The sequence below is a fragment of the Rousettus aegyptiacus genome, unplaced genomic scaffold, assembly GCF_014176215.1.
Source record: "Rousettus aegyptiacus isolate mRouAeg1 unplaced genomic scaffold, mRouAeg1.p scaffold_m13_p_3, whole genome shotgun sequence".
In the NCBI taxonomy this organism is placed as follows: domain Eukaryota; kingdom Metazoa; phylum Chordata; class Mammalia; order Chiroptera; family Pteropodidae; genus Rousettus; species Rousettus aegyptiacus.
The window spans coordinates 123,385,275-123,457,363 of NW_023416306.1; the positions used below are offsets into that span (position 1 = coordinate 123,385,275).

At 39.6% G+C, this 72,089-nt stretch overlaps 1 long non-coding RNA gene and 1 pseudogene across 1 annotated transcript; both read left to right on the top strand.

Annotated features, from left to right (window-relative positions):
• The first annotated feature begins 8,802 nt into the window (after positions 1-8,802).
• On the top strand, positions 8,803-36,641 carry LOC118600447. The gene is made up of 3 exons (XR_004950114.1): positions 8,803-8,909; positions 9,481-9,603; positions 36,512-36,641. It is a non-coding gene; the product is annotated as an uncharacterized LOC118600447 (long non-coding RNA).
• LOC118600814 lies at positions 12,882-13,000 on the top strand (annotated as a pseudogene).
• Positions 36,642-72,089: the final 35,448 nt, after the last annotated feature.

Consider the following 72,089-nt stretch of genomic DNA (forward strand, 5'->3'; position numbering starts at 1 on the left):
ACCCTTAAAAGGAAAAACAAAAAAAAAAAAAGAAAAAAAAAAGAAAAAAAATGCTTCAGATAAGAGCAAAGTATAAATGACATGTTGCAAGCCTACTTCATTAACCTGTCTCCAGCATGAGCTCTGTTGTGACAAACAGGCAATACTTGTTTTTCTTCATTATTTGGGTATCTCACAATTCTAAGTGGTTCTCTATCAGGAAATGGGGATGCTAGACAATAAACATATGAATTTGTCTAATTTAAATTGAGTAGATTCTTAAAACGGTATACTTAAAAAATTATAGATTCCTCTTAGCCCATAATAGCTTTTCCTTTTTAACAACAACAACAACAACAACAACAACAACAACAACAACAAACTAGACCTCTTCTTACCCTCCAGAGACAAATACATGTAACACAATAAGTGAAATTAATATTCTCTTCTATGTGTTGCTAATAAATAGCCCTGAGCAAGTGGCTATTTGCAAGGCCTGTCAAATATTTCAAATTGCTGGCTGGAGAGATGTTCAGGTGAATGACTGTCTTTGTTTGGCACAAGTCACTTTAAAAGTTCAAAGTGTGTGGCAAGTCACACCAAAGATTCCATGAGTCATCACCATACTCAGGGCTTAGGATTAAAGATTCTGTAACAGAGGAGTCGTGACTGTTGACTAGTGGTTAGAACTTGGCAAACTTCATATTACTAGAGATCAGGGTGGCCAAGAGTGGTGAGAAGACAGCATTGGCTCATACAAGAGGTTGTCCAGTCTCCAAAACAATGCAGAAAGCGCCTCTGCAGTTTCTTTTATCCATGTCCTTTCCCTGAACACTCCCAGAGAAAGATATGACTAATAGAAGGCTTCTGAAATTTTGAGTTGATTTCTGCTTCCTTATGACCTATTTATCTTAGCACTACCTGGAGAGCAGAACTTTAGGATGCATAAGAATCACCTGGGGGTACTTTTCCCTTTTCTCTTATTTTTATTATGGAAAAATTTAAATGCAACACACAATAGAGAAAATTGTATAAACAATAATGTCCTCGTCACACACTTTCAACAGTTGTCAGTATTTTGAAAACATTATTTTATCTATTTCTCCTGCTTTTTAATGGAGTAGTATAAAGCAAATCTGAATTATATAATTTCATCTGCATATACTTCAATACACATCTATGCCAAATGACAGTTTTCCTATGAATCCACAATGCCATTATCACACATAACAAAATTAATAATAATTTCCTAATTTTAGTTAGTATCCATATTCATGTTTTGTCTTCAAAATGTCTTTTATATATTGCATTGAATTTTATATTTAAGTCTTTTAATCTATGTCAGTCTCCCATTTGTTAAAAAAAATACTACTATGAACTGAAAAAAAATGGCATAGATGATAGAGGCTCTGTTCATCCCTCTGGCGACCAAATCAAAGTTATGATGGAAACAAGGAGCAGCAGCAAGGAAAAATTGCCAGTGGGGAAAGATTCCCCATTATTGCACAGTAAACTCATGGCAGAGATGGAATGAGCCCTAAGCCATTCTAACTCAAGGCCAGATAAAGAGCTTCAGAGGGGCTTGGAGACTGTGAGGAGTAGTAGGCATTAGTCTACTTGGGGTTTTAAAGGTGACATAAAGGGGTGGCAGAAGGATGAGCTTGAGGGACCCATGCTTAAGGGTAACTATGTTTCCTAGACATCCTTTCATTCAGAAACATGATGCCTAACTCGTCTCTAGTGCATCTCAAAGAATTTCTATGGTTTTTCTTTAGATCAGTGGTGAGAATCTGGAGGTATATTTTAAAACTCAGGAAATAGTAAATATTAAGGTGATCAAGAAAGATCTATGATGTTGCCTTCCTTGCTGTAAATTGTGTACTTTATGTTAAAAATGATTACTGCTATCATTCACATGGCAGTTGCTGATGAGGGTCACCTCACGTCTGTAGCCCATTGGATCATCCAGCTGTCAGGCTAGCTTTGCAGAGTGCACAGTTATGGTTTTCCAGGGTATAATTCAGTGTTAGAAGAGTTGATGTGCTACTTAAACCCCAGCAGGCTATAGATAGGAAGAACACTCTAAATGCAATAATTACATTTTTAAAGTGCTGGGTTCGTGCTAATAAAACAGAGAAGAAAGCCTGGCAGGAATGGGACTAGTGCTAAAGAAAATAACATCAAAAATCTGGCCTCCCACTTCCATGCTCAGCCCACCCAGATCCTAAGGAGGCCTAGGTGGCTGGTATACAGCAGCTGGATACACAGTCACTTGTGAATTCTATTGTCTTCTTGCCCCTTTTCATGAAAATGAGGGAATTAACAAAAGCCTTCTACAGATTGTGTTTAGGACCATTGGAAATATGACAAATATGAATGATAATTCCTTTTAGTTCCTCTTTCTCTGCTGTCTCAGCCTTCTTCCTCGTCCTTTCATTTCATTTCCATTTATCTTACGAAAATGAATGATAAAGGTAAAGAAAGACTGTAATATTAGTAAAAAATGCACATGTAGTGGGAAGGCCTGGGTTTTAATTTTGAAACTGCTACTAATTGGGCATGTGACTTTGAGGAAGTCATTTTACCTCTCTGAGCCTCCATTTCTGACTATAAAATGAAGGGGACAGACCATATAATTCTAATATTTGATGATCTCAAATTCTCTTAGCTCTGTGGAAGAAAGTTGAAATGAAAAGTTTGGAGAATATAAACTAGCATGCATAGATGGTATTGGGGTCAGACCTGAGAGCGTCAGCAGTGTGCTTTTTTGTTTTGATTGTCTCCTTTCTCCCACTTCTTTACTCCATTTATTCCGTTTTCTCTGGTTCTCACTGGTGATACTGACCTTACACATGGGTGTCCCATGGACCATGCTTCAGGCATTTCTCTGTACTAACCTTATCAATCAAACTTTGCCAGTTCTGAGTCTATTCCCCCAAAGTCCCTGCAGGTAAAAGAAATGAAATGGGTAAATAATTTCATAATTAGGAGTAGATGATATATTTTTTCTAGGCATCATTTTTTAGATGTCTATGGCCTCTTTAATCCAATGACCACTTATTGACCACCCACTACATGCAAAGCACTGTTATTGGCAATAGGGATTTAGATAAATAAGATGTGGTCCCTGCTCTCCAGAGCTCATGCTTTAGGGAGAGACGCACACCACTGACTGTGATATAAACTGGTCTGTGGGGAAATGAGGAAAGCCACTGCATTGGGCTGGATCTTGTTGATTGACAGACTGGATTTGAAAAGGCAGCAGTGGGTGGAGGGGAGGGCATGTTAGTCACCTCTAAGATAAAGGTCCATGACAAAGAGCAGTCAAAATGTGTTTAGTGAAAGGAAAGTAGTCTTGGGGGTAGGTAATGAGTTGAGTGTGAAGACAAGATTGGAAGAAGATGGGCTGCCATGAAAGCAGAGTGACTGGCGTTTAGAAAGCCAATGTTGAAGAATCTGGGCTGCATTGAGTAGTGGTTGGGAGCCATTGGAAGTGAGCTAGGTCTTGGAGTGAGGTGAAACTATGTTCTTCCTAGAATGTGGCTGGCATATTTGGAGGACGGGGGTCAGAAGTGTACACCCAGTAATAGTCTACTTGGATGAAGGATCCAGAGTTCTGGGCTTCAGGTAGTACTTTTGGTGCCAGCTCTGATGGGAGACACCTCCTATACCCTTGTAAGTATGATAGGGATAGAGGACATTGGTAGCCCAGAAGTTTGGTTTTGGTTTTGGTTTAGGAAATGCCTCTGGGGACTGGAGGGTTCTGCAGGTCCTGCAGAGTGGGTGAGGGTAGAGCCAGAGAAATGATTTTGTGTAACTGTGGTTAAAAGAAGATATGAGTTCAGAGGGCAGTGAACTAGGGAGAAAAGAAGGTGATTGATGATGAAGACTTTATGGAATCATAGTGATGGAGACATCCCATTGTAGGGGTCAGGGTACTCATTTGGTCTCAGCACAAGACTGATGCTAACCAAACTCTCCTTTATATTTCTCTAAAAGAGGAGGTGGGCTGTGGGGACAAATAAGGTGGGCTCTTTGCCACTTTTGACTTGAGCAGCAACACCCTGGGAGACACCATTGATCTAGTAGCTTAAAAATTAAAAAACAAAATTTTTCTTTGAATTTTAAAGGCTAGGCATTAGCCAATGAGTTTCCTCATGTCTTGGGACCAAAGAGGATTGCAGGAAGAAGAGCTGGCCTTTCCACTTTCCTCCTAGGTCTGCAGATCCTGGTAGCTTGCTCACTCACTTTTGCCCCTGGAACCTGAAGAGTTAGCACAGGGTAAGTGGGAAGACTTGTTAGTTCCAGATAATAATTAGAGAGTGATGAAGTGAATGGGTATCAAAAGGCTGAGGGCTTATTTTAGTTGAGGTAGAGTTGCCTTTCACATTTCAATACCCCTGATCTTGCACTCTCACAGCAACACCAGCTCAGATATGCTCAACACATCCACTTAAGAAGCTTGATTACTCTCGTAGGCACTTTTACATAATGTACCTCCCATCAGGTGGGACATTCAATCATTCAGCACAGGACCCAGCGTCTCTCCTCTAATATAACTTTACATGTAGCTAATGAACACAGGTTTCCAATAAGCGGCTGCATCAGTCAATAAAGAACGGCACAATCCTACCTGCCCGTGCTGCCACTGCCGCCTCTGGAGCCAATTAGCTTGCTCCTTCCTGGGTGCTGCGGGAATACATTTCCCAAAGTAGTTCTCCTGCTCACTCTGGGGTTACCTTTCTCTCATACTCTCTCTTTGCAGAGGGCATGCAAAATGAGGGGATGCTGTGGCAGTTCTGTTGACAGGCTAGCCAGCTTAGTGCTGGGAGTTGGGGACATGATTTAAATTCACCATCTAATCTAGTGCCTTGGTTCAAGTAAAGGGGTGCAGAGTGATTTGGGGTATGAGGGAGATGTGAGGAGCCCCTACCGTTCCATATGCTCTGAAGAGCAAGGAAGCTGCTTTAGGAGCAGGCTGGTATATATCTCAGCTCCCTCATAGTTTGAATGTTACCTGACAGCTACAGATCCAGGATAAATGAAAGTAAATGTCCAGTTTGCACTAGTCCATTCTCCTGCTCATCCGTGTGGTGAAATCCCAGTGAGGTGTAAAGGAACGGTCCCTGTGCTGGGAGTCAGGATGCATGGACAATCTCTGGCTGGGGGACTTCAGGCAGGAAAACTCACAAGATCTTAGTGTGCTCTCCTGTGGAATTTCTGCTCTGCCTCTCTTCCCAGGCTGCTGATAGACCCAAATGATAAAATGTCTGGGAAAATACTTTGTAAAAGTAAAGCTCTGCACAGATATGTAGTGTTGAGTAGATAATGTGGTGAAGTGGAAACATCAATGGCTAGAAGTCAGCAGATTAGAGCCCTGAATTATCTTCTGCTCAGCTCTGCCACTTACTAGCTCAGGGACCTTGGGCATATCACCTCACCTACACGGGACTCAGTTTTCTCATTGAGAAACTGGGCAAGGTAAAGCCTACTTCATAAAATTGTTTGACAATTAAAAGAGGTAATGGGTGTGAATATTTAGAAAATTGTGGAGTATTATATAAAGGAAAGCAATGATTTATTATTGCCTATGTCGATATGATTGTGGCCTTAATCCAGCTCTTCCTGGCCCCTGAGTGTTTCATTTGTGTTTTATTATTTGTCACTAGTTTTTATGCTTCCTTTTCTTTAGTTTGAAAAGGCCTCTTTTCTGTTTCAGGTCTTCTCAATGAGATAATAAGCTTCTCAGGTAAAGCCTACATGGGTCACAACTGCAGTGGGTTGTTTAGCCATAGCTGAAGGATTTGTATACAGTCAGTGCTTAATGAATGCTGCAGATCCACTGAAGTCACTTGAGCATTCAGGCTCATCTTCTGAGCATTACCTCATTTCCAAGAAAGATGCTAGTGGTCTGACTTAAGGAAAGGAAAACTAAGCACAGAGTTATTCTTTGACAATCTCTTCTTTCCTTGAAGTCCTTTTTCTTTGATTCAGTGAATGAATCTGCTTCCCTAAGCCAATTGCATAAGCCAGTCACTCATCACAAGGACTCTCCTAGGGAGGGAGCAAAGTCTTTACTGATGGAGCCTTACTGTAACTAATGGAATGAGACTAGAAGGGATATCTCTTGAGTAAAAGTTATAATCTCTGTTCCAATCTAATACACTATCTTAAACTGAAAGATGCAATGGGATTAAAATACCTTTATTTATCCACATTGGAAATATCAATGCTTTTGAACCTTTAAGGACACAAATTCATTGCATTTTTATACAGTTTTGAACAGGATCAATTTGCATAGATACTAGTTGTGGTGAATCTTGTGAATTTTATGTCTGGTGTGAGATTGCTAAGAGAAACTCTACATTTCTCTCTCTTAATTGCTTATTGAGTTTCTATGAGGTACAAAGCACTATGCTAAGCTTTGTGGGAGACATAAAGAAGGGGGAGATATAGTCCCTGTACTTACATTAACTCCTACCCACACAGGGTCTGCATTCCAGAGGTGTAGGGAAGCTGGAGGTATATTACTTTGCAATTATTAATGAATGCTTTTTTTTTTCTTTCAGTACATGGGGGCCTAGAATGAAACCCCATAATTTTAGTCCTTTATGCTTTATTTCCAGGAGTTCAAATCTTAGTATAGTCATGCTTCTCTTCTCATTTTTTCTACAATAACGTTGACCACAATAATATGTCACGTTTCCAACTTGTCTAAGGGATCTCTACGATGACTGACAGCATCATTGATGTTTAAAATCACGGACAAGAGAGAGAACAGAAGTACAAGGAGGCAGGGATGGTTAGCACCAGGAAGGAAGTAAATGTGGTAGGATCAAGGTAAGAATTTTTGGACTGAAAGTAATTTATTTAGTCCTGATCACTTGAAGAAACTTCCCAAGGCTGTGTTGATGGTTCCCCCCCTCTTCTGCTCTCTTCCATCTCTAATCTATTTCATCAAGTCACTTCATGGAGGCCTGTGATTGCCCTCCGATTCACTATTACAAACTGTTAGATCAAGATTCCAAAGGTAAGCAGATTCAAGTTCAAAATTATTTTAAATGTTCCACAAAGACACAATTTCTTTAAATATGAAAGTCAAACTTACCCAACTCCCTTGAGAAAATTAACAAGGGAAGAGCTGCCGCCCAAAGCTAAACCACACTCTGAGTGCATATTGCAGGCAAGTTTCCATCCCTATGATTAATATGCAAACAAACTGGGTTTCTGCACAGTCAGTGGTTCATGACTTTGTGTGTATGTGTATGTGTGTGTGTGTGTGTGTGTGTGTGTGTGTGTGTAGGGAAAGACAGAACCACAAGGGAGGGTAAGAATTGGTGACATGAATAAACTACTGATGGACCCTAACATTGTATCTGAGTAAATAGGGTATCGTACATGGGATAAGTATAAGGGTTTAATTTTAAGATTAGAATCCAGAAAACAAAGCAGAGGCCTATTTCATTGAAAAGTTTCCAGTGTGCTATTAAGTGATGTATGTACAAAGCACAGTGTGATTTCCTGCCCTGCTCCTCACCTGGTATCTTCAGTGAGAAGATTGGGTGGGAGCATGTGAGTGAAGGACCTGGGAGAGGGGTGGTGATATAGGCCCAAGTTACCTCTCCCATTCCCAGAGCTGCTTGATTAGAAATAGGGGAGGGGTTATACTTTCAGCCCGCTCAGTCTTAAGTCTGGATGAGTATTTTTTTTTAATTTTAAACATGTTTAAAATAGACATTTTCAAATAAAAACAAAGGTGAGAGAGTAGCTTAATCATTCCCCAAGCACTCATTAGCTGGCTTCACTAGTGACCAACGTTTGCCTATCTTATTTCATCTATGACCACCTCTCTTTGTTTTTTTGGAGTATTTTTTAAAGAAAATGCAAGATGTGTTTTGTAACTTGTCAATATGTCAATATGCATTCAAACCGATTACTTAGAAAAAAATTATATACACCTGATGCCATTATTACATCTAATTCCAATACGTGGAAAATTCCAATAAGTAATATTATCGAATACCTAGTTCATATTGTTTTGCTGTCTACAAAATGTCTTTTTCCAGTTTTTTTTTTTTCCAGTGAGAATTCAAACAAGTTCCAACCTGTGCATTTTGTTGATTCTCTTAAATCTCTTAAATCTATTCTCTTAAATCTCTTAAATCTATTCACTTTCTATGCCATTGATTTGTTGGAGAAACTAGTATTTGTATCCCCAGGGGATAAAAATGGTCTTTGGTGGAAAAAAGACCACTGGGTAGGGGACCAGGTAACCCCTGCTCAAAGCTTAGTTCTGTTAGTAACTGTCAGTATGACCTGGGAACACACAGTTGACCTTATTGGGTCTGTTTCCTTATCTAAAAAATGAAGTTCATCTCTTACTGTTTGGACCATGGTGTTTATTATTATTATCTTTCTTTTAGAAACGGTTTATTTTCCATCAACCTTATTTCCATTTTCCATTTAAGAGTCTGCGAAGACTAGCTTAAAACCACTCAGCGGTCATTCTTACCCATTTGGTGGCCTGAGCAGAGGGAGTTGCGGACCAGTCCTCAGTGGCAGGCTGAGGGCTCCGGTCCCCAGTGGGGAATTGCTGACTAGCACGGAGGGCACCAACTGCTGGGGTTGAGTAGCAGTGATTTTGGGAGCTGGCGCAGTCATTTACTCTGAAATTCCTCCAGGGTAACCATAGCCTTTTCAGCAGTGGCCTGCTCTTTCCTTTCAGTCTCTTCAGGGGATCTCTGTGTAAACAGAACTCAGGCGGGAACTTTCTGTGGCTGTTCACTTGCGACAGTCCTACGCATGCGCAGAACGTCCCGCGCCAGCACCCACCGCCTCAGACCGCCGAGTGAGCTGTGCCAAATTGCTCAAATTGGTAATGTCCACAGGGTGCAGAGGAGAGTCTGTGTCACAACAATAGGCCAGTTAATGTAAGTCGTCTCTGCGAGGGGCTGGTGGTTGGCCCTGGGATCAGTAGTCACCGGAGGTTGCGGCTTGGATCTGGTTCGTGAAGCTTCCAGGAGTCATGCGGCCAGCAGTTAGAAGTGGCTCTAGTGGCAGCAGCAGAAACTTCAGCACAGCTCGCTGGCCAGTAGTCCTGAAGGATGTGACACTGACATCAGTGGGGTTTTCAACAGGAATGATGGCACAGGCTGTCTGTAGGAGCTTCTCCCAGGTTCTCTTCAGATTTATGATGTAGATGCCATCACTTTTCCTTTTGTAGATGTGCTGTTCCATTTGGAAGCCAAGGTTGGTGCTACCTAAGTGGGTTCCTGCTGCAAGGAATTTGAGAACATATTCTTCATTTGCAGGACGTCAAGTGTTCTGAACATTGCAGAAGTTTCCCTTTAAGTTACAACAGGAACCCAGAACAGTGCTGTATCGATGCCTCTATTGGTAGCCCAGAAAGGCCTGCCATGTTTTTTGTAAACATCTCTTAGCTTTCACATGACAGCTCTCAAACTGACTGAAGATTGTACTATGCTTGTCTTCTTTGGCCAGTGACCTTTAACTGCACATGGTGGTTGCGGACTCCTATGGTTCTAGCTGCTTTCCTATGGATGCACCCCACTGGTCAAGACCCCTTGACAAGTGTGGCTCCTACAACTGGACACGATTTTTCAGGTGGGTAATCAGCTTGGAGCAGTGACTCTCACTGACCTTGTTTTGTACATTATGTCGACGTATGTAGCCTGATATCCCTTAGACGGTCTTCCTGAAACTTTTATAAAGTTGTCTATGGAAGGGAGATGGTTTCAGAAAGCAGAAATCAGGGTCATAGAACCCTTACAGTATTAATGCTAGGATCCTCAACTAGAGAAATTTTCATAGGGAAAAAAACCCCCATAAGAACACATAAGAGTGAATTTGGATTTCCAAAGACTGTTAGGTTGGAATTTTTATCCTCAGATGTTCTTTTAAAATACTTAGTTATCGTAGACATTCCTTGTCTATACAGAATTACTTGGACTAACCTATATATTTTCCTCTTAGAAATTCACCCAACTCTTTCAGCATGTAAAGTTAGGGTTATGCTATCATGATGGTTTCAGATTGGTCCGCTCTATGGAATTAGGTAAAATTCTCCTGGAATATGTGGCCTCTGGGGGTGGCTTCAGGAAAATGTGGCTTGAATAGGCTTAAATGAGATAATGGGAATAAAACCCACAGACAAGTACAAAATTCCATGAAAATATAAGGAGCACAATATTGTGAGTTGGCTCTTGTCCATTGTGGTAGGGCAGGTGCTAAGAAGCATTGCAATCTGCTCTGGCTCTTATAGAGCTTTTACTTGCCATGTTTCCTCTTTGTTCTACTCTAATCCTACTTGGACAAGTTAGACAAATTGCTAAACTTTAAGCCATGTTTTTCTTGTTGCTACAGAGATTATTTTACTACTAATGTCTATACTACCCTCTCCATGTTGCTTCTGACCCCTTTCCCATTCCGATAGAAAGTTCTGGAAGGGCGTATCCTAGAAGCTGGTAAAATTTATCATCTTCCTATGACCTCCAAGACGTGAGGACTAGGACATCCATCTATGTAAGTTCTGTCTTGGGCAGAGTTGTTGAGGAGATATCTGTTATTAGCCTTTGACCAAATTCCCTTGAATCAATGTAAGTCTTCCCTTAGCCAGTGTTAAGCTGCTGGAGCCCCCCTGGCCTACACCCCATGACACTCTCACATTGGTAGTAGTAGCCTGGGGTTGGGGAGGAATATAGGGTATGGGCACTGTTTCTCTTTTCCCTGGAGAAAGGGTAACCAAGGAAGGTTGAAGTGCCCTTGGGTACACTGCCAAAGCTTGCCTCTCTTTCAAGCAAGGGGCCAGGAGAAGGGAACTGAACTCATTGGGTGACACCCAGAGGTCAGACCAACCCACCAAATCCTCCTTCCTGAGTGAATGTGATGTTTTCTCTGGGACCAATGTAGGGAGAGTACTTCCGTAATAGCAGTGTACACAGTAGCTTCTAATTCAGCCAAGCCAAACCTTCGACATAAATCATTCCTTGCCCAGGACATTTGCTTTTTACCCAAAGTCATCAGATTCTTACCTGAAATTATGCAAAGGAACTTTTAGAGGAGCCCTGTGAAACAAGTTCCTTGCCTCTCGTTTCCTTCCCTTTGCCCCTCTGCAATCCCTATTGTTCAGTAAGGGATTACTGAGCAAACCAGCAACCCCTCTTTCACTCAACAAAGAAATTTAGCAATCTCTGAGGCTGTGTCACCTTGCCAGCAGAAACATTGAATGGTAATAGTGCCGAGAGTCAACACTAATAGCCGACACCAAATTAAACTGCCAGACTCAGTGCGATGTAGCTCTGTCACCTCTTGACACTTCTGATGTGAGTACAGGGGCGTCTGCAGGAAATTCATCAGCTGTAGTTCATGACGCATCATCTTTACATATCTGTCCATCTACATTTGTCAGCACCAGGCAAGCCTCAAATGACTTCAGTGATTGGTATATAGATTGCACTATGGCCAGCCATAGTAAACAGGGTTTTAACTCTTAGAGCTCCTTCAACTCTGTCTTCCTCACTGACAATGCCTGGTTACTGGTGTTGCCATTCTCCTTGTGTTTTGGGTGGTGATTGACAAAGGCTGAGTAAGAAGGTCTCCTTTCTTTTTTTCTATGAATCAGTATCTCAAATTCATCCCTTCCTTCCAGATTAGCTATTCTGGTAATGCACATTCTCTCTGATGTGTATTTCTAGAATTTTATCTGAAAATGTATATTTGCTCATTCATTGCTCTGAAGTGGAAGGTTCATCTTGCTAATTAAACTTGTTTGCCTTTGATTTTTCATGCCTTCCAGGCAAATTATTTTAGTATAGTAATAGCTGTTAATATACCAAGAATCAGAGGCTTGCTGATTTTAAAAGTATTTTCAGACGCTTAACATTTTCCCTGGTTATTACTATATGAGATATTTATTTTGTACATTTGTCAATACCCTCATGCCCATATATTCTCCAGAAGTAAGGCTAAGTAGCTTTCCAGGGAGTTCAGATGTATTGTTTCCCCCCGTTGCATGTTTTCCTAATGTGATTTCAGAAAGAATAGTTTCAAATATATAAATAGTTATGGGGACATGGGAGTCTGGTTTCGGTATTATGTTAAAAATTCCATTTTAATTTTTTGGGAAGTTTATTGCAATGATACCAGCTTTTGGTATCCACTTATAATGTCTATTTATGGGGGCGTTCATTGCCATGATACTGTTCTCCATATGTATTTCTGTGTAATGAAGTCTGTACTTGTTCACAAACCATATGTGTGTATCTGTTTTTTTTTGTTAAGGAAACTTAGTTTTTCAGTAGTAAAGATGATACTTTCTGGTTTTCAGTTCTTGATAGAAATCATTTGATGCTGTTTTACCTTAGTGATTGGGAAATGCTGGTGCATGAGGGCCATTCTCAGGCCATTCTCAGGCCATGCGGAGTGCTGCCCCTCAGGTTGCAAGATTCATCTGGCATTTGTTCTTACTTGGGGCACCCAGTTACTTCCTTGAATTCTGGGTCACTGATGGGGTTCAGAGTGTGTTTGAAGATATCTCTGTGAGACATCTCTGGTGGCCGTGGTCAGTTCTGAGGCTTGTTGAGGGTGGTAGGGATATGGGAGTGTAGCAGGGGTAGGCCTAATGTACTAACTGAAGATGGCAATTGATCCCAGAATGGGCTCTCTAAGGCAGGTGAAATGCCTGTTCGAATTGCTTAAAATAGTCAGAATTTAGCTTTAAAATAATTTGGGGTGGATGCATGGGTAGAAGTGGCCATGGTGAGTAGGGGTGAAATAAGATTTTCTAGGTGTTGATAGTTATAGTGTTGAAGCAGGAAGATGGATACCTGGGGTTCATTAAACAATTCTCTCTTTTGTACATGTTTAAAAATCTGCATAATACAGTCTATGGCCATGCTACTCTGCAGAAGCCCGATACTGTCTGATCTCGGAAGCTAAGCAGGGTTGGGCCTGGTTAGTGCTTGGATGGGAGACTACCTAGGAAGACCAGGTGCTTTAGGTGTAAAAAATAAAAAAATAAGGGATTGTAAGCTGACAAGTTCCTTGCAATCTGTGAGGTCAACCAAGAGTTGCCTCGCCTAAAAATCTGCATAATCCAACATTAAAAAAATATTGAATTTTTTGAAATATTGGATTATGGCTCTGTGAATTGAAATGATACTACAATGGACTATTTTTAATAGGTAAATTCATATCAGGTATCTTTAATGTTAATTTTACTTGGATCTCAAAAGAGATTCAATGTGGCACTGTTTTCTTAATATCTTTTGGACTTCTTTCATTTCACAAAGTCATTGGTTTTAGTGTTAGACTTAAGCACCACACTGCCTAAGGGAAGCCTGATATTTGATATACTTACCTAGGGTATTGTCTGGCTCTTCAAGAAAATAAGGCTTCCTCCTCCTCACCCTTTCACCCTGGAATTCTCTTGACAATTGTGGCTGTGGTAAAGGGGCTGGCTGAGAAGGGAGGCAGTGCTCACAAGACTGTGTCAACATGAATCATGCTTTTACACATATATCATCTCATTTGAGTTTTATTCCTATTCTTCAGAATGCTCTCTCCATTCAAAATGCAGAAAACCCATTACTTTTAATAAGGCTGGTCTATACATCAAGGCAGATAATGTTATGTAAAGGCATATGGTATAACAGTAAGATTAAATGTCTAACAGTGCGAATTCCATATGGGTTTCATGAATTAACAAATATTAAGGAAAGCGTGCTTAGGATAAATTCACAGAACAGAATCCTTGACTGATTAACTGCTTAACTATAATCTAATACGGCCAAAAGCAGGAACAGATTTCTGCTTCCTCAGAACCGTTGTGGTGAGGTCAAGACCTAGTGTATTGGAGCCAGCATGAAAGAAAACAGTGAAGGAAATGGTGGTAGGAAATGCTTCAAATCTATCTTATAATTTGTATCTTGGAAACATTTGGGAAGAGAGTGCTTGGAGAGATTTTTGTAAAATGATGGACATCTCGGCTGTGAGACAGCTGTGAGAATCCCCATTAATATGGGATGGCTCTGCTTGAAGCAACATTTGAGATGCATATGAAACATGGAGATGGTTAGAATAAGTCATGGGGTAAAAACAAATTGAGACCGGCCACTCAAGGCTATCTTTCAGAGGCTGTGACTTGAAGTGGCTGAGATAAACACTTAGCTCACTCAACTGGGGATTATAATGGGAGTGCTGACAACCCTCACTAATTAGGATGCTCTCAGGCAGCTCTGTAATAGCTGCGGGGAGCTGCTGTCAGTAAACAGTGTTATATTCTGGGGGTCATTGCATCGGGGCCACTCTCTCTGCACCACAGAGACTTCACTTGCCTTGCTCCTAGCAGTCATCTTGCTTCCGGCTCTTCCTCTAACACCCCAAGGGTCTCAATGACCTTCTCCAAGAGACACAAAGGATTCCGAGCTTACCCTGCAGTTTCTTTCTTCCTCAGGCAGTGGGCAGGGGTGGGGATGGGGGTGGGGGTAGAGTGAAAGATGACACCTGCAAACACACAAACTAATTATAACCGTATTTAGTTCCTGTGGGCGAATCTCTCTATCCATCCCCTTTGCCCTTTCCCACATTTAATTCCTATTTGGTGAAGAGGGAAGGATTATTTCTGGAAACCAGCCTTTCTCCTCCAGCTCTCTCCCAGCCGCCAACCGCCAAACACAGGCAAGTCATCCTGTGGTAATTAACAATCTCATCTTGAGGAGTACATTTTATGGTACTCTTGGTCAGGTAAATTCTAAATTAGCTCAGTTAAAATCGGTCATAAGACAAGATGCTGCCGTCCCTATTAACTCCTGGACCTCCGCCAACACACCATACTATTTCGGGAGCTGCGCTTCTGGCAAGAGGACTCATTACCCAGAGATTATGTATAGGAGTGATGTAGAGAACACGCAGTAATGGCGGCCTTCTCTCCTTTTGGCTTTACTCTCAAGCTCGGGGGTAATAAATAAAGGGTTAGAAAGGACTGATTGTGAGGAGGGCAGAATATGGGACGCTGAGGAGAATGCTCAGGGACCTGTCACTGAGGTCACTGTCCCTGCCGTCACCTAGGAATGCTGGGAAAGACTGATGCCAGGTTCACCCTTGAGATTTCCAATGTCCCTGAATAGGATAGAAGGGCTTTCCAGCCACAGCCAGGTGTGGTTTGACTGCCTCAGGCCATGCATACAGAGTAAAATCGAGGGGAGAGAAGCTGGGGGCTTCAGTCCCTTCTCAGGCAACATATCTGGATGACTTTGAGCAGGTCACTTTCTTCTTTCTGGTCCTGTTTCTTCTCCATACCAATTAAAGAGATTGGGTAATATGACCCCTGAGGTTCTTCCTATCTCAAACATCTTGTGACTCTGGAATTGTCTGCAAACCAGTGGAGTTGTCTCAGAGTGTTCATCCTACTGTCTGTAGAAGATTATGGGCTCTGTTGGCTCAGGTTGGGTGCCCTTCTTAGGGTGATGTTTAAGGTATGGTCGCCTCTGGTTCTGAAAATATATCTTTCTAAGATTTTTTACGGGAAATCACTTTTGGTGTTCTGAGCTCAGAGGGACCAAGGAATTCAGCACAAAATAATCCACTGTATTTTGAAGACAAAGAGAAGAATACAGCTTTAAACAGATATGGAAACATGCATTTTTCAAAGGACCTATGATATGCCAAAGCAGTTTGTGTGTGTACTGTGGGGAGGGTTCAGGGAAAGCTTACTGCCATGAAGATACTCTTTCTGCTCTTCAGCAGCTTGCAGTCTAAGGAAGACCAATGTGGGCTCAAAGAATTCAAAAGAAAAAGAAGTAATAAAGAGGGAAGGTTGAGTTTGAGCTGAAGTAGCCAGTAGGAAAATTTGAAATTGGAATGAGAGTGGAGGAACAACTTTTAACAGCATAGTGGTGTTAGTTAATGTCTTACCTAGATCTGGGATGAGGGGCATTTGGTGGCCCTTGACTCTGGGGCACTGGTACCACTAAGGATTCCACAGCTTTACTTCTTCCGGGTATAATTTATTAAGCAAGGGAGTACAAAAAAATGTAATTTCAAGCCTCCTAGACTCTGATACACAGCTAGGGAATGGGAGAATGTCTGTAGGAGGGGGATTGAAATAGTGTTTTAAGTGATAAAGAGCTTGAGTTGGATCCACAGAGCAGAGAATCTACTTTGGTTCATTAAATTGTGGGCTGGTATGCTTGTGACATCACTGGAAAAAAGAACTTTGTCAGCAGTCAGAAGGTATGGTGGAGGAGATGGTCATCAACACAAGAGTTCGATAAAATGATGGCAACGGCTCAGATCACAGGAACAAGAGATATGCGAAACAAATTTTGAAGTAAAGAGATAAAAAATTTCATCCATATTGAAATATGTGCAATATTTCTTTGAAAATAATCATGTACAGATGTCAAGATGCACAGTTAAATTAAGAAGAAAAAGAAACGACTGCTATCTACTGAATTTTTATTATATGCCAGGCATGTTTTACTTACTTTATGTATTATCTCATTTAATCCTTATGGCAATCCTACATTGTAGGTATTGTGACATCATTTTACAGATGAAGAAACTAAATCTAAGAGACTTTCCCAAGGTGCATAGTTGATAACAATGGAAGATCAGGTTATAATTAGGGGAGGGTTCTTCCTTGGTGTCTCTAGGCTCCAGGCCTTATTCACTATGTAATATAACCTGACCTGTTCATGAAACATTATGGGTGTTATATTTATAACATTTTCTAGGAGTTAATAAGAAAAATATGAATTTTGAAGAATTTTAAAGTCAATGAGTAAAACATTTAAGGTAGATATCAATGCCATACTACCAAGACCCAATACCCACCAAATAATTTCTGAAAACCAGTGACAGAAATATAATCATCGTGACCATAGCTCTTGCCATTAAGTGCAAACATCACAGGACAGATGTCCTTCAAGAACTCAAGGATGATGAATTTGTGTCCCCAAAAGCACAGTCTCCAAAAGGGGACTATCATTTTCACAAGAGAAGGAAGGAATTCAGGTGGACTTCATGTTGACTTTGTAGAAGTGTTTCTGACCTTCTCCTTTGGCTTCAAAAGACGAGAAGTAGAGGGGGGATCTGGAAGTAAGTTTTTTATTAAAAACAAGTGCTTTTCATATGGCACAAAACAGTTTTATATTAAATATAATATTGACATCTTTGTCTCAAGTATTTGTCTGACTCACATTGAACTGGAAAAAATGAAGATGATTCCCTAATGTTTGAGGGTTGGCAGCTCCATGTATAATAAAATTAAAACCACTAAAGATAAATTCAGTGAGAAAATGGATGATTTAAGTACATTTTACTTAACTACAAATAGGTTCTGTATCTCCTTGAGTATGAAGGTAGAACGTTCTGGCATTGGGTGTTGTACATTCCTGAATCGTGTACTTCTTTAGGCTGTGCAGAATTTTCTCCCTGGAGACTTGAAAACTAGTTTCTCATTTGAGATGAGATGAGAAGAGGGAAGACCAAGTGGCCCTTTTGGGTTTCTCTGTGCTTTTGTAAAATGACACGCCACGTCATACTGTGTCCTTTACCATTTATTTTTTCTGCTTCCTGTATCAGTCATGGATTTAGTCATGAACACTAGTCCACTCTGACTAGTTTAAGCAAGAAAGGAATTGACATAAAGGTTATTAAGGATGGGGGAGAAACACATTTGAGATCAAGCTTCTCATAGGATCACTCATCCCAAGTTGCAAAAATAAGTCCGAAGGGAAAGCCCTAAAACAGTTGAGAACCGAATGCCAGGAAATCAAAGTTATTGCAAGTGCTAAAGACACCAGCCTTGCTGCCAGTCTTGTGCCAGAAATTCTACCCTGAACTACTAGAAAACTCCACAGGTGTTGCTTTATCCACCACCAAAACTGCATGCCTCTGGCCACCCTTCTCCCTAGGAACAAGGGACGTCCCTCTCAGCCCACGTCCTTCTTTGCACACCTCTAAAACAGTGTCACCTTCATGTGCCTGATTGGCAGAGCCTACACCTCAGGCTTGTGTCCTAACTACAAGTAAGGCTGGGCATTTATGTTCTATTCAGGGGAGCTTGGAGTGAAAATGTGTGGATGACCCCAGATAGAGGAAGTCAATTCAAAAGATCATGGGTCCTGTATACATAGCAGATGTCACAACTCCATCCCAGGCAACTTCTTGTTTCTGAGTAAATGAAAGAGTGGCATGTGGTCAAGGAAAGACAAAAATAAACTTTTATTGAGAGGCTCCACGGCAGATGTTGTGGAGGTATCACCCATATTCATTGGAATTTATCATATTAAGGTGCTTCATCCCTTCCAGATGCCAGCATGTGCATGTCTTTGCCCAGGGTGAAGTGCTGGGGGAATTAACACCACCTCAGCAGCCGTCAATCATTCACTGAGCTAGCCTCCTTGCCCCTTGGGTAGGATAACCCAGAGGCTATTATTCATCACCTTGTCCCAGAGCTCCTCCCTGGGACTAAGCCCCAGTCTTCCCACAGTGGTAGCTGGCTTGATATACAATCTTTTATAGCTTCCTTCCCTTCCAGGTCTTACTTCTTCACTTACCTGTTGGTGTTTCCTGTGCATCTCAAATAGACAACCTATCTCAGGTCTGCCTCACGGGATCCCACACTAAGATGACCCATTTGCCATAGTTTCTCTCATGTTTCTTACGAGTTAATTATTTCAGTATCATCACGTGATCTTGTTTAATGAGGAAAGCAGGACTCAGTTACCAGCATGGGTTCAATAGAAAGCTTCTTACTCACTCACTCTGAAGTCTGTCACAGGGTGGGCCACTCCCAGGCAGGGCAGTGTCTCCATGTCTTCAGGCTTGGCCACAAAAGCCCTCACAGCTTCTCTTTGCTGCCCTAAAGGATACCGCAAGTTATAGAAAATTGCTTCTAGGAATATCCACCTCTTGCAAAACCAAAAATGTGGGCCTTCTGCCTCCTAAGACTAGATTCCCTCTTGACCGAGGGAGGTTATTTCCGTTTTGCTCCATAAGTAGAAACAATCACCATTCTGTCAGTATTCTGGCTTAGAGTTCTTTCAGGTGATTATATATCCAGCAACACTGCTGTTGACTGAGCCTGAGCTGGGCTGAGCTACCTGCAGACCTTTCCTAAGTACCTCCATGGGAGCACTGATGGAAACCCTTTTCCGAGAGGGCCTGCATATTCTCTAAAAAATCAGAAAATTTTGTACATGATTTTTAAACATTGACTGGAACAGTTTCAGGACCCTTTCAAAGCATACTCTTATTAGAGTGACTTGAACACGTGGAAATAGAAGTCTCTTTTCAAAAGATACTCTCTTCCAAAAGGCCTCACTTTCCACTGGCTCCTGCTACTGCTGAGCCCGTCCACCCCACTATGTGTATATGGGCTTCCCCCACTCCTGCCCCTTGCTTTTTCCAGATATAAAAGTCAAATACTGCTACTGCAGTACCTTTTCTCTGAAAACGCTTGACCCACAAATTCCACACTCTGTTTTCAAGTTGTGGAAAATGGAGGCACAGAAGAGAGAAGTGATATCCTTAGAGTTACTCATGGTGTGAAAGGAAGGAGAGCTGCCTCAGAAAATGCTCCCTTAAGAACTAGACAGAAAGGCTTTTTTTTTTTTTTTCTATAGCACTTAGTGCTTGAAAAGAACCACTAGAAGGGGCCAGTGTGGAGGATGCTTGAGGACGAATTCAACAAATACTGTAGAATATAAGGTTTTATTTTTTCCTTTCTCTAAATTATTCTTCAGAAAATAAAGAGTTTCCATATAGTTAACTAGTCAGTACCAAATTTTTGTTCAGTGCCTACTATGTGCTGGCAATTCCGTAGACCAGGGGTCAGCAAACATTTTCTGTAAAGGGCCAAATATTAAATATTTTTAGGCTTTCCAAGCCACACAGTCTCTGTCAGAACAGTTCCACTCTGCCTTTACAGAGCAAAAGCAGCTATAGACAGTATCCAAATAAATAGGTGGAGGTGTTCTAATAAAATTTTGTTTATGAAAACTTTATTCACTAATCTGTCCACCCCCCCCCCCCACCATCCCGCCCCCCCCCCCATCCTTATTTGCTCATACTTGCTCTAGGCACTGGGGATACAGTAGTTAATAAAACAACATCCCTGCTTTCAAGGAACCTACATTATGATGGAAGTGCCAGTTTGAAATCTGAATCCTTACCAGTGGGTACTTGTGGCTTAATATAAACATTTGGCTACAGCTTTATAAATGGATTTTAATTAGGTCGAGATGGAAGTGAAGATGTTATGCTCTGGAAATTTGTGTGAAATGACTCCAAAAGTGGCTCTAAAAGGACACTGATTTCAAACATGCTTGTGATGAGTTTGAGTAAAATTACCCCATGTAATGTGTGAATGACAAGAAAGAAATATTCGTAAATTGAGATTTCTAAATTGATCTTATAGATGTAATTTAAATATGTATGCGAATAAAATTAAAATACTAATCTTCTAAGGTGAAATTTGACTTTTTAATTCACATTCTGAAAATTATATATTCAAGTTGGCCAAAATACTTTTTGGGAAACTTCTCCTTGGAGAAATGGGAGATCACTTTCTATTTTACCCGCCCCCCCCAAGCTATCATCATCTCCTCACTCTTTGATCTAGCTTTCTCCCTGCTTCTACTCTTGCTCTCCAAATCCCATGGATCACTCTCTACAAATCTGTCAGAGTGACTATTTAAAAATGGAAATCAGATCATGTAGCTCCCCTGCTTAGGACCCTCCAGTGGCTCCCCCCACTTTTGTAATACTATTCAAAGTCCTTTCCATAGCCCACAAAGGCCACCACAGCCTGGTCATTATCTCCCTTTCCAGCCCTATTTCCCACCTCTTTTTTCCTCTCTCACTCTGATCCAGCCTCACTTACCTCTTTGCTGGTCCTTGACTCAGGGCTTTGCGTTTTGCCCTTTCTGTGTGGCGCTCTCTCAGATATCCATGTGGCTGGCTCCCCCATTCATCTTGGTGTCCACTCGAATGCTACCTCCTCAGAGAGACCTCTCCAACTGTCCCATCTAAAGAAGCCCTTAGTCACTCGCCATCTCTTTAATCTGCTTTTTTTTTTTTCATAGCACTTATTACTTTTTGTCTTTGTTATGTATATATTTGCATATATACATAACATGCTAGTCTCCCTCACTGGAAAATATTTCCATGAGGGCTTTGTCTTCTTTTTAATGCTCAATCCTCTATGCTTAGAATAGTGCCTTGCATACAGTAGACAGTCCATAAATACTGAATAAGTCAATAAATAAGTGCTATCTGTTGAGTACCAATTATGGGCCAGACAGCATTCCTACTTCTTCGGTGTGTATTATGAATGTAACTTCTTTTGCATTTGTTAGCCTATGTTTGATACAGAATGAATATATCACATTTTTGTGCAAATATATTACAAATGTTATTGGACAGTATAAAATCAATTAAAAAACAAACGTTTATTTGCCTCGTGAGTCTCTGCGTAGCTGTGGTATGGCCTTTATTTTTTCTGTGGTTAAGTCCAGCCTTTCTCAGTATCCTAGGATGGATGGATCCTCTTCCCTCCTTTATGCTGAGAGTAATAAGAAAATGTATGAGTTCTCCTTTTATTTCCGTTTCCTTTTGCAGAGCTCTTTTTTTTTTTTTTTTTTTTTTTAGTTCTTTCTGTAGAATTGTAATTTCTTTAATATAATTTCCAAGGATTTTCCATTGATTTAGATGCCCAGGATAGGGCAATTCCACAGGAACCACCAAGTCCAAACCCTGGTATGACCCCTCACCTGACCTAGAAAACTCTGTGGATTGCTAACTGTGTTTCCTAAGCTAATGTTTTCCTGAATGTTAATTACTCCTTTTTAGTTTAAGACTCAGACATAAGGGCTGGATCCAATTTAATTTCAAAAATTCTTTTGGTATCTGTGTTGAAGTATGCTGATCTGGAGCACCTGTTCAAAAGCTAGGACCTTAGCTAAGAATTATCACAGTTACAGAACTCAAAAATAGCAGATACATTCTTCTCTATCCTGAAGAATTGTTAGCCGGGTGGCTGAGACCCTTCATAAAGAAAGTAGCACGTGGTATGGTGACCTCTTCATTTGATATTCTTTTTTCTTTGCCCCCATGCTCACTTCATCCTTCATCTAACTTGTCCCTCTGGCAGCTCTTCCCATCTCACCACTGACCTTTGCCTTCTCCATGTGTTCATTTTGAATGATCACATGGCCCCTCCATTGTCTTCTCATTTCCAGACATTGTTTTGTCACCTTTTAGGCTCATTCGGGTATTTGATGTTGATGCTTCCATCTTCCAAATGATGCCTCGTGCTCTCCATGTGAGTTGGCATTAATCTTGATGATGTTTCCCAAGCCTATGAAGGATTTCTTTCACCCCATGAGCCAGGCCACATTCTAACTCTATAGCCAGCTTTTTCATATCTCTTTGAAAGCTTGCTTTCTGAGAAACACATTCTTTTGAACTTTTTCATTCCTCTTCTAGCATGAGCTTCAATTGTTTGGAATCTCCAATTGTTTCTTTGCTAGGTACTCTTAGTAACTAGCCTGCAGATGAAGTTACTTTCTCTTTGCACATGGATACCACTTTTTTCTTGATTTAGCTCCTAAAAGATGTGTTTCTGGGTTGAAGCGAAACCCTCCTTGCCATCCTGTTTGTCTCTGGATCTTACTAAGATTTCCCAAAGAATATTTATGCCTCTGTACCTTCATCAAGATAAAGTAGCTTGGGCATAGATGAAAGAGATACAACTTTTTGGATTTTAATGCTGACTTGGTCATTACTATTCTCTGAAGCTTTTGATAAATAATGTTTTTGGGGATGAACTAGCTTCTTAGTAAATATGCCATTATAGAGAGCTAAGTTTGCTGAATGAAGATTCTTTTTAATTTAACTGTTACCTAGGATCTTCTTTAGAGTTTGTTTTAAAAATTATGACTGTCGTAGTAATACTTTTCTTTAGATTTATCGTAAGATGGTGAATGCTACTTTCAAGAAATTTGGGACATGCAGAAATATATAAAGAAGCCAGCAATAAAACAACAACAATAGCAGTAACAACTAATACATAATTTCACCATCAAGAGTTAGTCACTCTTAATATTTTGGCATTTTTTCTTCCATCTTTTTTCTAATCCGATGATATGGTTCAGTACAACAATTTCAACAAAAAATTAGCAACCCATGAAGTGATATAAGACTACAGCAAAAAGCTGAAAGACTTGCTATTACCTATCATTTTAAATATACACTTTAATTCAAATCACTTCCCTTATAGAAGGAGTTGGTAGTAGCACTGGAAGAGATCACATTCATCTTCCAGTCTGACCACTTGTAATTAATATGTGAATCTCTCACAATTTTCCTAGAAAGTGCCATAAAGGTTCTATTTGCTGGGCTCTTGCCTTTGCTCTGTGGTTCTTTCTCTGGAATGAATTTCCTACTTCTCTGTTGGTTTAAGTGATTCCTCTCTCAAGTCCCTTTCCTAAAGACTTACTTAATCCTTCATATGAATATTTTTGGTTTACTCTTTCATCCATTTATTTATTCATTTCAGTAGGGCAACACTCTGAGCTTATAATATGATGTCTTTGAAAGCTTGATGGTTAGTGAAGTTTTCTATTTATATCGTGAAGGAAGGGAGGACTGTTCTCTCTTTTTTTTCTTTTGGTCTGGGGACTCTGACATTTTACTGTGCTTTTGGTAATACAAAGGTAAAGTGCAGATCTTATTTGGGAAAGACAATTTGTGATCATGAGGAAGGAGTCAAACTCAGAATGATGTAGAGTGTTATTTATTGTGACAGAGTTGCATGGCTGCAAAGATTGTTTTGATACTGACTGACAGATAAAAGGGTTTCTATAGCTGGAGTGAAGGAGGTGTCAGGTATTGGTTTCTAGGTGGGAAGCTTCTGTCCATGGAGGTAGTAGGTTGGTTTGGAACTTTGGTAGTAGGTGTGTTTGGAGACTAAGGAGAGAGATACCTTCAGAGGCATGACTCCAGGGACTCCTGGAGCAGGGATCACTCACACCAAGTTTTATAGGTCTTCGCTGTGTTTCAACTCCACTCTGGTACCCCCCTGTCTTTGGTAAAGGTGTGTTGGGCACCACAGCCTGCCAAACACTTTGTGCTAGAAAATTAAAGATGAGTCAGTATCCTCACTTGGGAAGAATTAGTACTAAGTGTTCTCAGGTGACTTGGAGAAGCTGGCTATGCCAAGCAGTGAACCACAGAGAAGCCTAGAGTAGTATTTCAGATCTACACATAACACATGACAGCCAAGGTGACCCCTGGGATACAGATGTATCCCCAGATACCCCAAAAATACTTGAAGAGGGAAGCCAGGGTAAAGACTGAACTTTGCAGGAAGCAAGATAAGGTAGAAAATTGAGCCCATACTATTTTTTTTTGGAAAAATGGAAACAAAAGGAAAGTACATTCCCAGGACTAGAGAATAGAAGATTTCTTGGTTGTTTATGTAATCAATAAATTTTTGTTGAGCACCTACTCTGCACTGGCACTGTGTTAAGCATGAGGATATAAAGATGCCTAAGACACAGTCACTATCCTGACAAAACTCATAATAGCATGCACTGAATTATCTTGATGGTGACATGGAAATACAACATGACAGGGTGAATGTGGTAATTGAGGTGTACACAAAAACTGCTTAATTATGAATGATGGGGTGTCTGACTCTGCCTAAGAGGGTAGGAAGGCTCAGGAAAAGTTCAAGGAAGAGTTTAAGCTGAGTCTTAAAGGATGAATGGGAGTTTAAACAAGATGATTAAATGAATTTCAGCATAAACATGAGCCCATATAAAGGGGGAAGTGAAGCAGTTTAGTAAAGGGAAAGGGTAGAAGGCCTGGTTGCAGTGGGCAACTTGAACAGAGCACAGGTAGGAGAAGAGTCTGGAGAAATAGGCAAGAGCTTATCTGATACACTAAAGTCTTTGGATATATGTACATAATGGGCTATAAACTTTAAAAATGTATGCCAAGGAGTTACATGACCAACTATGCCTTTTTTTGTGCCAGTATGAAGGATGCCTTAGGTTGGATTCCCTAGAAGCAAAGCCTGAGATGGAGGAGTGTTCTCAGAGGAAAAAATACTTTGAGGGAAGGAGGGAAGTGGAACAAGGCAAGGGAAGAAGCTGGGCAAAGGTGTGATTTCAGAAGGAATCTAGCCTCAGTTTGAACTTGGGGGTGGGTGGCTGTGGAGCATGAGCTACATCTCAGAGGTTGTCCTACTGCCTCCAAGGGTTTGGCATCCTAAGCAACTCTAGGTAAGATTTCTCTATCAGCTGCAGGTAGTCTTCTAGAAAAGGGCATATTAGCTGTTAGCAGCCCAAACTTGCAGCATCAAGTGGATGAGTGCCTCAGTTGGTAAAGGGGACCTGAGTAGGGCTCAAAGAGCATAAACTGTAGAGGGCAAATCAGGGAATCATCCCACTGGAAGTGGAGGAACAATTAGGAGTTGTTAAGAAAAGTGTGACATGTGGCAATGAAGAGAGAGAAGGAGGTGGAATTAAGAGGTGTCTATGAGATAGAATTGATGGAATCTGGCGACTAATTGGGTATGATGGGGGTGGTTGAAGAGAAGAGAGGATTCCAGATGCCCTCTCGGTTTGGGGCTTGGGTAATTGGGTGCTTATCTCTGATTTAGGGGTTTAGGTGAGGGGTAGAATTGTGTGTAATGATGTTGAATTTGGACTTGCCCTCACCGAATTAGAGTTTCTTGACAAACATCCAGGGAGCAATGGTCAGTGGACAGGTGGAAAATCATTTCTGTAGCTCAGGGGAAGGAGTTGAGCTGAAGAGTTTTAGATATCATCAGAAAACGTTGAATTGAATGCATAATTAATGAAGTGCTCATACTAGGTCCTAGACCGAGTTTTCCGTCAGATCTTGTCAGCTAAGAATTAAAGGACTGGAAATGACGATGATTATCCTTGAAATTGTGACTTAAAGGTTTGTTGAGTGGATGACATTAGTGGACTACTGGTTTCCTCTTTTTACTCCCAACCTGAGGTTTCCACCAGAGGTCTGAGGACCAAGCCTCTTAATTGAGACCTTATCCGTCCCTTCCTCTCAGGGCTGCCTGTATAGGATTCCAAAATGGATATGTGGATATCTCCATGGACCTTCTCTCTCCAGATAGTTCTGAGTGGGTCTGAGAGGGGGCTACCCAAACGTATCTTTAAAAAGAGTGGAATAATGCTTTTATCCACCAAGTTCTAGACATCTTACCCCTGGGGATAACAGGGTAAGAGAAATTTCTTCTACTATCGCCAACCTTATAGATTGAATCCTGCCACCAGGCTGTCCCTTGGTAAATCAAATGGGTAAGGTAACATTTGGACTTCACGTTTTTGATTTGCCAAGTAAATATGGAAATGGAGTAGGATAAGGCTCTGGTAATACCACATGTTTAGGTTATAGAACAAGAGTTCAATGCTGACTCAGAACATTTGCCTTTTTCTAGTGTACCAGACTACCCTACCTATTATCCACATGAGGACTGCTATTGCCTTTAACTTCTAATAGGTTAACTAATGCTCCTGGAGGATGTGACACAGAAACATACACTCTGGGCCTATTCAGTGTTACACGTCTCCACCTCAGGCAGCTGTCAGATGTTGATTTACACCACAAAATATTGACATATTCTGATGAAGTACCCTGTTACTGAGACACTTTGGCAGACCTAGTAGTTCTGTCTCTCTGTAACAGAAACATTTTCGCTGACATTCTTAAGTTATGGTGCTCTATTGTGAAAAAATGGCATTTTCCAGCTCTATTGAGGTGTAATTTACATAGAATAAAATTTGATACTTCTATGTGTATGATTTGATGAATCTCCATCTAATCAAGACACAGAACAGCTCCATTGCCCTGAAAAGTTTCCTCCTGCCTCCTTGAAGTTAATCTCCTCCCCTGACCCCCAGTCCCATGCAACCACTTATCTGTTCCTGTCACTATAGTTTCTAGAATTAAAAAATGGCAATATAGAAGAGGAAAAATTATCTCCTGGTAAGTTAGGTGTTGGTGCTAAGCATTTCGAGTAGTGCCTGGTGTGCAAGCTTTTAGGTGGTGCTCACTTTCAGGGACATGCAAGGACAGGGTCAGCACTTGCAGGACCCAGAGAATTTCTTCCTTCTTTAAATTTTGAGCTGTAGATGCCTCCTTTTTCTTACTCTAGTCTCAGCCTTACTGGGAATTTGTAAAACACAGAGATGATCCCCCCAAAAGGCACACATTTCATTAGGACAGGAGAGAGCCCACAGCACGTTACCTCTTTGACAAAGCGGGCCTGTTTCTGTTGTCACTGGCATAGAAAATAAAGTGTAATCAGCTGTCTTGGGTCTGATTTGAACATATTAGTTTTCCTGAGGGACATGTCAGCAGGTACAACCCACATGCCAGGGACTGGAGAGATAGCAGCAACAATGCTAATTTGAAAATACTTCTGTGGCACTTAGCAGGGTGTGATTTTAATTCATTTTTTGTCCCTTGATAATCATAAAGTGCTTTCAGCCTGTGAATATCCATTTTTGACCAGCATGCTCATACTTCATCTGGGGACCATATTTAATGGCCATGGTGATGATGGGGTTCACAGGGGAATTGTGTAAGGTACAGATATTTGCTTTGTGGAGAGAAACATGCCACTGATACTAATTCATATGTATCATGGCTGTTCTAGTCAAGAAACTGTAGATCTGAATATAGTATATATACACATATGCATACACAGAGCTAACACTTGCATAGTGCTTTGGGGTTTTCCAGAGTTTTATTAGCATCATTTAATTTAATTCTTGAAATAATTCTATGAAATTTACTGAAGCCACTTAGTGTAATGGAAAGAGCATAATTTGTGCTGGATTGTTTGAATTTCGTCTTTTGCTGCTTAACTACTTATGTGGCTTTGGACAAGTTACTTAATCTCTAAGCCTCAGGTTCCTCAATTGTCACATGGGGATAATCATACCTATCTTACAGGGCTATTGGGAGGATTAAATTAGAAATGCACAGTGCCTGGCACACTACCCTATATGTGGTAGGAGCTCAATAATTGTTAGTTCTTTCTACCCCGTGTCTCAGACTGGGGCTGCTGCTCTTTTCACTAGAGCCCAGCTCTTTCTGTCCTAACAATCACTCTGAGTTTTGAGGGGCCGATTATATAAATTGTTCTCCCACAAGTCCAAGTATGGCAGGGTGATCCCTCTCAGCTGAAAATCTGCTCAGTTACTTACCCAGGGTAAAGGATATTATCTGAGATTTTTCAATTGAGGTCCAGAGGGCTTGGGAGGGCATAGGGGCTGGCCCAGGACATGTTCCCAGGTTGTACCCCTGGGCAATCTCCTTTTCTCTCCCCAGGTGGAGGAGAGGCAAGTTGGATGTCTCTTGCAGATAGATACCTTATGATTGCTGGTGGCTCCTCTGTAGGTGAACAGTCTCTAATTTTCTTCCCTTTTCTCCCACCTCTTCACTTTCATCATCCCTGCTCTTTACACGGTACCAGGGCCCTTCCTACTGCTTTCTGAGAGTCCTGACTTTCCCTTGGTGGCCCTCCACCCACCCCTGGCAGGAGTGAGGAGCTGGTTCTGTGTTCCTCTTGTCTTATTGCCTCACTCAGGGCTAGGAGTTGCTGTCTGGTTTGCTGAGTGTAGAGACGATATTGGAGACTCTATTCTTTAACCCAAAGGATGTCAAACAGTGCGAATCCCCAGCACTATCTCAGTTTGATTAGAGATTTATTGTATGGATTGAAAGAGCTTTCCACACCCCTCAAGCAGACCAGTCCTAGCTCTAGGACTGTTGAACTTGGAGTCAGGAGATCAGAGAGTCTGTTCTGGCTCTGTCATTCACTAGCTTAGAACAGCCATTTAGCCTGTCTGAGTCTCAGTTTTTCTCATATGTTACATGGGAGGGATAATGACAACCCAGCGGATTTTTATTCTGTGTGAATAAAGTAAGCAGGTAAATGAAAAGGAAATCATTAATAGTATGAGCCATTGCAAATTCCCTCAATTGTCCTCATGCTTAGAGGGTGAATTTCGTTCAGACTACTTCTGGCCCACACTCTCTTGGATGCCGACATCCTTTCCTCCCTGCAGGAATTCTGAGGGGGCTTATAGGATCACCTACTGTCTTCAGTGAAAATGTGAACATCTGACCACCAACACATGTGTGCTCCTTCCCTCTGCTGGTTGCTCTCTGAGCTGAGGCTCATCCAGGGGACTGGCCACGGGTGCCTGCCCTGAGGATCTGAGCATTCTCTTGGGCTTCTCTTGGGCTTATCATGGAATTCTCTTGGGCTTACAGGATGTGGGACTACTTGTAGAATGAGTTTAGAGAGACATTAAGGGCAGTGACAATATCACTGTGTGTCTCTGGTATTCTAGAAGCCCACCGGCCACTACTGGGGAATTACCAGGTGGGCCTTTTAAAGGTTCTTATTAATGAATTTGTCCAGTGACTAAAGAGCTGCAAGTCATGCTATTCAAAGTGTATTGTTCCAAACAATTAAAAGCCTAGCTGTTATGGGCAGAGAATTAAGCAAGATCTCTTTTCTTTTTCATGATGTTACCTCGCACTTCCTTCCCATCCTTTCCACTCATGCCGTCTTCCTCCCAAACTCCTTTCTCTCTAATAATCACAGTTGCTCATGATACCTCTGGGGAGATCCTAGGAAGTAGCCTTTCCTGCTGCCAAATCCAACCTCTGTGTCATTTATTATTTCAGAAGATACCTTGCTATTAAAGCACCAAGGCTCATGTTCCCCCATTTCCTCAAGAACAAATTCCATCATAGTCAAGGCCACACAATTAGGTGTAAGGGAGCAGAGCAAACACCTGATAAGACAGACCCTTATTTAGTGGGAGTTCTGACAGATATCAGTGATTGCTTCTTGAAAGAGCAGCCATTGCAGTTTTGGATTTGCCTTTCTCCCTCCCTCCCTCCCCCTTCCTTCCTCCCTTACACCTTCCCTCCCTCCCTTTCTCCTTCCCTCCCTTTCTCCTTTCCTCTATTTGTCCCTTCTTTCCCTCCTTCCTTTCTTCTTTCCTTCCTTCTCTGTCCCACCCCTTCCTTTCTGCCAGCAGACATTACTCCCAAGCATTAGAGACAGAAAATTCCTGGAAAAATGTTAAGAGCAAGAGAGGATATCCTTTTTGCCCTGCATAAAGGGGCAAAAAATATGCATAAAATAACTTAAATAAGGATCTTTTCGAAAGATGAATTGATAAGAAAAGGCAAGGTCATTCATTATATTAGATTATAGATAGCACTCAATTAAAACTACTAGAATATTTAGGGGAAATCACACTTTTCCTTCATAGTATTAAGTACATCTTCAAAATAGAACAGTTGTTAGTCATACTTCTCTTTTTTTTTCATTTGTTCTTCAAGAGCGTTAGAATTATTTTTATCACTGGGCTCAGAGCTTACTAGCATGAACGGCAGCAAAGAAATCGCTGGTGTACACTCCCAGGAGGCTGTTTCCAGACCCCACCTTGACCTCTGTGAGATTTCCATGGCTGCTCTGTGCCCTTAATGACTGGTCACCCAGGGATGGGTCAATCAAGTCTCATGCTGTTGTGGAGGTAAAAGGCCCAGCTGGGAAACCATTTGTATCATTTTACAGAGAAAAGAGTTAAAGATGGCAAAGCATGAGGGCTTCTTAAAGACAGCTCGGGGGAACATTACAGCTAGTATGTACCTGACCTGGCCTATGCCTTGAGACCTTACTAGATACCATCTATCCTTTTATGATAAAGACTCATTTTACTAAACAACCCTTTTAAAGTCATTATTGCAGACATTGTATTTTTTATCCACCCTTGCTTGATCTTTGTGTTATCATGTTCCTGTGCTTATGTAGCTCCTGACCTTTTCTTAGCTTTCTTATGCACTTCTAAGATCTGTTGATGGAAAGGACTTCACTGATTTTCACCTTTGGCACTACTAGGACTGGCTTGTCCGCTGGGTTAGCCTTAGGCTGGTGGTTCTGATCAGAAGTGGGCCCAAGACTCTCAGCATTGTCCCAGACTGCCCCGAGTCTCCCTGATGGCCAGGCCAAAGGGTGGTGCTTTTAATGTTAACCATTTCATTTTTTCTTTTTTCTTTTTTTCTGTAGCGACTAGAGACTTGTTCTTAGAAACATTCATGAGAGATTTCAGCAGTGAGCAATATTGGGCTGGGACTTCCATTTTTTGGATTGCCTTCTCTTCCTGCTGTAGGTGTATCATATAAGCCCATGAAATTTAGGAATTTGTAATTTCTAGCTCTCCCAGTATTATTTTGCAACTAGGTCAGATCTAACTACCGAGATCTTGAACTTAATCAAAATCATAATTTCCCCCAATTTTGTGCCTTTCTCCTATAGTTTTTGCAAGAGGTTCTTAGTTAATAAGCGAGGTGTTTGTAAAACTGATTTCTCTCATTGCAGACGTGACAAGCCATAATTCCTAATAACAAAGTTACCTTTCCCCACTTGTCTCGGCCTGAAATGAAGGGGCTCTGCCGTGATTTATTACCTCGCAGCAAAATCTTTGATAAGTGGCTACCAAATGGCTCCTCATTACTCAAAACTCTTCCAATTCCTTAAACTAAAGTCCTCCCCAAACCTCACACAAGCCACTCGTGTTACAGGGGAAATGAATCAGGGACCTTTCTCGCTAAACTATTTTGGCATAAAAAAATATCATAAATGAGAGAGGAGAAAATCTTGTTTGCTAAAGGGCTGCTGGGTGAACTGCCTCTTGGCCTTTTGATAGCATCTTTGAGATGGAAATGGCCAGCTGCCTGACCTTCTGTTCAGTGACCCTTTTTGTACAAAGTCAGATTGCAGCCGCCTCATAGCAGCAATTCACCTATGGACACAAACAGGATTTCCATTTCTTTCTAACCTTTTTTTTTTTTTTTTTTTCCTGGTGCATTTGTTACCATGAACATTTTTTTTTTTTTTTTTTTTTTTTTTACTATACACATAAAAGACATCATGGTTAAAAAAAGAAGTCCTTTGCATCAAAAGGATTGTAACTCAATGATTTCAAAATGCTAGGGAAGTGTCTGTCTTTAATTCCGCTCTCTATCTGAGCCTTTCAATGTATTGTAATGTGAAAAAGCCAGGGAAAAGATTATATTTTAGAATAGTTCGAGGTGGTTAATAATGTTCCTACCCTTTTTTTTTGCATCTGAAGCAAAAAGATAATCTTGGTCATATTAAAAGGAGAGAAATTATCCCCACTTCCTGGTGAAGAAAAGGAGAAAAGAATGGACAGTTCTGTTTATGCAATGATGGTGGATCTAAGAAAATAAATACCTTTATGTGTTTTCTGAGGAGCAGCGCTGAATTGGAATTAGGAATCTGTTTTAAAAAGGGAGCAGAACCTGGTCGCGCTGTCCCTTTGGACTGTGTCGAAGCCTGTGGCTGAAGAGGCAATGATGGAGAGGGAGAGGGAGCCCCTCACACCCCCAGTGCTCCCTGTTTCTTCTCCCTGAATCCTCTTTCTGTTCTAACTGGGCAGTGCAGAACTTCTTACCTATGACTGAATATCAACACACTGTTGGGCTTGGAGAATGCTCAGGACCTGCATCCAATGGAAGCTGTCTAGGTGTCTAGGTGCTACCCTGACTCAGACACCTCCACTAACAGGACTCCTTCAGGCTGCTGTTCTGCTCCAGTGGAGAAAGACCTGCCTCCCACCCCTGGAGGTACATGGTGGCTGTTCTCCGTGGGATGGGTCAGCAGAGCCTCACTCAGTGGCAAAGGGGAAACCTCTCTCTGTGAGCTGGTCAGAGGAGCTGATGAAACTAATAAGGTTCTGATTCAACAAATATTTGTCAGTCCCCTGCTGTGAGCCCGGCCCAGTAGCTAATTCAGTCCCAGAACAACCCTGGGAGGTTGCATGCAGACGGTGAAAGGAGCAGATTCTGGTAGCAGACAGTCCTCGGTTTGGATCCTGGCTCGGGCATTTACTAGATGTGTGACTGTGAACACATTATTTAATGTCGTGAAGCCTCAGTGTACACCAGTAAACTGAAGGCTAATATTTGTCTCATGGGGCTGATGCGAAAATTAGATGAAATGATGTCTGAATAATTGCCAAGCCCAGAGCTTGGTACATTGTAGGAATTCAGCAAACATTCCTTCTTTCTCCTTCTTCCCTCTTAACAGGTGAGGAAATGAAGGATGGGGATTTGAATTCAGATTATTTTTTCACTCCACAGATTCTCCTTGTGTATTTGGGCCCAAGAATGTTAGCTATTGTGTGAAATTGTCATCAAGACTTGAGTTTCAAATAAATGTCTTCTGCTTTGTTACTGGCTGAAATTGGACAAAGAAGGATGACGAGCACACAGACAAAGAGGAAAAGTGAGAGCATTCTGTTCTATCACCTGTAGGGACTATTTTACTGTACCATCTTGGGCTCACACCCTGTCAAAAAATAATTTAAAAAACCCTTAAAAGAAAACCACATTATGGAAAACTGAGAAAATGTTTCTTTACCCCACTATTCCTTAATCTTTTCATTTTAATATAATAGTTTATTGTTTATAAATAGCGATATGCCATTTATATATATAGTCTTACTGAATTCAAGCCTGTTTTTACAAGTCATAGTCAGAGGATATGTGACAGTTTGCATTCTTTTATTAACATTATATCAAGCATTTTCAGGTTGCTGTATAGTCCTCATAATTTTTATTTCTATGATTACAATATGTCCCATTCATTTCACATTATCGGATGTATCCATTTAGCTTCCAAATTGGTGTAGGCAATCCATGTATAGCAGGAAAGTTGAAAACACTTGTAAGTTATGGCATTTAGTCACAACCTAAAGGATGGTAAATAAATAATCCAGTGTCTCATGTAGAGGGTGAAAGGAAGAAGGAGTCTGAAGTTTGTGCAAAACACAAACTATAATGGCTAGTTTGAGGTTTGGAAAGTTCCAGTTAATCTTTTCCTTTGTTTTTCTCTTTTATTCAGCTTTTTCAAGTTGACTCCAGGTAGAATTGTAATAAAGACTCCTTGCCTACTGTGTTTCATCAGTAGTATCTAGTGCCAAAAGTCCTGTTTTCTGATAACCAGATATCAAAGGGACTCAAACTCATTGGGCTGTTTCTGATAGAGATCTGAACTTTCAGAGACCTCACTGAACTAAATCTGCGACCCTCATGAGACAAGGCCATTGTTACTTGTGGAACATAATTTTTCTGATCCCACGCGAGAAGGCATGGTCCTTGCAGAAAGCAGGTTGGTGTCACACCTTTTGTGTGCTCTTGTCCTGTGTAAAAACCAAATCCCTGTGGCTACTTGAGCTTCGATACCCTGACCTCATCATGGTAAATCACTTGATGAAATTGAATTCTTGTGTAGCGCTCTGGACTACCTTTAGAACCTGGAAAATGTTTTAAAATTTCCACAAATATAATTTAATTTTCAAAACTTTGTATTTCACCAGTACAGTCAGGCTTTTTACCCAGTCCTTGGATTAACTAATATCTACATTTATACCAACACTTCTCTTTGGCCCTGTATGTAACACTTAGTAGGTCCTCAGTGCATATGTGTTGAATGAATGAGTGAAACTAGATGTCTAGATAGGGGTTTAATTATTCATGGATTTGCTAATACCTCTTCCATATACTCATTATCATAATTGTGGATTTAAAAACTTTTGAAAACTTGGAAATGTTGAAAAGTTTTGGGAGTGTGTAGATTTAGGGTACCAGCCACACAACTAACTCCCTTTATAACCTTGGACAAGTTGTTTCACTTTGGTGAGAGACTCAGTTTTTAAATCTATAAATATGGTCAGTAAAATGTTAATGGGCAGGACAACTATCCAGGTGTCCTCTCTCTGAGGCCGTCACCCTTTTTATCTAGATGGATCATCCTAACACATCTCCACATGGCCATGCAGTGGCATTGGATGACCTCCATGTTACCTCCAGAGCTAACATTCTGTGATTCCAGGATCCAGTTACTCAACATCTGGACTCTGGGAAGAAGCAGCAAGGACAAGTATTCATAGTGTAGGTAGACCTTTGGGTAGATGGCACTGCTGTATGTATTGTATATCCAGGTTGATATGAGAAAATCAGCTTGTTCAGTCTTCAATTAGTCATCTTTTGAAGAAGACTTTTGGGACTATGTGAGAGTTCATACATTGATTGAATATGCCAGCAATACTGATTTTATGTCTCTGTCTGCCTTTTAAATGTTTTCACTTGGATCTGCAAATCTTTTCCAACAAAAATACACAACAAAACCCAAAAAATATCTGGTCTTCTTTGGTGTTCACTGTCGTAGTGAATGCCACCACCATCCACCAGGAAGGCTGAACCAAAACCCCTGGTGTTATCCTTGATCTCTTGCTAAATTCATCATCGAATCTCCTAAAAGATCTCTGAATTTTCTTGGCCTCTCTGAGTCTGCAAAGTCTGCCTCCTAAGTCTAAGTTTCCACAACTTTCCCGTGAATACAGCAGTCACTTCCAAACTGGTCTTCTCATTTCGACCCTCATCTCCCTCTGATATGTTTATATGATATAGGAGAGACAGCAGAAATGTCTTCAGATTGGAAACTGATCACATCACCACCCAAATGATCACATTGCCACCCTGCTTAATCCTTTGTTTGGTCAACTATGGCATTTTGGATAATGACCAAAATTTTTAATATGTTCTAAAAGCTTTATTTAGTCTGGCCCTTGCCCGATGATCCCTTGATCTCTGTTCTCTGTCTTCACAGATCTTCTCTCATGTAGCATACCCTTCTGCTGTGGTGAGGGTGCTCCCATTCTCCCCCATATCTCAGTTCAAGAACTCCCTTTTCAAGGAAAACTTGCCCGACTCTTCTGAATCCAAATATGTCCTGTCATCTTAAGCTCTCTTAGGAACATGGGCTTTTTCTCTGAAGAACAGAAGCTCAGAGAGATTTAGATACTGTGTCCAAAGTTAAACTGGGACTCAAAGTCCCAAGGCCAGTGATGATAGAACCAGTATTTGGAACTGTGTTCAATTCTAAACATGCTGCTGCTAACTACTATGCCAGAGATGGTAGTTTTGATTAATAATGCTACCTGCGGTGCTGTGATGAAAAGGATTCTAAAGTTACATCCTGATACAGCAGAGAAATGTATCACAATTGATTAATGATGACTGCCACAGGTGAAGGATTGGAGAGGGAAGGTACATAAGATGAGTATTTGCATCATATGAATGCTACAATGCATAATTTAATACTAATAGTTTTATTTAAAAAATTAACAACAGATCCTCCTTTATGTCAGAAGAGTTAGGAGCAGAACCCAAATTCCCTTAAGAAGGGTTAATGAGACTCAGACCACTGGGCTTTTGAAGGGTGACAATAAAACAGTTGTGAAAATTACTCCTATTTCTTACTGGGATGGCCTCTTTACAAACTTCTTTATCCTCTCTGCTGTCAGGACGATTTTGATTGGCATGCTGTTGTATGCTCTTGCAGCAGGAGGCCAGGACTGTCAGAAGCAGGTGACAGAGATCGAGGCTTGCTCCAGGCCTTTTTCAAGTACACACCTCCAAGACGCCTTCTAACAGAGCACAATGGAAAACTCAACTTACTGTGCATGGCAGGATTCCAGGAAGGTAAGAGGGGATGGTGATGTGGTGTGAGGCTTCTTCTACATTTCGGGATTAGGTGGCCAGCTTTAGCCACTTTCTCCTCAAGCCCAGTTCACTGGCATCTCTCTGAAGCTGTTTGATTGTCTTATCTATTTCTGTATCTGGCCTGTATTACCCAACACAGGGCTTGACCCAAAGCATTTCATGATCATTGGATCCACTTAATTTTGGAAGGTCCCAACTCTCCTAAGCAAAAGGCATTGCTTATTTTCTGCCTAATGAGTTCTTTCCCTTGCCATTTATCTGCTACCCATGGTATGGCACTTGGTATTTGTGCTGAAGATTTAGGCAACTTCCTTGCTGTTGAAGTTAAGGGCCTTCTTTCACCTCAGCTGCACTAAGGGCATACAAGCTCAGTCAGCTTACCTGACCCCTAAGAAGGCACATGCAAGTGGATCTGTGCCTTCTCCTGTTACCCACAAGAAAGGAATAGAGTCTGTAGCATTTCAGTATTCCAGTTCAAGATTCTGGCTAGTGAGGATCTGAGTTCTTTCTGTCTCTTTAAATCCCTTCTGTTTCCAAGCTAGTATGCAACTATGGTCAATATTTTTGTTGTTGGACTCTTAAGTGTTGGTGCGCTCCTGGGAACAGTGTTCAGTTCACTTCTCTTTCTTCTCTTTACTTTGGTTACCTTATCTAGTCCCGTGGCTTTCAATGCTGTTATAAGCTGGTGATTTCCAATTTTATATCTCTAGCCCCAAGAGTGCCTCTGAAAATTACATGTTTACATTCAACTGCTGCTCACCGTTTCCACCCATGCTGTGTTCAACACAGCATTTCAGACTTAATGTCCAGAGCAGAGAATTTTACTTCACTCTAAATCTGTTTCTTCCTTGGTCTTTTGTTTTCAAGATCATGAGGTTGAAGATCTAATTTTCCTTCACATTTCCCATCCAGGTCATCAACAAGCCTGTCGGTTCTACCTTCAAAATGTACTCCAGTTCGAACCCCATCTCACCATCTCTGCCACTGCCATCTTAGTACTCGCTTCCTTTATCTATTATCTAGACTAGCAGTCACCTCCTCACCCATTTCCTTCTGCCATCATTGGTCTTTATTTTATTTTCCATACAGTTACCAACGTAATTTATTTAAACAAAACCAACCAGACTTTGTCTTTTAGAGCAGTTTTAGGTTCACAGCAAAATTGAGGGGGAGGTACAGAGATTTCCCATGTACGCCCTGCCCTCACATAGACACAACCTTCTCCATTATTGGCATCCTTCACCACAATGGTACATTTGTTACAACTGATGAGCCTACATTGATGCATCATTCTCACACAAAGTCCATAGTTTACATCAGGGTTTATTCTTGTTGTATATCTTATGGGTTTAGACAAGTATATAATGATATGTATCTACTATTATAATGTTATACAGAGTAGTTTCACTGCCTTAAAAATTTTCTGTGCTCTGCCTATTTATTTCTCCTTCTCCCCAGTTCCTGGTAGCCTTTTCATTCTCTCCATAGTTTTCCAGAATGTCATATAATTGGAATCATGCAGTATGCAGCCTTTTCAGATTAGCTTCTTTAACTTGGTAATATGCCTTTAAGTTTTCTTCATGTCTTTTGGTGATTTTTGATAGTTTATTTCTTTTTAGTGTTGAATAATATTGTCTGGATGTGTCACATTTTATTTACCCATTCACCTACCGAAGGACATTTTGGTTGCTTCTAAGTCTGGCCATTATGATGAAGCTATTATTAACATCCATGTAGGTTTTTTTTGTGTGTGTGAACATAAGTTTTCAATTTCTTTGGGTAAATACAAAGCATGATTAATGAATCATAGGATAAGAGTATGTTTAGTTTTATAAGAAACTGCGAAACTGTCTTCCAAAGAGGCTGTGCATCTTCACCAGCAATGAGTGAATGTGTTCCTATTGCTCCACACAGAATGATCTTTTAAAAATGTAACAAAATCATGTTAGTCCTGTGCTTAGGATTCCGAAAATGGCTGCTTATCATACTTAGAAGGAAACCGGCCCTAAAAATAAGGCCCTCTTCTACTTTAAATTCTTACTCCTCATTCACCATATTCCAATACCATAAGTCTTCTCTCAGTCCCTGAGGCACACGTTCTTGCCTCAGGACCTGTGCACTTGCTACTTCCTTTTCCTGACATTATCTAAAGTAACATGCTAATTCTACCATTTTTTTATGCTCCTTTTTCTTCATGGTACTAATCTCTACTAGAAAGCATATATTCATTCGTTTACTTGTTTATTGTCTTTTATCTCCCATTATAATTTGTCAATTCCCCCAGGCCTATAGTAGTGCTGGCATGCAATTGATGTTTAATAAATACTTATCCAATAAATAAGTGAATTGATTTGCCAGCCACAGATCATTTTCTCTCTTTGGATGTCAATTTGCTCATCTGGAAAGTAAGAGGTTAGATTGGATGACTTCTGAGGACCTGTTTGTTTCTAAACATACCAAGAGCACATGAGAAATTAGCCATTTGAAAGTAATTAAAAGGAGCCTAACTTCATTATGAGAATAGGAAAAATATTTTAATAATAGTTTCCCCCTTTCGCTGTTTGTATTTTATTATTTTGTTCAAAATGTCTCTAAGGTCCAATTGTTTGCCCAGTGTAGGGTTGAGAAAAACTCTGAGACCTAAAACACATTTTAAATATTGGTGTTGAAATCATTCAGAGTTAAGAAAGACAGCTGTGAACTGAAGAGTTTTATGTAGGAGGAAGGCCATGCCTTGGGCTAGAAGGTAGGCAGTTTTACATTTGATCTGAGAATGGATAGGCAGCCTTTACCTATTCTTAAGAAGGAAGAGTCATGCCAAAAGTGTACTATCTGGGAAATTATGTTTAGATTCTATACTTGAATTGAGTTCCCTAAGTAGATTTTGAGGCACTTTGGGGTAGAGGTATGCTTTTTTTGACTTTGTGTTAAAGCAGTTTCTAGCATATGCTAGAAGCTAGAAGACTCGACATTGGATGAAATTAAGGTGGGAGTTGAGTTAAAGAGTTAAGAGGTGGAAGCCTAGCAAGAATTTATTTTATTTCGTTAACAAAAAATTATTAGGGTGACATTGATTATTAAAATCAAATAAGTTTCAAGTGTACAATTCAACAGTATGCCATATATATATATACACACACACATATATATATATATATTGCATTGTGTGTTCACCAAATATTTAACCCCTTTTAACCTTATCTACCCGCCTCTTCCCTGCTTCCCTCTGGTAATCACTAATCCACAGTTCGAGTCCATGAGTCTGTTTGTTTGTCGTGTTTGTTTGTTGCTTTCAGTTTTATATCCATCATGTGAGTGAAATCATACGGTTTTCAACATTTTCTGTCTGACTTAATTCGCTTAGCATGATTATCTCAAGATCCATTAATGTTGCAAATGGCAGTATTTCGAGTTCATATATACAATGGAATATTACTCAGCCATAAGAAAAGATGAAATACTGCCAGTGAGATTCCCTGTTGTGCTGTCTTCTACACATGTCTCATGAAATGGGTAGCCTCAGTATCCTCATTGGCTGGGGGATAGAAATCGAAAGTGAGATGGGTTCACAGCTTAAATCCTATAGTAGAAGCCTAAACTTGAATCTAGAGCATCCTGCATTTCATGAGGGCTTGAAGTGAGAGAACCTGGTCTTGTAGCCAATACACATGCTCAGCATACAGATATACTCATATGCCAGCCCCCTTCCTGAGTTCATAATTACAACATAATTCAATCTGAAGTTTTCTCCTGTAAAGAATTAGTATTCTATTCCGTAGCTACCCAGATTCCAAACAGTGAAAGCTCACCATCAAGAGCTTGATCGAATGACCCACATGGAATTGTTTATACTTCATTAACGCTTTTCATAAATCATGAGTTTGACAGGTTACTGGCATGGACTTTTCAAATCTCATAATTGTGTTTTGTTTTTCCCTTGCTTCATCAGTTTCCTTTCACAGGCTGACAGCTTAGCAAATGTTACTAGAACTAGCTACTGCAGCGATCATTTCTGGTGTGAGCACCTACTATATGTCCAGTGCTGCTGTAGGGGTCTAAAGACTAGAGCTGTATGCAGTCTTGGCTCTGCCATGTATTAACTGGGCGGCCTTGGCAGATCTCTGCTGTCATATCTGTAAAAAAACGGTAATATATATGATGGTAACTATTTCATTAGGCTGTTATGAGGATGACATGAGATAACATGCAAGAAAAATTTGGTCTGACACAGAAAAAATGCTGAATAAATGTTAGTGATTATAGTTTTGTTATTAGTAAGCCTCAAAAAGACTTGAGCACCCAGAGGCTGGAGGGATTTCAGGTGGCCAGCCCCTGAGTTGTAGAGTGGCAGCTATCACCCTTATGTCTATCCATAATAAGTGAATTTGGGGAAGACCAAGAATGGATCTAGGACTTGAATGGATCTAGGTCATTATTTGTATTTTTTATCTTGGTTGGTTGGGAAGCCAAACCAAGATTATGAACTCTAATGAAGGTGTGCAGAGGAGTGGCACTTCCTAACCCTAGATTATAACCTCTATAAAGGCTTGTTTTTTATTCTCAGAACTTACTCCAGTTGCAGTCAACAGATCAAGTCTTTTAATAGCTGTTAAATAGATAGACAAATGAGGCAAAATGGAAGATAATTTCCTTGTTTACATCATGCTTTATTACATATATATTTATTTTATTATTTATATATTTGTTGATTAGAAAAGTAATATATGCTTCTTATAAAACACTGAATACCAAAATACATAAAGAAAAAAAGTCTTCTGAAATTCTGCCCCCAGAGGTAACTATTGTTAAGGATTTGTTATCTATTTTTCCTAATTAAAAAAATACATGTACTTGAAGAGGTGCTCAATGTCACTAATCTTCAGAGAAATGCAAATTAAAGCCACAATGAGATATCACCTCACACCTGTCAGAATGGCTATCAACCATAAATCAAGAAACAAGTGTTGGCAAGGAGATGGAGAAAAGGGAACCTTTGTGTACTGTTGGTGGGATTGTAAATTAGTGCAGCCCCTATGGAAAACAGTATGGTAAAAATAAAACAGTAAAAAGTAAAACAGCCGCTATGGTAAAAGTAAAAATAGAACTACCTACAACCCAGCGATTCCACTTATGGCTATATATCCAAAAAGATCCCAAACACTAATTTGGAAAGATATATGACTCTCTGTGTTCATCGCAGCATTATTTACAATAGTCAAGGTATGGCAGCAACTTAAGTACCCATCAATAGATGATTGGATAAATAAGGAATGGAATATACAAAGGAATATTACTCAGCCATAAAAAGAATGAAATCTTACCATTTGTGACATCATGGATGAACCTAGAGGGTATTGTGCTAAGTGAAATAAGACAGAGAAAGGCAAATACCATATGATTTCATTTATATATGGAATCTAAGGAACAAAACAAACAAAATAGAAACAGACTCATAGATACAGAGAACAAGCTGCTGGTTGCCAGTTGGGGGTGGGGAGTTGGGGTGCTGGGTGAAAAAGGGGAAGGGACTAGGAAGTAGAAATTGGTAGTTACAAAATAGTCATGAGGATGTCAAGTACAGCATAGGGAATATAGTTAACAATATTGTAATAACTATGTATGGTGCCAGGTCAGTACTAGCTTTATCAGGGGGATGAATTTGTAAATTATATATATAAATGTCTGAACACCATGCTGTATACCTGAAAATAATATAATATTGAATGTAAACTATAATTGAAAAATAAAAATTAAAAAGTGACACCCTAACATATATGTATTTTATAAAAATGGGTTCATACTATTTAAATTTAGCGATTATCTTAAGAAAATTTTTCTGAATCAGTTCATGTAGGTGTACATTAGTTTTTAAGGGTTCTGCACTTTCTGTCACATGTTACAACATGTATTGTTTATCCATTCCTCTCTTCATAGAAATTTAGATCTGTTATAATTTTTCAAGAAATGTTCACATGCATATCTTTGCCTCGTTGGGAAAACAGTTCTATTGGAAAAAACCCTCATAGTGGAATCGCTAGATGGAAAAATATGCATATTTGAAATATTGAGATCATGCAGTCAGTGTGCTTTTATAATTTCCTTTGAATTGGGAAATGTGGTCTGTGCCAGCCTTGTATTGTCCTTACCTGGAACAACAGGATGAGCTGCTCATTGTAGTGCTCTTTTATTTATACAGTAATAAATGATGCTGAAGATGGGTTCATAGGATGTGTGTAGGTTGTAGCTAAAAAAGATTCTTTTATTGGGGTAGCTTTATGGGGCAGATACATATGGAAGGATGAGGAAGGAAGGAGTTCCTCATTCAGGAGTCAAAATAAGCAAGGTGATGAATAAAAGAGCAAATATTTCCTATAAGATAAGTCAGCCTGGCGTGGTGACATGTTTTCTTAATGTGTCAACATCAAAGTTGGGAAATGGAAAAAGTATTCCCCATATGTGGGGCAAAATGGTTATGAACTGAGCTACTCCCCCACTCCTGGCATTATTTTCTTATCTATGCCCAGCCCAAGATTGTGAAGTTTTCTGTCTGGAAGGATGAATGCTTCTGCAAAATCATTAAAAAACTGAACAATGGAGACTTTCTTATTGCAGCGAAGATGGAGCAGGAGAGGAGGAAGGGCTGGAATCGAGATGGCTTTGCCGCACTGGCAGGGATTTTCAGGGTGATTTAGTGTGGATTGATTTGCAGTTTATTCTGCAGCCATTGTTTGTAATGTGCTTTGCCAGCTCATGTACCCTGAACCTTAATTGTTCTAAATTAAACTATAGGGACCAGACAGCACACATTTCAATCAGAACAACAAAATATTGCACCAAATCCCACAGGGATATATGAGCTCCTGCTAGAATGGGCTTGTACATAAGATAAGAGGGAGAAGGCGCTCCCAGGAAAACATTTGATTTGAGTTGAATAGGCTCTATTCTCTTTGTACATAAAGTAAAACCCAAGTGTGCCACTCCAACTTGAAAGGATATGAATTTGAGTAGTCAAGACAATAATTGTGGTTTGTAATATGCCATTTGCCTAAATATTAAGGAAATGTATCCTTGACTTGTTTTGCCTTATATTTTGTCCTGTAGTGTTGTTTTAAAAAATGAGTTGAAGTGTTAGCTGGGTTAAAGAAAGTTCTGATTAACCTGGAAAAGCTGCAAGGAATTCTCAGGGCTTATTCAAATGCACAGAAGCTAAGTTTCTTATGGTAAGAGATTGCTCACTTTCCTCTTATTATTCTTTGGTGGGATGATATTTTAAGTCAGTGTGGAGCCTAGGAAATGATCTGGAGTCTGGATAAGTAGTATAGGCTGCAGACTTTCTTATTGACTACATGATTTGTTGGTTACATGATTCTTTCTTTCTTTCTTTATTTTTACCTCATCCCCTTCTCAAAAGGTAAAAGCAATCGTAATTGTTAAGATAAATAAATATCACAAGCTACCTCAAATAATTCATTTTTTGACATTCACAAATATAAAAATATAAAGGTAATACAGCACATACATAAGTTCAAAAGACATAAACAGTAAAAGTTAATTCCGTTCCTCCTATATCCTTCAAAATCTAAGATGATACTGTTGATTTTCTAGTGTCTTTTTCAGCATATATACATTATATAAAAATGGAATCATACTTATACTGTCTTATTCTTTTTTTACTTATTTAACAGCAAATTTTTTTTCAACTTAACATACTGTGTAAGCTCCTTTCTATGAGAAAGTCTAACTTATTCATTTTAATAACCATATAATAGTCCATTCAACAGATACTTGATAATTTATAAAGTCCTCTATCAATGAGCATTTAGTTTGCTTACAGCTTTTCCCACTGGAGTTATCTTATGATTTCATAAATATATTTACCCACAAGACAGATTTTAACGTGTTATCGATGGGTTGAGAAGTGCTTATTATTATTATTATGGTAGGTATTGTCAAGTAAGGCTACCTCAATTCACAGGCCTGCTTAGAAGGACTAAGAGTGTAGTTTACCTGCAAAGCCACACAGTTGAAAACAGATGAAATTAAGGCAAATCATGCACCTATAATTACTTTGATACCTTTCTTAGCTTAACTGTTGTGATCCCTGGTCCTTCTTCTCTTTACCATCTATGAAACTGTGCCTTAGGTTTTGCTTCAGGCTAATGTCTTCATTACTTTTAGGACTGTCTTCTTATTTTACCAATAATGGGGTTGTCCAAGGTGTTGGGCTCAGCTAGTTTACCTCTGCAAGTGACCCAAGAGGGGTCTGAATATATTTTTGTGTTCTTCTCAGGTTTTATGCTTTCTCTTTTCTCCTAACTTTTTGATTTGAGCCCCTTACTGAGCTTATGCTCAGCTTCCTAGATGTAATCTGTGCCATCTCCTAGAGTTTACATGGCCATTTTCATAATTTCTGACACAGCTAAGGGCCTCCTTTGTAAGTTAACTTCAAATTTTATTCAACAAGTGCTGATTAAGAACCTACTGTGTGTAGGCACAAGATCCCTGCCCTCTGGACATCATGGCTTATTTGGGGAGACAGAAATGCAAACAGGTAGTTATACCCTCATGGTGAGCACAGGACAAGGTGGAGGTGTTTGAAAGGTCTTTTGGAATGAGAGAAGGGAAAGCACTTAACTCCAACCATATCAAGGAAGCTTCTTGAAGGAGGTGATAACTGAATTTAGGCTTAAAAGATCAAAATTTGTTTGTTATCAATAAAGCCATTTCCGTTATATTCTAAAGAAAGTCTTGAACATGCACACAATAAGACAAGGATAAGATATTCATTGTAGCATTGTTTGTAGAGTGAACAATTGTAAGCAAACTAAATGTCCATGATAGCAACTATACTATCACCACAACCAAGGTACAAAACTATCATCTCCAAAAATTTCCTTGTGTTTGTGTGTGTGCGTCAGGGAGATAAGAATATTTAACATGAGATCTAGCCTCTTAACATGCTTTAAAGTGCACAATACCCTATCGTTAACCATAGGTACCAAGCTGTACAGCAGATCTCTACACCTCCACTTTTTGACATCCTCCGCCTCTTTCTTTAGAGCTCTGCCTCCATCTGTTTGTTCTGTAGCCTGATCTTCTTGTCTCTTCCCCTTGCCCTTTACTTGTCAAACACTTTTTTGCAAAATAATTTTTCTCCGACACCATCTTAATCACATGATGGTGATCAAGACAATTAATTCCATCTAAAAACTATTAATAATTTCTCCTCTTCAAAATAAAATTTCTTTTAAATAATTACCTCTGCTAGATAGGCTTGCCTATGTAATTTCTCCTTCTTTTTTTGATCCCTCAATTCGTTTCTCTTTCATCTATCTTGCTGCCTCATTTATCTAATACCCAATAACCTGGTCCACTCAACAGGCAAATTCTTACATAATGTTGACAGAACCTTCTGAACCCATTTTCTGAACCCATTGAGGCTGCTAAACTATGCTCCAGTATGTGTCACATAATACCCCTACATATAGAAGATATCAAATTAGTGATTTAATTAAATTATTATTTGCAGTTGTCCATTGTACTATTATGTGCTGTTAATCTATGTAAATGCAGTCTATTGAGATTGTAATTACTTTAGTGTAGGAATAGTGCCTGACTTGTTTCACAGTGCCATTTGCTTGTGGCCTTAATAAATAGTCTCAAGTCATGGGAATAAGCGTTGTATGTGAAATTTGTAGGCCAGCAAAGCTTTATTGCTCTCCATGAATCCTGAGAAACGGCAAACTCTGGGGCAAATTTATTTACAGTGGAAATTATAAGTATAAAGTCTCCTTGGCATAAGAGCTATTTGTCCTCATTTCCAATTGATGAAGCAAGTAAATGCGACTTTGGCTACTTTCGAATTTGCTAAGCTTTCAGGATTCCCCATTTAGAATCACTTAGGTTACGAAGAATGCATTATGTATATTTTCCTGTTTATTGACCTCAGCACATGGTGCCTTGGCTGCCTGGAATAAATCCCTCATTGTTGTAACTGTTTGTTTTGATTAGTAAATTTAAAGATTACCAAAACTAACAGATTTTTACCAAGTATGATATTGAACAAACTTTAAGGATAGTATGAATTTCTTAAATGAATTAATGGCCAAAAAGTTTATTATCTACAGGCACATTATGTCAGTTATGCACATACAAATCCCTCCCTTCCACCCTCAATCCCTCCTTCTATTCCTACTAGACAGAGAGGCAGAGTTGGAACTGCTACTCCTCTTTTTTTCATGCTCGTTATAAGAGGCTGCCTGGCCTAATGTGTCTTCAAAAAGAAGCACAATAAGACCTTGATTATAAATTAATTATAGATGGATTTGGGAACTATCTATGCATGTCGTTTTATTCAACCTAATATACGGCAACAGAGAATGTTGCAAGAACTTCAAATCTACGATCTCCCTAGCTCACTTTTTTATTAAAGTGTAATTTATAAACTATCAAATTCATCCTTTTAAAAAAGCGTGTAATTCTACAAGTTTTGACTAACGCATAAGTCACATTACCACCTCTACAATCGATATATAAAAGTTCTGACACTAAAAAATTCCCTTATGCTTCTTTATAGTTAAACCCTCTTCCTACCCCCAGGCTCTTATAATCACTAATCTGTTCTGACTCTATGGTTTTGTCTTTTTGTGGCGGTCATATAAATGGAATCATACAATATGTAGACTTCTTTCATTTAGTGCAGCATTTGAGATTCATGGATATTACTGAGTGTATCAGTATTTCTTTCCTTTTTGTTGCTGTGCAGTATTCCATGGTATGATATGACAGTTTGTCTATTCATTAGAAGTTGAATTTCCAGTTTGTGGAGATTATAAATAAAGCTGCTAGAACCACTCAAGTACAGGTTTTTGTGTAAATGAACATTTTCATTTAATGATTACATGAGATGAAGTGGGATTGCTGTATTGTATAGTAAGATATATTTAAAATTATAAGAAACTATCAAACCATTTTCCAAAATTGTTGCACCATTCTGCATTTGCATCAGCATTGTATAAGAGCTACAGTTATGCTGAATCCTTACCAATATTTAGTATTATCAGTATAAAAAAATTTTAAATCTGTTCTGGTAGGTATAATATGTATAATGGTGTTTCATTGTAATTTTCATTTGCTAATGACTAAGGATGTTGTACATCTTTTAATTTGCTTATTTGCTACCCATATATCATCGTTGGTAAAGTGCTGTTTAAATGTTTTGCTCATTTTTTTAATTGGGTTGTTTATTTTCTTATCATTAAGTTTTGAGACCTTTTAATATTTTCTAGATAGAAGTTCTATAACAGCATGAGACTAGCAAGTACTTTTTCCTAGTTTGTGACTTATCTTTTCATCTTGTCACAGTGTCTTTTAAAGAGCCAAAATTGTTGATTTTTAAGATGTTCAACTTATCAATCTTTTTCTTTTATGGATCTCACTTTTGCTATTGTATTTAAGAAATTTTTGCCTAAACCAATGTCACAAAGATTTTCTTCCTTGTTTGCTCCTGAAGTTTTATAGTTTTAGGTTTTGCATTTGCGTCTGACTTATTATGAGTTAATTTTTATTTGTGGTATGAGTGGGGATTTAAGTTTATATTTTCACTATGAATATTCAAATGATCTGGCACCATTTGTCAAAAAGCCTATATTTTCTCCATTAAATTGCCTTTGTGTCTTTGTTCATGATCAATTGACCATGTATTTGTAGATTCTCTCTTCTATCCCATTGATCTATATGTTATCCTTCTGCCAGTACTATACTCTCTGGATTCCTGTTTCTCGATAATCTATCAAGTAGTGTGAGTCTTCTGACATAATTTTTTTTTTTGAAATTATTTTGTCAATTCTATTTTCTTTGATTTTCTTTTTAAATTTTAGAATCAGCTTGTCAATTTTTGCAAAATACGCAACTGGGATTTTAATTGGACTTATGTTAAATCTATAGATCAGTTTTAGCAGAATTAACATCTTAACAATATTGAGATTTTCAATCCACACAGTATATTGCCCCATTTATTTGGTTTTCTTTTTATTTTAATCAATGTTCAGTAGTTTTCAGTGTACTGATTTAGACAAATTTTGTTAGATTTATGATTAAGTATTTTGTGTTTATTTTTGGTGCCATTTTAAATATTATGTTTCAAATTTAAATTTCCAGTGGCTCACTGCTGTTTTATAGAAATACAACTGATTTTTTGTATATTAATCTTGCCCAACTCACTTCTTAGTTATAGTTGCTTTTTAAAAAATTAGTCTTTATTTTTTAGAGCAGTTTTAGGTTCACAGAAAAACTTAGGGTAGATAGAGATTTCTCATATAAACCCTGACTCCATACCTTCATAGCAACCCCATCATCAACATTCCCCACCGCAGTGGTATAGTTGTTCCAACTGAGGAATCTATTCTGACACATCATTATCACCCAAAGACCATAGTTTACATTAGGGTTCACTCTTGGTGTTGCACATTCTATGGGTTTGGACAAATATGTAATGTCATGTGGCCATCGTTACAGTATCATACAAAGTAGTTTCACTGTGCTAAAAATCCTCTGTGCTCTGACAATTCATCCTTCTTTCTCCCTGCGGACAACCACTGATCTCTTTTTCTATCTCCATAGTTTTGCCTTCTTCAGAATGTCATGTAGTTGGAATCACACAGTAGGCAGCCTTCTCAAATTGGCTTCTTTCACTTGGTAACTAACATGCATTTAGATTTCCTTGATGTCTTTTATTGCCTTGATAACTCATTTCATTTTAGTGTTCATTATCTGGATATACCACATTTTATTTATCCATTCACCTATTGAAGGACATCTTGGTTGCTTCGAGGTTTTGGTCATTATGAATAGAGCTGTTATAAACATTCATGCGCAGGTTTGGTGTGAGCATAACTTTTCAACTCCTTTGAGTAAAAAGCAAGGAGCATATTGCTAGATTGTATGACAAAAGTATGTCTAATTTTGTAAGAAACTGCCCAACTGTCTTCCAAAGTGGTTGTACCATTTTGCATTCCCACAGAAATGAATGAAAGTTGCTGTTGCTTTACATGTTCTTGAGCATTTGGTGTTGTCAGTGTTCCAGATTTTGACAATTCTAATTGGTGTATAGTGGAGCTGTAGTAGCATTTTGGGCAGAGTTTTGGACATTTTTCTACATAGGCAATAGTGTCACATATGACAATCATGTGACCTATCAAGAGAGAGTTTTATTTATTTATTTTTATAATATATATGTTTTAATTTCTTTTTACTGTTTTGTTGCAGTGGATAGAACCTCAAGTATGATGTTGAGTATAAGTGGAAAGAGTTGAATAAAACCTGGCATTATTCTCAGTCTTAAGGGAAAAGCATTTAGGCATTCATCACTAAGTATGATATTAGCTGTAGTTTTTTGGTAGGTGCTCTTTGTCAGGTCGTGCATGTTCTCTTATAGTCTTAGTTTTCTGGGTGTATTTTTTTTTTCAATCAGGAATATATATTGTATTTTGTCAAAGGGCGTTTGCTTTGTGTGTGAAACTGTTGAGATGACCATATGTGTTTCTTCTTTAATCTGTTGATATGATACACTACATCAACTGATTTTCAAATGTTGAATCAGTCTTGCATTTCTGAGATAAATCTCACTTGTTCATGATGTATTCTCTTTTTTGTGTATTTCCGGATTCAATTTTATAGAATGTTGTTGAGTATTCTTATATCTCTGTTCAATGAGGGATTTGGATGGCAGTTCTCTTTATGCTGAATTCCCCATCAGTTCGTGTATGCTTTCCACCTTTTACACCTGAAACTTTTACATATTAGTTAGCTTTATTTCATATTCCAAGTCTCATAGTCCAAACATCCCCAGGTTTTATTCAACTCTTTCCACTTATACTCAACATCATACTGGAGGTCATATATGACTGAGTCATATCTGAGTCTGTTTTTTTTGGTAGATTTTTCTCTGAACAGTGTTTTGTTTTTTTCTTGCTTCCTTATATGTCTCATAAATTTTGGTTGAATTTGGGCCTCTCGTGTAGGACATAAGAGGCTGAATACACACACACATGTACGTATGTACATACATACATACATGCATACATACATACATACAGGGCCAAAATGGCTATACCTCTTTTTTTCCTAGGGTGTGTGTGTGGGGGGGGGGTGTGCGTGTCTAGTCAGAAGTTGATCAGGGTTTTGTCATTGCTATATTTATTTTCAATGTACCATAGGCTTCAAACTCCTTTGGCATGAATTTATATTTAGGTTGGGACTAGCCTTCTGGGGGGTATTTTCCCCAATGCCTTTGTTCCGTTCTCAGCTGTAAGGCATCCAATGAGCCTGCACTTCAGAGACTTTCTCTCTGATGCTCTTGTTTCTCTGCTGTTACTTGCTACTTGATTCCCATCAGCCTGGTGTCAGAAAGGTGGATGATAAATCTTCTGTTTTTACTGTTTGGTTTCAGTCTTTGTCAGGCCCTTTGCTCCTGGGTCTGACAGGAGGTGGGGCTGTCTCAGTAAACTTGTTCCTTCCCAGTGTTAGGGATTTCTGATGGTTTGGGCCTGTCGATGAGAGAAGATGAGCAGACAAGGGAGCAAGTATATATGGAAAAGAATGAAGAACTGAGGGCAGATTTGGGGCAGGAGCAAAGTAGGAAGAGCTCCCCTTTGCACAGGGGAAGAGGAATTGCTGATGAAGGAGACAGCATTATGATGGCTGCATGGAATTTCAGACTCCTCTTTATATTTCAAGGCCCAGGAAAAATCCCTCCTGTGTGTTTTTTACAATCTCCTTTGAGCAGACTGGCAGACTTAGTTGTTCTCCCCTTGGTTCCCCAAGCCCTTGGTTCATACTCTTTGTGTAGCACTTATTACATTACATTATAGTTTGCGCGCGCGCGCGCGCGCGCGCGTGTGTGTGTGTGTGTGTGTGTGTGTGTGTGTGTATTGGCCTTTTGTTTTGTAAATAACTTGAAGTCTTGGGATGCATTTTTTTCACTGCCTCTCACCATTGACTGACACAGATTTTTGTACACATCTATGCTTGAGTAATGCTTGTAGGGTTGAATTTACAACTGACATATCAGTCAAGGAATCAAGATAAAAAAACGGGTTTGACAAGAAATAAGTAAATAGTGAATTTCAAGGTAAGAGTCTCAAGATAGTGACAGAGACTGTTCTGAAGTTCTGGTTTTGTCCTGGTTCAAGGGTTTTAGAAACCACAGAGATGCGGTTACTGTTTTGCTCATTGCAATCTTTCTTCTTAAGCAAAAAAATTCACATCCATTTGGAAAATGCAGCAATTCATGGATTTAAAATTTCTCCTAAGAAAATCTAAGAAACAGAGGACAGAAAATTTTTTGATATGTTATGGGAGATTAAGTAAAAATATTTGCAAATGAATATTGATACATGATTGTTGAAAAAGGGATCATGCTCTGCTGGTTAAAGTGAGGTATGGTACAAAGATCAAAATGGTATCTGGAGGTAAGTTAAACCCAAGAATTTTCCTTGTTTTATTGTAGGCTTGACCTGAGATAATACTGTGGTCAAAGGGAATGGAGACCAACTTTTTGGAACCCCTTCAGCTTCACCCTGCACACAACACACTGTCCTCAGCGAAAGTGTTTTTCCTTTCCATGGAAGGCTAATTCCTCTACAGTTTCTTAGATTCTATCCCCTGCCATCTTGAGGATGTACTGTAGTGATTATACTCTCCTTCCTGTGCCTACAATTTCCCCACATTTGTTGTCTCTTCTCTTTCAAATTAAGACATGTTCAAATTTATCCCAACTTCAAAACAAAAGCCTGATTGGATCTTCTGTTCTCTTCCATGTTCTATCTCTCCTTGGCTTCTTTTTCAGTCAGACTCCTGGAGGCAGTGTGCTACACTCAATGTCTTCGCTTCTAGAGGAATCACTCCTCATGGAGAAGCAATGAGATCTCATCTATTTAGAATATTTGCTTGAGTGAAGTCAAGTTACTGAACTAAATAACCTCTCAAGGATGTTCAAACCTCACAGTTAAGTGATGCTAACATGCTTTGGAAGGTCAACGAAACATTTGGAGGTAATATCACTTTTAAGTAAAAACCCCAACTTAGGTCACAACAAGTGGTCACTATATCTATTAAAATATGACACTTCTAAAAGATCAAAACCTTGCTGTTATCTAATTTTATAGTTAGAATGTTGTGCCTAAATTAGACATTTAGAATAGACTGACACCTAATTGACTGGGAAATCATTATCCCCCAGACATAATGTGGTTTAACAAAAGTGTTGCTGGTTTAAGACATTTGCAATTATACAATTAAATTGAAGAACTTGAAAAACTGAAATGCCTATAAGTTAATTAATGTTGATAGAGAAGTATATATGTAAGGAAATAAATAGAATTTACAAATGGCTAAGTGATAGAGTGAAGTTAAAGGAAAAGTGAAAGCTGTTTGCTTGAAGTGTTTTCCAACAACAGGATATGCTCTTTGAGCATTGAGGAAGTATCCTTGTATATTTTCCAGGATCAGACGTGTTGCTGCCAGGACTAAGGTCTCAGGGTAGGGGTCCCCAGCTAGAAGAACCATGACTAGATCTTGGAGCTCAAACTATTAGGTCTCCCAATTCATGGTTTCCACTACATCACCTCTTTGAGATTTGCAGAAATTCTTGGCAGGGATCAAGACTTACCTTTCACTTTTTCATTTCTATTGAGAATTTTACCCCAAATAACTTCTTTCCTTCTTTCTGCCCAAATGGTTCAGGAAAATGCAACTGGGCCCTTAGCACAAAACATTTGACTTCTTTTGCCAAAATGTTTCCTGAACTGTAAGAAGCTATTGTGTATAGTTGGATAGGCCACACATTGAACATGTCCAAGAGGGTCGAACGATTCCATGGTCTAACTATGTAGACCATGATGGTTATGGTAACCCTGAAGTTATGCAACATGATGGCCTTGCAGAAGGTTTGAAATGGAGATTCAATAGGGGATAAGCTTCTTAGGGACAGGCTGCAGAATGTAACTAGAAAAGTTTGGATCATGATAACTGCTTATAAACTTTTAATTACCAGATAGAGGGGTTTCCAGAATCTATAATCAACTCGATGTGAGTGTTCCTTATTAACTTAAATTATCCTCAAAGGATGACCTTGAATGGGCTTCCAGGTATCATGGCCTTTATCACTTACCTTGTGATCATGTGCTATGTGCCAAATACTGTGACTTCTCACTGAGATGCTACTATACTAAATCTATAATGAGTTTAATTGCTTCATGGATCTGGAAAACCATAATGAAAGAACAACCAGAAAAATGTAACTCTATCGAAATATAAGAATCAAGTGTGAAAAAGCTTAATTTACACACACACACACTCACACACACATACACACATACACAAATGATAGTTTCTTAAGGAGCACAATTTCTCTTTATCTTTTCTACATGTGCTAAAGGAGATATTTAGCTGCAGTGTAATGCTTTCTTTACTCAGAAGATGCCGAGTTGCTAAGTGAAGTAAAGTAGACTTCTGTCTCTCTGGGTACAGAGGGATGGCTGTGTGACCTCTGGAAGTCCCTTTGGTTAAGCTTCATGGTTTAATGATTCTTTGGCTCAGGACCAAACTCACATAATGTTCAGACCATAAGCCTCCAGCATCAATTTTAAATTTAGCCCAGACTTATGGAGTCATTATCGTCCCTCGAATTTTTAAAGTGCGGAACATCTTCCTACCTGAGCTACATGCTATAAGCCAAAGAAGCCAACAGGAACAATTGAGTATTAAAAGAATTAAACAATTTTTGTGATGTGTTAAACAATTTGTGCATTGGGCATTTATCTTTAATTGGGAAACTTAGTCTAACTTCTAAGCAGTTAAATAATTTTCGAAGTATTTTTTTTCCTTTGATAGTTCTTCAATCTAGACTTTAAACCTGGAGAAAACTGAATTTGCTTCTTGACTCCACCACTCACTAGCTATGTGATAATAATAATCATAATAATGGCTATCATTTTGGAGAGTTTACTATGTGCCAGGAGTACTGGGTGTTTCACAAATTGTTCAATCTATTCCTCACAATTTTATGAGGTAGACACTTCTATTTTTCCCATTTTACACATAAAAAAGAAAGCTTAGAGCCTACATATATCCACTCTGCTACACGATCCTTGGTTAGAGTAGCCTTGTCTCAGTACTTCTGGGTAATATACAGCTTAAAGCCAAATGGCAGAGTGGTTAAGAATTCAGACTTCGGAGCCAGATTGCCTGGATTGTAATGTTGTCTAAATTACTTACTAACTGAAAAAGTTATTGGTCTTTTGTGCTTCAGTTTCTCCATTTGTAGAGTAGGGATAATAGGAATAGTAATTTTTCTTCTTAAGGTAATCAAGAGATTTGACTGAGAGAAGAGTTATGAAGTGCCAAGAACCTAGTATCTGGGACATGTCCAATAAATGTTAGCTACTTTTAATGTCACACACCACAAGCCTGAAGAAGCTTCTGGGACTGGCCAACAGCAGTTCCAGTCGGGCCTGGAAATTTATTTATACTAACCTGTAGATGATTGATAGTGGGTCAGTTTTTGAGTTGATGTAGACTGTGTGACAGTGCACTATACATTTAGAGTGGAGATGAAAGAACAGGGTAAATTTTTTGCCACTTTTTTGTGTTGCTGTCCCTCTTGTCCAGGACACCATTTGCTTATTTACTTGTTCTCCCCCTCGGCTGGTTTCATAGAGTCATTGTTCCTAGAAACTGGGGTTTGTAGAGAGTGGCTAAGAAGATATGAGGCCATAGGTATCACCAAGCCTGAGTGATCACTTTCCAGAGCAGTGAGCTAAGGTCATGAGGGAAGAGGGGTGTAGAATCTCTGTGTCTTCACTGATGGATCTCTTTGTCTGAGTTGATAAAGGTAGGGCCTAAATGACAGTGCCTCCTACTCTTTATGACTTGACTTTGTTTTGCCAAAGTTCAGAGATAAACCAGAATGTATTTTCTCTAGGGCCAGGAAGGGCCTGGGAGTGTGAGGGAGCATATTCTCTCTTTAGAGAGACTCTGGGCTGCCACTCTTCATTCTCAGTGTCCTTTTCTGAGATTCTACTTTCCCTTCTCCCTATCAGGCATTGAAGACTTTGTGCTTAGTCCTCTGGCTACTTTCTTGGAAATGCAAGGGGCTAAAGTATGCCACTGTTCATGTCCATGGAGATGGGGCAGATGGGGCAGAGGACAAGGAGAGCAGAATCAGGAGGCAAAAAGACACTATTACAGATTTCAGGATATTTCCTAAAGATGACCTGGAGCCTTCTTTTTGTACATCAGTGGGGAATTTTAAGGTCCATTAGAGGTGGCTGAATGCAGGGTGTAGAGCACAGTTTCTCAGCTTTGGCACTATTGCCATTTTGGGCAGGGTGATTTTTTGTTGTTGGGGAGGAGAGGTTGTCTTATGCATGCAGGATACTTAGCAGCATCTCTGGCTTCCACCCACTAGAAGACAGTAGCATCTCCCCTGGTTTTGAGAATCAACAATGTCTCTAGACATTACCAAATGCCATAGAGGGAGTAGCAGTCCTTGATTACTTTCTCTGAGGGTACAGTGGTTTAGCATGAAATGGGCTAACTACTTCAGTCTGAATCTGAGAACTCACTAAATAAGTTCATTCATTTAATAGTATTTGTCCAGATATTCTGCTCTCTGCACATAGAAGATGGTCTCAGTCTAAGCATGTATGTATGCTAGCATTTGTGTGTGTGTATGTGTGTGTATGGGTCATGTGTGTGTGTGTGTGTGTGTGTGTGTAATGCATGACACTCTCTGAGAAGTATCTCACATTCTAAGGGTAACAAAAAACAAAACAAAACAAAACAACTAGAGCTGTCCTGCCCATCCTATAGAACTTTGGATAAAATGTGGAAATATTCCTGATGGAATTTTATAAATAAAAGAAGAACCCACACATCAGAGTTACCCATTCGAATCAGGGACTGCACCATGAATGCATTCTTTTTGGTACTGGGCACCATGTGGGCAGGGCTGGTGCCAAGTCTGACCATTTCTACCAAATACTGACTATGGTGTTTTTGCCAGAAAAACGAGACCCTGGTTTTCCTATTTTACAAGTTTCCCTACCTCTGCTCCCAAAGCATCTAGGGGAAGCTCCTCTTCTTCAAAGAGCCAGAGAATCTGCCTTCCCATTCTCAGAGTGAAAACGGGGGTGTAGCAGTTCTCTCTGACTGGTTGATGCTCACAGTGGTCCAGGGCGGCTGGTGTGCCAGGGAGTGGGGTTGCCAGTTAGAATTGAGCCTGTGAGTATAACCTGGAGGTCTGCTCATAGCAGGCACTCCCTACTGTGGAGGTCCAAATCTGACCTGAGAAGCATCAGTCAAGGGTGCTGCTGCCTGAATTAGATCTGAGGAGAATGTAATTCCAGGGAGGGGGCAGGTAGTGCCCAGATGTGGAGGGAGCTGGAAGATAAGTACAAAACTGCTTAGGGTAAGCCTGGAGCTACAACATCAAACAGTCCATTCGGTTTGGGGGCTAGGGTCCTGGGACCACTCTGGAATATTAATCCAAAGTCAGAGTCAGGAATACAGGGCTTGAGGAAGATCCAGGGAAGGTAGAGGAGCAAGAAACTCCTGGATAATTTTAGTAAACTGAGAGAGAGGCTCAAAGTGCTTTCCTGCTAGGTGCTAGGTGCCAGAGTGTGACTGTTACAGTTGGTCTTGAGGCCCAGAGATGGAACAGGTAGACTGGAATAGGAACAGGAGCTGGAAGAGATTTTCTGCTGTGACTTTTAGGAATAAAACCCTCACATCTTCATTACATCAGCCAGTCATTCAACAAACACCAGGTATCTACTATATGTGAAGCACAGAGCCAGAAGTCACAGAGGGTACAAGAAAGGAAAGACCTAGAAAAGCAGCTGAAGGTCTGGAGTGGAAGGTGTGGCATGCACATAAATCATGACTATAGAAAGTGTTAGGAGTGTTTAGAGGAGGGAGAAGAGATTAAAAGAAGCATGTTAAGTGACTCACAATAGGATTAGTAATTATTTAAAATACTTATTGCTCATGAAAAGCCCAGGAAGATGGACAGTGGGCAAAGGTAGCTTGGTTAAACTTACTGAAGCTCAGATCCTGTTCTTATTTCATTTCTTAAACAAGTTGGAGGTTCATGATTCACCTTGATTTCTCATGGCTTTGATTGTTGGTTGGGACTCTCCAGAAGGGATTGTCCTTTAACAGCTAGTGATGGTTTGTTGTACTTCTTTATCAAAGGTTTCTTTCTTCTCAGTAGATGCTTTTACCACGGGGTATCCCAGTCAAGGAATCCCCTAAAATGCAGAACTTGTGGACAGGCTGGGATTTTACACAGAGACTGATCTGTATGTATTTGAAGATTCCGTCCTGGCCTACCCAGTGAAACATGCATTCCACATGAACTGCCGAAGAATTGGGTTAAGCTTTCTCTTGGCCCTCATTCTTAATAGTATTTGTCTAGACTTCTCCTGCAATCTTACCACCAAATAATAAAAATATTGACAAAAATAATGGAAAAGATGGCAATTACCCTGCCTCTAACCCCTCCTTGCTTTAGGTTGTTACCACAGCAGATAAAATCTATTTTATGGGAGAACAGCCTGCTGCCACAATTCCTAAAGTAAAGTTTATTTGCACAGAAAAATAAAGGCAACTTTTTATTTGTCACCCCACTGAGAAGAAATATGATTCCTATCCACTCGCTTCATATTAGCCTTCCTTTTTCCTGCATGTTTTCATCCCGTGGTGTCTGATCATTTTACAGAAAGGAGGATTTCTGCTTTTGACCTTACCTCTTGCTGCTGTAACATTCCAATTTTCAAATGGTCAGTAACAATTTGCCATTTTTTTGGTGGTGGTGGTGGGGGGATGTTCTGAAGCTGAAGCGTACAAGACTCTGGCCCATTTGTTTGAAAAGCTTGCTAGGTTTCCCATGTGACAGTGGCTCCTCGGGAAAGCTATTCTTTCATGCAGCAGCAGCACCGGCATTGATCAGTGGGAAAGTTCAAGGCGGCAACTCATCAAGCACGGCTTCAATACCAGATTCCAGACAAGGTCTGCAATAAATAAGAGCAGTAACAAAGAATCATATTTCCTTCTCACACAGAAAACCAGCAGAGTCGTAGTTCTAAATTTCAGGGTTCAGGCATGGTATCTCCTCTCTGCCCTACAAGTTGAAAACAGGATGGCTTTTCTCTCTGACAAGTTACATCAGCATGCATTTTAGTCTTCCTTTTCTTAATGTAATTTTCGATTTTGCAGGTTGATTGAGGATTTTTCAGCTCATGCACTGATTATAATTATTCAACTGACGGTTGAAATAGAACTTGGATTTGTCAAAAACATGTTTAGATTTTCTCACATTTGTTTTAATTGACTCGTCTCCCTTTCCCTCCTAACCCCTCTATCCCTATTAATAATCGAGATTTCTACATGAGCACACAAAAAGAAGATTCTTTTGCTCTAAGTAGATAGAGAATTTTTTTTTCTTTAAATGGCAGTGTCATAAAAAACATATACACCCTATGAATCCCTCATGGATTATTGCTATTGATTTCTTACCTTGAAACGTGGAAATGTTACCAGATGGGGTGTTAGAAATAGGTATGTAGGTGCAAATTCAGTTTATTGCTTGTTGACTAAAAATCAGTGAAAACCTTTACCATTTGTGTGCTTGTGTTGCATGTAAAGGTAAATTTTAATCCCAAACCAGTCTTTAGAGAAAGCTTTGTGTGATGCAACACGCAGTATTTTTAGTGTGAATTTATATTTGAAGGAAATAAGCTTTATGCCAGACTCAAAACGTATAAAGATTTCAAGCATTTGTTCTCCCTGGCTTATTGAGGTGCTATCTTTGTTTCAAGTGAATGTGATCAATGAAATTTACTTATTACAATCAGATTTCTATTGTGTCTGTTTTCATCTCCACACCCTCCCCAGGCTGCTCCTTTGAGTTTCCTCTGGGTCTCCTGCTCAGGGAAGTGTGAATCGAATTGCTGCAGACTTCTAGAAGCGAGGTGGCTCTGTGCAGCACACAGCCACTGAGCCTGACCCTCAGGGACACACCCATTAGGAAAAAAAAGGTTGACCTTCTGTCATTTTCCTTCCCCTCCGTTTTAATGATTCCTTCTCTATCCTTTTGAGAAGATCTTTCCAGCCCTTTGACCCCTGTTAGAAGAGAAAGGCTTAAACAGCTAAAAGTACCCTCAATCTCCAGGCTTGCCCAGGAAAGCTCAGGAGGCCTTTTAGGAAATGCCAAAAGACAGGAGCCTCAATTTTCAGTGCATTTAGAAGGCAGATCCCACCCCAGCACCATTTTCATCCTCATTTATTTTATAGAAGTAACCAGTTTGTGTGGGAGGAGACCCCCTGCTTCCCATCCTCACTTGTCAGTGCCACCGGGTTCGACACACTCGGAGAGCTGCTGGCTTTTAATGATAGCCTTTGGACTCTGTGAGAGCTATTGTGCAACTTGAAAAAGAGCAAGGAAAATGTGTCTGAGGTGGGTTCCTAGGTTGGTACTTTGTGGGCTCCAGATTCGGCTTTTGTTTTCATGGAAAAACCACCGCTGCTGAGTTGGTTGCCACCCCATCCTAAAATGGTGAGATGTGAAGTGCAGGATTTCTGTAAGGAAGACAGTTGTGGGTCTCTAGTGCCTGTTTGTGCTTTCTGATGTGACTTTGATTTATACAGTTAGAATGACAGCTAACACTGGTAAACAGGGTGTTCTCCAGCAGTAGGCATTGTTCCATGTAATATGATATGAAACGAGTATTCAAAAATATATTTCACACTACAATGCTGAAGTTAGGAACTAGGAAACCGAGGCAAAGGAATGATAAGCACAGTCTTACCATGATAAGAAACTGTATTAGGAGTCAGCCCTGTCAGTTATTAGCTCTTTGACTTGGGTGAATCATTTAATCTTTCTGAGGTTAAATGTTCTCATCTGTAAAATGGTGATTGTTAATTTAACCCCCAGTGTTATCATGAGAATTAAATGGGCTACAATGGAGTCCTGGGACCCAGGATCTCCCCCTCCTTTCCAGTCTCTCATTTTACCCCTGACTCTTCTCCAGGTGCCCATATTTCAGAACTACTGGTGGAGAACAGCAAAACCATGGTGAATTTTAGGCACTATGCCCAGAGAAAGGGGTGATTTTCAAAGGGATGGCTTACTTTCCTCCTTCTGGGAGAAGCTATAGGTAATCTTTTATCTGTCACAGAAATGAATCCAAACTCAGTTGCGCCAGTGAATTACAGATGAGTTGATAGTAGCTAAAAGGATCAGGTATTATAACAAAGTTGCTGCCATCTCTACTATAGGAAAGAAAGGAATAAAAGTAGGACTTACAGGTTCACATTCTCATTCAGATTAACCAAGTGATCCCTTCTCCTGTTCTCTTGATCTTCAGTATGCACTTACTGAAGATGCCTGTGTGCATGTGTTCCCACACAGGACACACTCAGATGTTTTCAGCAATCACAATATATTTAGAAGCAATAGTATCTAAAGAGCTTAAAAATATTTCCCCCTGGTTATAAAAGTAATGCATGTTTAATGTGTAGACTTTGAAAATATAGAAGAATATAAAAAAGATATTAATTTCCTCACCCAGCACGCAGAGATAACCATTATATGCACCATATTTTGGTGACTCCAAGTCTGTGTGTAAACACACACACACACACACATTCACATACACAGTTAGCCAATAGACTAGTTTTTCACTTAATATTATATTCTGAATATTTCTATTTATCATTAATGAATTTGTTACTTATTGATGCGTAATAAGCTATCCCACAACCTAATGCCTTAAAACAACAGAATAATTTTATTCTTCATGGTTCTCGAGTTGACTAGGCTTGGCTAAGTAATTCTTGCTTAGGATCTTTCATGAAGGCATCAGGTGGTGGCTTGGGTTAATTATTTTGTGCGTTTTGCTTACTCACACATCTGGTGTGGGCTGGAAAAACTCAAAGAGCTGGAGGCTGAAACAGCAGGGTTTCTTGGACATTTATTTAGTCTCTAGTGTGATCTCCCTGGGATGGTGTCTTCAGGGCAGCCATGCTCCTTACAGCAGCTAGGGAACCCACGGTGCATGCTCATACAGAAAGGCCAGGCTGAAGCCCACTCACCTTGTATGACCTTGTCTTGGAAGTCACACAGCCTTCCTTTTGCCAAATGCTGTTCATCAAGGCAGTCACAAAAGCCTTCCCAAAGCCCACAAAAGCTCTCTTCTTGACATATGGACCTACTCAGTAGTTTGTGTTTCTTAACACTGATGTCACAAATTCAACACAACACAGATTTATTATCTTACAGTTTTGAAGGTCAGGAGTCCGAAATGGATTTCACTGGGCCAAAATCAAGGCACTGGCAGGGCTGCACTCCTAGGAGTCTCTAGGGGAGAATCCATTTCCTTGACTTTTCCAGCTTTAAGAGGTTGCCTTCATTCCTTGCCTTATGGCCCCTTTCTTCATCAATCTACCGTCTTCAGATCTCTCCCTGATTGTGACCCTCTGCTCTTATCATCACATTTTCTTCTTCTGACGCTGATCCTTCTGCCTCCTCTCGTAAGGACCCTTGTAATTATACTGGGCTCACTTATATAATCTAGGATAATCTCCCCATCTCAGGATCTTTAGTTTAAACACATCTGCAAAGTTTCTTTTACCATGTAAGGGAACATATTCAAAAGTACTAGGGATTAGGACATGAACATCTTTGGGGTGGGGGGAATCATGATTTTGCCTACCACAATGGGAAATGACAGGCTCTGGAAGAGCACATGTGGTTAGAAATATTGTTACAGTCATTTCTGGGTAGTACAATCTGCCACAATTGAATAATTTCAGTGGCTGCATAGCATTTTCTGTATGACTGTCACCATTTACTTAGCCTTTCTTTATTGTTAAGCAATTAGGGTGTTTCTATTGTCAAAAACAATGTAGAGTGAAAACATCACTATAAGTAAATATTTATGTAAATCTCTGATTGTTTCCTTAGTGACACCAGTTTACCAGAAGCATTATATAAATATATTTATTTTCTGCATCCTCATCAACATTGAGTATAATTATTAAAAACTTTGCAAATGTAACAGGCAGAAAAAAGTTGTCTGTCTTTTATATGTAGTTTATTGATTATTGATGAGGTTAGACTTTTTTATATGTTTATTCATAATTTTTTATTTTATTTTTTGGTCATTAGCTGTTCATAATTTCACTAGTTTTTCCTACAGGTGTTTATATTTTTCTTATTGATTTTCAGGAACTCTTTATATATAGGAATCATTAAACTTTTCATAATTGATGCAAGTAATATAGTTTTATCAAAATATCTTTTCCTTTGATTTTTCTTTCCTCCTCTCCTTCCTTCATTCCTATTTATGATTAAATATTCCTTCTCTTACATAGATTAGATAAGTAACCATATTCACCCATATTGTCTTCTCACTTTATTATTTAGTTTTATATTTCTGGCTGTTTAAGTGGTATATTTACATATATATGTAAGTCATATTTTATCTTAACTAACACTGTAAAGAAATGGATGGGAGAAAGAAAGGACTATAACCAGTTAATTTGATTTTGTTAGAAATAAATTGCCATCCTATTTACTGTCTATATGATTTAGTCAATTCCCAATTATCTATGGTAAATGGGAGCTAGGAAGAACAAGGATAAAATATACGTCCACTGATAATCCCCCAACCACATTTCTGGACATGTCTGTGCTCAGAAACCTTCTAATGGCATTACATTTTGAGGGCAGACCACTTTAGATGTCTCTCCATAGTCACATTACAGAGATCAGTGACCCAACTATTTATTTGGATGACCTTGTTTCCATGATGGAAATTCTCTCCTATGGCATGCAAATGAGCTGCTTTTCACCAAAAGAACTATGACTTATGGTGTCTCAGGTATATATCTTGGTTTACAAGTCCTAATCTCTAACTATTAGAGATTGATTCCTCTGGGGCATGTCCTTGTTTCTAGGGGAAGTCCTTTAAGAATAACTCTGGACAACTCTACATTGTACTCTGAGTACAATGTACAATGTACAGTGTACATTGGAACAATAGACTTAGTGTCTCAAAAGCTAACAAAAAGATTACCTTTCCTGAGAAGGTGAGACAAAACATGTTCAAATCATTGGGGGGAAATGTAGGGGAATGAAAGAACTCAGAATTTTTATATGGTGGCCCAGAGGAGGGAGGTGGGCCGATGCCTGCACAGGTGGGAGGATCTCAGGGGCGGAGCCATGCTACTGTGACAGAGTGAGAAAAAGAAAAGATATTACATGCTGAGTATTCATAGCTTTCCCTTCCTTTTATCTTCCTCATCACCTTTGTTTTGCCAATTTCTTTTAGGTTCTTTATTATGCAGAGTAAGAATAATGGGTGAACATATGGTTTTGAAGACCCACTATATATGACAATGTTTTCTTTTATTTTCCTTCTATTATCTGGAGGGTGGCAAATGAATGAAAAGACTATGAAAGATGAAAAAAATACAGCCTTGGATTTAAACCCTAGCTCTGCTCTTTGGGCAAGTGACCTTAGTTTTCTTATCTGTAAAATGAAGATAACATTCCTGTGGTGAATTAGATTATAATTAAGCAAATATTCACTCTGCTTTTCCTCTTTCCCCCTCCCCCCCCCCGCCCCATGGGAGGGGTATACTTTTTCACCCCATTGATGTGAGGCTTGACCATATAACTTGTTTTGGCCTCATGGTGGGTAGCATGTATTTCCCTGCATTTTGATTTTGGGCCGAGTTATACTATTTGCTTTGACCAAGTATCAGAGGAAAGGCTTAAGATGTCCTTTTGGAGTTGTGCTTGCCTTCTTATGGTTCTGTCTTTTGTGATGAGAATAATATGTCTGTGTAGCTACTGGTTCAAGAAGGATGAGTGGCAGATGGAGCAGATGTGAACACAAACTGCAGTAGAGTCTAGATTAGATCAGCCAAACTATAGCTGACCAACTGACTCATCAGTGAGAAATAAATATTTATAGTTGACTGTCATTGGGTTTTAGGGTGGTCTCTTACACACTGGTTATAATGGACTGATACAATGTCTTTTTCTTTCAAGTTGCTCAGTGTCAGAAATCTTGCAAGATGGCCACTTAATCCTGAGTAAAGCATTTTGTCTGCTTCTAAGTTAACCCAAGGAAAGATTCCAATTTCCTTTCTAGAACTGTAGACCAACTTGAAAGTTTGGATCCTTTCCCTTTAATGTGCTTACAACTTGATAGGGAAAATGGTTACATTTGGTATCTGTATGGACAATAACGATATAGAATTCCATGAGATTTGGTTTACCAAATTCAAAAAGCCTTATCAAAATTTTTACTTTGCTTTAAAGTTTCCCTCCTCTTCAGATCAGTCCATATTGGAAAACGATGACTCTTGATCTTGACCTTTAGGGAAGGAGGTTGCTCCTAGTAACTAGGTGGCCGCCAGCTCTTTCTGATATAAACCATTCAAAAATTCTTTCGGGGAAGGGTCCATAGCCCCCATTTGGAACACTTAATGGCAAAATATGGTGAAGGTAACCTAAAAACACAATTTTAGTACAGACATCTAAAATTGCTGTCATTTCCCTGCAATGATACAAGTTAGCCTGCCTATCTGGACAATCCCCACAATGATGTTTTCCTAAGTCACTGTCCTTTCTTCTTCCTAGGTACCAATTGTGCAGTGACTGGCTTTGCAATACTTATATATAGCTCTATTAACATTTACGCATGCACATAAGATTTCTGCACATGCAATCCTGCAGATTTCTATTCTCACATCTGTATTAGTTGGCTCTGGCTGCCCTAACACAAAGACTGAGTGACTTAATTAAACAATAGAAATTTATTTTCTCACAGTTCTGGAGGCTTGAAGTTCAAGAACAAGAGGCCTCTCTTTCTGGCTTACAGATGGCTGCCTTCTCAGTGTCTTCTCATGGCCTTTCCTCATGAGTGCACAGAGACAGGGGGAGAGAGAGAGAATGAGAGAGAGAGAGAGAGCGCTAGCGCGCGAGAGCGCACGCGCACGAGTGAGTGCTTGCTTTCTGATGTTTGTCTTTTTATAAGGACACTCGTCCTAGTAGATTAAGGACCCACCCTTGTGATAGCATTTTACCTTAATTAACCCCCTAAACACCCTATCTCTGAATATAGTCATGTAAGGAGTTAAGGTTTTATGACTTGAATTTGGTAGTGGTGGAGGGGACACAATTCAGCCCATAGTAATATCCAAATACAGAAAAATAGTAAAAGGAAAAGGAAGGAGAGGACCCAGAAATAAAAGGATGTGGAGTTTTGTGTGGCTTAGTGTGCAGTGGGGTGTGCCTGGCTGTGTGAGGAGTTGTACAAAGAGAGAAAAAAGAGAAAGAGGGATAGACAGTATAGCAACTGCCAAATTGGCTACGATTTAAAATATGGCTTGGCAGAAAATCATCAGGCATGTCAGTCAGGCTACCACTGACCTGGCAAAGTTATACACATATAGGTCTCCTAACTGTTAATTACTTAGATCAGGTAGGTGCTGAATTAAGGTTCAGCTAGTAACCATTATGGTAACCATGGCATTTGGATAACAAAGCAAGGGAAACCAAACAGGAAGATGCCTATAGGATGCAGGCAAGAATGGAAAATTCCCTTAGTTTCCTAATGTTTTGCCTTGTGATTCCTACTAACTCATGTTTTTAATGTCAGTTTAAATTTCTCATCCCTAAAGAAGTCTTCCTGAACTCCTTAGGATGGTCAAATCCTCCTGTAACACTCCATTCTCACCACTAGTCTTCACTTATACCAATGCTAGGGAGATAATTTATCATGACATTAGTTGTTTAACAACCATCCATCTGCATACAGTATATTGAATGAGCGAACAGATGAATGAATGAAGAGGAACCCCTCGAACCTGTTGAACGAATGAACAAAGTGAAGCCTTCCCTCTTTTCCAACATATATTTTATAATTCATCAGATAGAATAGCTTGTTAAATGTCATTCTGTGAAAGTCTTTCCTCTACACTCCCTCATAGCAGCATTCCATTTTCAAAAGTCTTCAATTGCTATGAGGTCCCGACACTTACCTGGCCTGTCCCTCAGAGGGAGGGTTAGTCTTTGCCTGAATGCTGGTGCATCACTTTTAGAAATCACTTGCCCTAAACACACTAAAACTCTTGGTAGAGTGGAAAGAGCATGGACAGTTGAGCCAGAAGATCTTCGTTTGGACCTTATGTTTGCCACTTGGTGTCTCTATGAACTTGGACGAGTTAAGTAATCCGTTTCCTTGCCTGAACATGAGGGTGTTGAGAAGAGAAATGCAATGAAATGAATAGTGCTTCGTGAGTTCTAAAGTCTTTAGAAATGTTCATTATTTTAATTGGAAGAGGTAATGGGTGCCTCCTCTGATGGACTAGAGCAGGCTTGTGAAGCTCTCATACCAATACCATTATATGCTCTTTTACATGGTTTTATTGTGTCAGCTAAAGGGCTGCTGCTGATCTACATATCTGATGAAACTACCTAATTTGGCCCCATTTTCAGTGACAATACTGAAATGTACTGAATAATGTAGAAAGGACATCAATGAGGAATCACATAGATGCAATGAAGCTATTAACTCATTTTAGATGTGCCTACTCTGAGAATGTGATACCAATAACAGTCTAAATAGGTATATTAATGGCAAGATAAAGAGTTTCTGCATTAGAAATCTACTCATATCTCTTGGTTCTCTGAATATATGATGATTTTATTTGGGGCTGGCTGGAAGATTTGACTCTTCTGTAGTGGAATATCTGCTTTGGTAGTTTTGTGCAATGGAAAATATGTGGGTTTGGGACTACTAAGTCTGAGTGAATCATGAGCAGTGTAATCTCCCTGAACCTCAGTTTCCTCTTCTGTTAAAGCAGGGAATGGTTCTTATCTTTTGGGATTTGCGTGACTATAAGATGAGATGATACATGTAAGCATATTCTAGCATAGAGTTCAGTGAATGATAATTTCCCTCTTCTCCTCCTTTCCATCCTTCTTCATGAAGTGCCAAATGAGTTGTTAAATATTTCTTGAGATCTCCCAAGTGTACTTTGGATTTAGTGTATTTAGGATTCAACTGCGAATCTGTTCCAGCCCAGCTTGTTTGTTACTCTGTTGTTAATGAATTAAAAAAAGGCTTCTAGTCAAGATGGTGGAGTAGGCAAACACTGTGTTTGTCTCCTCTCACAACCACATCAAAATCACAACTAAACTATAGAATAGCCATCATTGGGAGTCCCCTGAAGTCTTGCTGAACAAAAGTCCATTTGAGGCACACAGAAGAGACCACATCGAGACTTGTAGGAGGGGCAGAGACATGGAATGGGTTGGTCTCACACCTACATGTGGTGGTTGAGAATGGAAGAAATATTTTGGTTGTGAAGGTCCCCCCAGAAAAACGAGGGCCTCTGGCCCCATACTGGGCTTCCCAGCCCAGGGTTTTAGTGCTGAGAAGAGAAGTCCCCACAACTTCTGACTGTGAAAGCCAGCAGAGATTGTGGTAGAGTGAGAAGGAAGACTGAGGGAGTTGCAGACTTTTCTCTTAAAGGCCTCTGTGCAGACTTACTTGGTGATGGACTCACTTGCTCTGAGCTCCTGCTTTGGGGCAGCAGCCCAAAAGCCTCCAGGACATATGGGGAGGAACTGACTTGTCAGGCTTCAAGGTGAGGGTTTTAGAGGCAGCTTTCTTCCATACGGAAGTGCTGGAAGAAGACATTGCTCCTTTGTTGAGCCCTCCCTGGCCTAGCTTACAGACCCAGGCAGCGGCCATGTCTGAGTGTCTACCACGTAGCTAACACCAGTCACCTTGCTCTGGTGATTCGCTGAGACCCTGCTCCTCTCAATATGCGGGCTCACCCAAGCTGCTACCAGGGGATTTTCAATACAAATGGCATGTCTTGGCTCATGCTGCCATGATTTTAGGACTTTCCTAAAATCTGTCAAAGGTTAACAAAATCTAAACAAGCAGCATCTGCCTTGAGCATGCCCCATACCTCTTGCTGAGCAGTCCTAAGCCTGGCACTAGCAGCAGCCTTGGTTTGAGGCTTGGCCTCTCAAAGCACTTTCAAGCACAGCATGGGTGGTAGCCATCTGTGGATTGCTTGGTGGCTCATGCCAGGTGGCCCCGGGCAGGGCACAGGCTACAGCTGATCTTGATCTGCAGCAGGGCCCCTCCCAGGAGGCCCCAGCCTGGCTTTGGTCTGAGCTGGAGATGTAACCTGGGGTTACATCTGATGATGACATACCCAAAGGGCAGACTAGGCAGGTACCAGAGCCCTGCTAAAGTGAATCCTGCTTTGTAGGGTCAATCTCTGCATAAAAGCTTCTCCACTGGTCATGGCCAGTCAGCACAATCAATTAGGCAGTGGGTCAATCTCTCCTATTGATGAGCAAACAGCAACCAAGGCTCAACTACAACAAGAGGGCACACACAATTTATACAAGGGACATACCTGGAACACCTGGCTCAGATGACCAGAGAAGTCTGTGCCAATGGAACCTATAGCATACCTACTATATAAGGCCATTCTACTAAGACTGGGAGACATAAGAGCCTTACCTAATACATAGAAAGAAACACAGGGAGGCAGACAAAATGGGGAGACAAAGAAATGTCTCAAATGAAATAACAGAACAAAGCTCCAGAAAAAGGACTAAATAAAATGGAGACAGACAATCTACCGGATGTAGAATTTGTTGTAAGGATGCTCAGTGACCTTAGGAGAAGAGTAGATGAACTCAGTAAGAGCTTTAACAAAGAGATAGAAAACATGAAAGTGGAGATAGATAACAAAAAGAAGAACCAGTCAGAAATGAAGAATACAATAACTGAAATGAAGACTATCTTTGGAGGAATTAAGAGTTGATTGGATGAAATATGTTACTGAATGAGCAATTTAGAAGATAAGATAACAGAAAACACCCATTTAGAACAACAAGAAAAAACATAGTTTAAGGGGCCTCAGGGATGTCAGCATCCAAACATTTGCATCATATGTATACCAGAAGGAGAAGAGAGAGAACAAGAAATTGAAAACCTATTTCAAGAAATAATGACTGAAAATCTTCCTAATCTGGTGAAGGAAATAGACAAACAAGCCCAGAAAGCACAGACAGTCCCACATAGGACTCATCATTATTAAAATGCCAAAGGTCGAAGATCAGAGAGGATCTTAAAAGCAGCACGAGGAAAGCAGTTACCTACAAGGGAGCTCCCATAAGATGTTCAGATGCTTTCTCAACAGAACTTTGTAGGCCAGAAGGGATTGGGAGGAAATATTCAATGTGATGAATAATAAACACCTACAACCAAGATTACTCTACCCAGCAAAGCTTTCTTTTAGAATTGAAAGACAAAGAGCTTTCCAGACAAGAAAAAACTAAAGAAGTTTGTTATCATCAAGCCAGTATTACAGAAATGTTAGAGGGACTTCCTTAAGAAGAAGAAAAAAAGAAAAAAAGTTAAAAAATATGAATAATAAAATGACTACAACTACTTATCTAGCAGCAATTACTTTAAATGCAAATAGATGAAATACTCCAGTCAAATGGCTGAATGGATAAGAAAACAAAACCCTTACATATGCTACCTACAAGAGACTCACTTCACATCAAAAGATGTACATAGACTAAACGTAAAGGTATGAAAGAAGATGTTTCATGACAATGAAAAGAAACAAAAAAAAGCTGGGGTAGTAATACTTATATCAGACAAAATAGGCTTTAAAACAAAGGCTATAAATGAGACAAAGAAAAACTCAGTTATCCCACTTCTGGATATTTTAATGAAGAAACTTAAAATACTACTTTGAAGGGACATGTGAATCCATATGTCCATTGCAGCATTATTTACAGTAGCCAAGATATAGAGGCATCCTGGGTTTCCATCAATGGATGAATGGATAAAGAAGAGGTGTATACACACACACACACACACACACACACACACACACACACACACCCCACACACAATGGGATATTACTCAACCATAAAAAAAGAATGAAATCTTGCCATTTGCAATAACATGGATAGACCTGGAGGGTATCGTGTTGAGTGGAGCAAGTCACAGAAAGACAAAAGTCTTTTTTAGACTCTAGAGGACAAGATAAACAAATAACAGAAACAAACTCATAGATACAGAGAGCATTTTGATGATTGTCAGATTGGGAGCTGGGGGCATAAGTGAAAGGGGAGAGGATTAAGAGGTACAAATTGTCACTTACAAAATAGTCATAGGGATGTATAGAGCATAGTGTAGGGAATATAGTCAGTAGTATTGTAATAACTATGTATGGTATCAGATGAGTACTGGATTTATTGGGGCGAACACTTCATAAGTTATATAAATGTCTAATCACTGTGTTGTACACCTGAAACTGAAACAGTATTGTATGTCAACTATAATTGGAAAAATAAAAATATAAAAATTAAAAAAAAAGTTCTTAAACACCTTGGGGGAAAAAACACCCAACCATACTAATTTCTATCCTCAAAAAAGATAATATAATTTAAATAAGATTGTGGTGCTAAAAGACACCGAATATAATATAATTTAAATAAGATTGTAATGCTAAAAGACACCCAAGAAAAAAAAATGCTGGTTTTAGTTCTGGGCTTAGCCAATGAAATATTTCCACTTTCTCAGGAAAGAGGGGGAGTCAGAAGGCTAATCTATGGAAATAAGTGCCCCATGAATAATTCTCATCATTTAGGCCAATTAGTGTTCTATGATTACTGTGAAATAGGCAGAACATAGCACTCAAAAATCAGTAGACAGATTAGAGAAGTGCAGGCATGAACAGGACAGAAAGGGGTTAGTGAGAGTTCATGAATGAATATCAAGTAGCTGTATTTAATGCATTTACATGCCCAAATTCAGCAGTACAAATACATGCTGCAAAAATTCTTCTTTCTAAAAGTAAAGCATTTAGTTAAAGGGAAAAATGGCCCTCGCACCTTTAATAAGCTTTGATTCATGCAGATTTTACTATTAGCCTTGAGTGGATCTAAGAAAGTAGACATCTAAAGTTGCTGTTGACTTTCATCTGTTGACAGGGTGGAATTAGAATTCCGAGGGAGCCAATGAAAATTACATGCAAACATTATGGTCATTTGTTATCATTATAAAACATGATAATGTCATTGCTGACTTACCAAGATGATGACCTGAAAGGCCATGACATTATGACATTACATTTTATCAATAATGAAAAATTGCTACCTTTGCATGGTGGTTGGTAAGCTCAGGCGACCATGGAAGGGGGCTGCAGGCCTTTTTCTTTATGCCAGACTGAAAACAGGAACAAATCAGCAGTTAGAGATTCATTAGGTAGCCAAGGGGAAAAAAAT